Source organism: Haliotis cracherodii, unplaced genomic scaffold (assembly GCF_022045235.1).
Source record: "Haliotis cracherodii isolate W230 unplaced genomic scaffold, xgHalCrac1.p SCAF_1, whole genome shotgun sequence".
NCBI lineage: Eukaryota > Metazoa > Mollusca > Gastropoda > Lepetellida > Haliotidae > Haliotis > Haliotis cracherodii.
Window position 1 is genome coordinate 2,351,276 of NW_027266264.1, and position 72,089 is coordinate 2,423,364.

Here is a 72,089-nt window from a genome sequence, read left to right on the forward strand (position 1 = left end):
AAGATCAACCTCATGGTGAATGAAAATGGACGTTACCGGTTGGACCTGAAACTATTTCAAAACGTGGCCAATGCTTCATACAGACTATGGGATATACCGGTGTGGTCTTCATTGTCTCACCTACATGTAAACCGTGTCATCAGAATAAAGGTAACGTTATTTTTCAGGGCAGTATCAGTTGCAGGAAAGTATGATAGTTGTTATACACACGAAGTACACGACAGAGGTCGGTGTGACACTGGCCTGGAATAACGTCAGTAGCAAAACAAATACGTCACTATGAATCGCGTAAGGACATTCGACCTCGGCCATTGATTTCCCCACCATCGCAGGGAAACAAAAGTGTGAGCTACTCGACCGTAAATAAACAGAATAATGAGTATTTAATATCTGATTCCACTGGGCGTAAAAGGCTAAATAATAATAGAGATTGTATCAAGATATATCACTGAAACTCATGGATTACACAAGGTGTTCCCCAAAAGAGTAAACATGCAAATAATAAGGCAGAGTATAAGGTTACTGTCTAAACGTAGCACTTGACTTGAGTCGATAGGGACGTACCAATACGATAACTGCATATGGCATGGCACATAAACATAAAAATATACTGTCATAAACTGAATGAAAAACATAATGTGCTATTAACGGAATTAGCATCACATGAACACGGGTGACGCATGGATATTTCTGGAAACTAAAAAGGACTTAGGGACCGACCATTTTAACTTAATTAATATTTTCAAGGCATTATTGCATGCAATGCTGTCTGAAAGTAGGTCCCAAACCTTTCAGTTGAGGCCACGACACGTTCAGAACATCGATCATGTGCAGCAAATAATATTTTGAGTTTTGTAAACTCGAGAACAAATGTTAGGATAGTGTTTTGGTCCAACATTTACAGGGAGCGATTATTTATTCAAAGGAAAACCATCACCCTACGAATATGAAACGGACGGTCCCTTAAGCAACTATAGTGTAATTCACAATAACAACAAATGTAAAAAAATAATGTGTAAATATTATAGTTAAGTTATGATTTGTAACAATAGTTATTTCAAAGCATCGGTGATGAAAATCGTGAAACAGAAAAATAATCTTCGTTCAGCAAATAAATATACTATTCAAAAGAAGTTAAAGAACACCCGGTGTTTTCAAATGACTATATTCTGCCATAGCCATGACACATTAGTTATGGGCATATGAACAAATTAGGTGTTCTTTAACTTCTTTTGAGTAGTATATGTGGAATGTAGGAACACTTAATATGAGTGGTTATTTGCTAGTCAAAGAATTCAGGGAGCACAAATAATTTGACGGCATGTTTCACAATCAGCTGTTTCTGTGTCACAGACGCCAGTAGAGCGAGGAGACGCCAGTAGTGAGGAGAGACGCCAGTAGAGCGAGGAGACGCCAGTAGTGAGGAGAGACGCCAGTTATGAGGGGAGACGCCAGTAAAGCAAGGAGACACCAGTAGAGCGAGGAGACGCCAGTAGTGAGGGGAGACGCCAGTAGTGAGGGGAGACACCAGTAGAGCGAGGAGACGCCAGTAGTGAGGGGAGACGCCAGTAGTGAGGGGAGACGCCAGTAGAGCGAGGAGACGCCAGTAGTGAGGGGAGACGCCAGTAGTGAGGGGAGACGCCAGTAGTGAGGGGAGACGCCAGTAGAGCGAGGAGACGCCAGTAGTGAGGGGAGACGCCAGTAGTGAGGAGAGACGCCAGTAATGAGGGCAGACGCCAGTAGTGATGGGAGACGCCAGTAGTGAGGGGAGACGCCAGTAGTGAGGGGAGACGCCAGTAGTGAGGGGAGACGCCAGTAGTGAGCGGAGACGCCAGTAGTGAGGGGAGACGCCAGTAGAGCGAGGAGACGCCAGGAGTGAGGGGAGACGCCAGTAGTGAGGGGAGACGCCAGTAGTGAGCGGAGACGCCAGTAGTGAGGGGAACTGAGCAGCGTGCCATCAACACATGGGAAAGCTGGAGTAACGCATGTCTCACTGTTCACTGAGTCAGACACATGCCAATTGAAGTGTACGAGCAACATCAGGATGTAACCACACAGGAAGCTGAACACAGCCATCCCCGCATGTGTGGGAGATATAACCACATAATGTATTCAAGGTGATGGAGTAGGTCAGTAATATTGTTCCCTACATTGCAGTGAGTGAAATACTAGTACATGACAAGAAAAACAGCATATAACATCAGAAAAAAATCGTTTTTGTACAATTATAAAAATAACATCATGCACAGCATGTTTGTAATTATGAAATATCACGAGCATGTTGCCCAAACCCCCTATCACCCCTATCTTGTCGAGGGGATGGGCAGACAGCAATGTTGGTGTTGAATGAACCCACAGTTTAAGTAAGGTTGAATGTTCATGGTCATGATGCAACTCCTCTGTCCACTTTTCCTTCCACAGCTTGTATAACTCTAGGGCACTTTGTACAGAATACATTAAATGATCGTTTGTTAACTTCAATATTCAAAAACCCATCTTCTGTTAGCAAAGCTAGCTATCACCAAACTTTCTCCGACATCTGGCTTCTCCCTGAACATTCCATTGAAACATGTTGGAGAACATTTTATGTAATTGCCACTGTACACTTGTTAATGTAACATGCCACCGGCAATATATCAGCCATAGAGCAGCTATAAGGCTGAGGAAGTAATTCATTATGTTAGATGTTCTGTGCGAATTATTGAAAAATGTTCTTGGGATTACGTGATCATCAATACAATAATGGACATAATACACATTAAATCTACTCAAAAAGTGGTGCGAGGTAATCACAATTATAAGAAGTCAATCAAGGGTGCTTGCATGGTAAATCAGAAAGTGTCCAGTCTGGGGTTTTCGGATTTTCCAAGTATCAAGGTAGTCTCAGCTTCATCTGGAATTGGTTCAGTGTCTCAGAGAGAGCCAAGACAATCCTCCCGTCGTTTCTTCAGTAGAGTGGCCTTCTGGTACAGTAGTTGTTGCTCCTGTTGCATCAGCCACAGCTGTAACATGTCGATCAAAACTAGTTCTAAAATGTGGCAACATCAACTTTATTCAGATACCAGAACTAAAACAAGCGAAGCTGTATATATGGAAACATGACACGATTTCACGAATAGGACTGAGGTCTTAAGTAGATGATAGATAACCGGATGAAGTAAACATTTATGGGTGAATCATAGATATACAATAATATTTTATTGGAGGTACTCACCTGCTGCGGATTGAGGTGGTTCCTTGGACGGGTTTTCAGTTGCTGAATCTGTTTCAGTTGCTCGTGGATAGTAATAAGATGACCTACGTCCATATGAAGGGCTGGTTGTGCAACTCTGGTGCTCAGCATCGAGGTGTCATGGCGTACCACATTATGTACAGGGGCGACAGCTCCAAGGATGGTTGATTCTGTTTGTATGTCGCATGCCTTCGGACCTGACCAACCAAACCCAATCACGAAACTAACCTGTTTGTTTCGGAGAGATGGGCGTGTTTCTCTTGTGAACAGGGGTATGGTGAAAGCAGGCAGTTTGTTGCCGCTTGGCGTTTTCAGTTGTATTTTGACATCCCACCCGTTTCCTGACAGCATACCTTCAAACCTTTGTAACAAAAGCTGATTTTCTCTACTACTTAAAACACTCTGTAGTTTGTAATTCCGAAATGTTTTGTGGAAATTCCTCATTTGATCACAATGTACAACACTTTTAATGTCATCATTTTTGGTGAGAAAGAAGAATGGCCTCTCAATCCGATGCGGATGTCTTTGTTGTTGCTTGGGATACTTTCTGTCATATGCATCCTTCCATTTGGTCAATGCGCCAACAAGAGTAACTGGTTTGACAAGTTGAGGATGTTTCCTGTTTGGTGTTGGCCAATGTAGCAGCAGCAGGTAAAGGTAGGGCTCAAGGTCGATGTATTTGTCTTCATGGTTCATGTTGTAAAGACGATCGCTAGCCTCCAACAAAAGAGAAAATGAAGGCAGATCTGAGATGTGAGGTACCTGAAGCAGGACCAGTGCTGAACCAATTGCAATGCGGCAATCAAATGGCAGAGGCTTTGACAGATTCATTTCTGTCAAACCATATATGGTCAACAACTTGTCTCTTGAATGTTCTTCTTTCAGCAGCTGAAGTATGTGTTGCAGAGAGTAAACACCAAAATTTCGAACTTGTCGCCGGCGTTTATCTGATGTTAATTGATCTGCTCCACACAAAGTGGGAGCATCCTCATCACCAAAGTACCCGCTGATTGTTTGCCTCAATCTGTCAATATTTCTCCTCTGAAAGAAGAGGGCATTCCGAGATTGGGCGCCATTGAAATCTGACCTGTGCTTGTTAGCCTCGTCATCCAGTTTTCTCAGTGTTGTGAAGACATTTTTCTGAAGGGATGTCAGCCACTGACGTTGTTTATCTGTCAATACATCGACCTCTTCAGGTATTGTCAATGATCCTTGTAGAAACATCCGAAGATTGGCTTTATCCTTGAAATCAGGAATGAGAGACAGTGTGTCAAGGAGGGAGCTGCATATCTCAACCTGTCCAAAATAACCAGCTGTGTTAGGATCGCTGGTGTCTTCCATGCTGCTCAGCTCTTGGACCTTGATAAATCTTTCTGTGCCTTCATAAGCATATTCTACAGCTTCTTGCATTAGTTTCTTAGTGTCTTCGGGATCCGTTGCTAATCCTTTCTCAAACAATTTAGAAAGCCTAACTTTGAAGATCTGGCCATGAGTGTCCCACAGATAAGAGTTGTTTGGTTGTCTATCTGTAGCTTCAGATGCATATTCTACAGCCTTCTCCCAGTTCTCACATGCAATGTACAGACGTGCCAACTGCTGAGCGATGAAGCTGTCCGAGGTTTTATCAAAAGTTGTCGCTAGGATCTCTGCAGCTGCGTCAACATCCTTTGAGTCATAAAGCTCCTGAATCAACCGTGAAAACGTTGATGGCTTACCAGAAGCAGTTGGTTCCCTCACTTTCATAATCTCCCTCAAGATTTTGAAAAGGTCTTTAGATGCCACATCATGCCGGTGTTTGCAAGATTCTGAGTTCAGAAATTCTAGCATAACATCACTGAGTATCTGCTCATCCACATTCATGAGAATAGTTAGAATCCACTTACAAAGTAATGGATTTATGATACGCAATGATGTTGTCTGGGCTTTTGTGTGTGCTAATAGCATCTTTAATGGAGTGGTTAAACATTTCTCCCATCTCTGACCTGTGATGTGCTTTCTATCTGACATCAGGGGGTCAAAGCAAGGAATGGGCACACCTCGGAAATGCAGGTCATATGCATTCAGGAGTGCTACATATTTCAGCAGAGATCTCTCTTGTCGAGACTTTATGCCCTGTATGATCTCCCGTACAGTGTTTTCAATGTACTGTTCACTGAAATTTTCCTTCATAATATTCAGTGACAAAAGATTCTTTGGATTGGGTCCTTTCTGTTTTTTGAAGCTCTCTGTTAGTTCATGGTATTTTGACTGAAACCAGTTCTTTTCTTCTGGGCTCAATTCTTGAGTCAACATAAACAAAACGTTTCCTCTATCTATAGGAGGACATGTCTGTCGGTGACATATGAGCAAGACGCATAAAACACCAGGATTTCCTTGGAAGTGATTACTTGCTTCAGCTTGTAGCAATTCCATCAGTGTTTGGAGTTTCTCTTCTTCAAGATTATCTATCATCACAAGTACTGGACTGGCTTTCTGTACACTGTACAGCCACAGGGATACAATTTGTTTGTGGGATTCCTTGGAGTATTTCTGAAGAATGCAACACCTATACCTTTCCTTCATATCCCACAGGATTCCTTTTGCTGTTGTGGTGCCACCGGAACCTGGTTGGTGATGCATTGTAACACGTCCAACATTTACATTATCGGGAACAGATCCATCCAGCGTTTGCTTCACATCATCCAGAATTCTATCATGAATCTTCCGTTTAAGAACATGAGCAGAGTAGAAATTTACCCATGATGGAGAATGGCCTTCATAGAATTGTTTTTCTGCCTCCTTTTGGATTTTGGTCTTTTCGTTTTCCCCCACAGTTTCTAACTCACTACATTCAGTTGCACTTAATATCTCAAGATCACACATTGCATTCTGCATGTTCTTAGGGAGTGCCGTAAATGTACCAGTGCTTGTGACCAACTGACATTCAGTTCTTGTCATTGGGTCATCTGGACCTGTTATCTCTTTCATACATGCTCTGACATCTTCCCACTTGAACCCAGTCACACATCGAGTCTTCAGAGATGTTTTGTCCTCAACCTGTCTGTTAAACAGTTGATCCTTCCAGTGTGCAGCTACAGAATCCGTCTCTGCCAGCATCATCCACTGATTTTGGAATTTTTGGTTCATCTCTTCCGCTGCTTCGAGCATAACATCATATTCTTTGGACACCAAAAGGGAAACTATCATAGCTCTGTCCCTTGGTAAACGATGATAAAAGTATCTCACTGCTTCTTTAAATCCTTCACTTCTCTTTCTCTTCCATTCCAAAACTCCAAGATCTTGTTTTTCCATAGGCTCATAGCCATTGCAGAAAATCCACGGTTTAAGATGCGATGATTCCATGTCTTCATTTAGTTTTTCATCTCTGGATTTTGTTTGAGGATGTTCCCTTTCACTCTGGTCAAAATCATCTGTAAGCATAACCTTAAAAACCATTTTCTGTTCTTTTTCAAGGTATTCATAGATACCCCTGCTGTGTCCTGTGGGATCAAAATCAAAGATGCACACCCACTCGAAGTCAGCGATGAAGGAAAAGCGATTGTGTATGTCTTTTAGTGACAGGCTTTTGTCAAGTGGACTGATCACAAGAACAGGATATATATCGCCCATCTGCGTGTCGCCATCACAGAGGAACATCCGGAGTTGTTGAAGCAAATTCATGCCTTGTGCTGTTTTTGCTGCATACTTTTCCTCAGCTTCTTTCCTTTGTTCATCAAGTGTTGACTTTATTTTCATGAACTGTGCAATATCAATACCCTCTTCACTAGGAGCACCCAATTTCAACCTGAACAGTTTTTGTCTTGAACCTTTTTCGCGTGGCTTCATGTACTGGTCCTGTATGAAATACGCTTGATCCTTAACAAGACATGCTTTGGGTTCAATATCAATCTCAAGAACATAGCCACAGCATTCCTTGTTGTCAATGACATCTACATATTTCGCAGGATGGATGCATGCCGATGCAACATCATGCTGATCTGGAGGAAAGCACTTCCGTATTGATTCTGCAATAGTGTCTTCACAATCCTTCCGTTCCAGTGTTACACCCAATACTTCTCCATGTGGGTGACCGTCACCTGATCCATCATAGACTCCAAAGTGTACAGTCCCATTTGTTCGATCATTCATACAGGATGATGCAAATTTCATAGTTTCCCATCCAACTGTTTCAAGAGCAGAGTCTACATCTAAACCAACAAGTGCGATACAGTGGTGGGTTGGGTCGATCTTGTTGCCAGGACGTGTCTGAAGGTTTTCAAGAATCTTCCCTTTCTTGTACTTCTCTGTGCAGCCTGTTTTGGTGTCAAACTTTCTTGCATATTCTCTTTCTGGTAGACTATGCTCTTCCGTGGCATCTCCATGTGATTCTGTCTGTTGCTTGCCACACTGAATGTATTCATCCCTTTCCAGGATGATGATCCTTCTTTCTCCAAATGTTAATTCTGGGAATAACTCTTTCATATCCGTTTTATCCAAGTCGAGAAATACACGGCCGGTGATTTTCTGCACTTTCATTTGTGTGAGGACGTCATCAGTAATATTGTTTTTCTTGAGTAGTGGGGTCAGAAACTCACAAAGCTGGTCTATGTCTAGGTTTCGGATGTGATCCACTTGTCTTCCTTTGCTTGACTCCGTTGCTGGAAAGAGAATGAAAACTAAAAAGAAGCCACACTATATATGTTATCATGGTACTGTTTGAGTAGTTTACTAATTTGTGAAAAAGAAAAAACAGGAATAAGGAAAAATTGCAAATGCCAAAGCTGCACAAACAGTTCACTAACATCAACCCATTACAATTGGCACTTCATATCCATAACTATGAAAATTAAAGCTCTAGTTAAGGACAATTATTACGCACCCAGTAACCGTTGTTTCTATTCTAACATAGCAATTTGAACAAAACTCGGGTATTCCTAACAATGATGTAACATGTACACCATTTCAGAATAGATGATGACTTGAAGAGTTCCGGATTGAAGCGTTGCTGACAACCCTTTGGATGACCGTGGACAAAATTGTTCATTAGAGGCATCAGAGGACTGAAGACTGAGCCTTCCCAGCAGAAACTTCCAATGACGTTAAACATTCTCCTGGGAATATACAGAGAACTAGTGTGTTGTTTTGGAAGGCATTTTGGTGTGTGTGCCTTGTAGCATTCTTCTGCTTCCTAAGAAAGTCAACTCTTCCACCACAATCTCAGTCCAATAAGAAGCACTGCCTCTGATGTGTCAAAACAATCGGCAGCAATCGTAGTACGACAATCCAGTTCGGACAGTGGTAAGAACACATATGCACAATAGACGTAGGAAGACTTCGTGTTTATGCTACAATTGCCTATAAAATACATCATAAAATATTTGATCAAGTCTGGTTAGGTGTATAACAAGATATAGTATACAATTTGCCTCTTAGATTGTTTGAGATCGTATATAAGGTTTGAAATATGAAAATAATTTGAATTGACCTACCTGCCGCTTTGTGCCTTCTAGCTGTTCCTGGTGGTTTCAGCATGTCCGCCAGATGAGGTTGGGTGCGCCTCAGCTGGGACAGAAAGACAGCATAGACATCATCTCCTTGCAGTTCCTTGGTCTGGAGTATGTCTAGCAGTTTCCTTGCTTTGTCTTTGCGTGTTGCTTCATGCATGATTCGTTCCTTGTCATCTTCAGTGAATACATGCTTCTCGTATAGGTGATGGACCAAGTCTTCCGCCTCCAGGTCTTCATGGAGGTCGCTCTGCTTCTCTTTGATCTTGTTCCAGTCGGACGTACGCATTGTCCTGCATGGAAACATGTGTACCTATTTAGTACCAGCCAGAATATACACCTAAGCCTCTCCATTTCAACAGGTTTGGTTTGCATAATAAAAACATTATACAGACAGAATCCACTTTTATGTCACTTTTACTTCGATGTTTGCTTGTTTGTTTGTTTGTTGTTTAACGCCTCACTCAGCAATATTCCACCTATATGACGGCGATCTGTAAAATAATCGAGTCTGGACCAGTCACGCAATTGGGATCGATGACATGAATCAACCAATCTGCGAATCTGACCACCCGATCCCGTAAGTCGCCTCTTACGACAAGCATAGTCACCTTTTACGTCAAGAATGGGTTACTGAAGATCTATTCTACCCCGTATCTTCACAGGTTTTACTTCGAGATTAAGGGGCATCGATTAAGGGGCCTAGTGATTTTAAGGTGCTGAGTTATCTTGTTCAAAGCAGCGTCCCTTAGACAGGATCTGCTTTTCGTCGGTTCGAATCCCAGGTTATGTTCTCTGGGCTTTTGTTGTGCTTTACTTTGGTTTCTCCAGTTCCGTTTTTTTTTGGTCAAAATAATAATTACAATTAATAATTGTATTACAGTGTATATGATTCGGTCGCGATTTCAGTCTATATAATCAAGAATGTCCTCAAACTTGGAAACTATGCAGATCAACTGTACATAGTAATAATACTCTTCAAAACAAGAAACGCAATACGGATATTTTTGGCCGTAAAAGCAAAATTAGCGGACCAAGAAGTGCAAAATGATGTGGTTTAATGTGTTATAGTGTTAGTGACAAATTTCCCGGATCAAAATGACCACAACAAGGACATGCAAACCATTAGTCGGGAAACACGTACGATTCGGAAAAACGCGCCCAGTGCATTAACAAAGGGGAGCATGGAGCTGCAAGCACTGCACGTACAGCATGCCTATGAACGCTATGAAAGTGCAGGGTTTTTGATTGCTTGTCATGTGCGTCATCAGTGATAGTTCAACAACATGCCACGATTAACAACGTCAAAGGCTGCTTGCAGACAGGGGAATCCCGAGCAGCCGTAGCCTGGGTTTTCAATGTAGCGCCCAGCACCGTCACAAGGCTATGGGATCGGGTTTAACAGCTTGGGTCAACACGTAAACGGCCAAGGTCGGGCCGACCAAGAGTAACCGACCCCGCCCAAGAGTGCTACATCCGACTGCGCCACCTACGTGAAAGGACGACCACAGCAATCTCAACCGCATCCCAAATACCCGAACTGCGCAGAATCTCCGACCAGACCGTACGAAACCGTTTAAGAGCAGCAGGGATACGAGCAAGACGTCTAGTTCGATGCGTCATCATATTTAGTCAACAGTATCGTCAACAACGACTGCATTAGTATGGCCTCAAATGCGATGGAGAGATGTCTGGTTAAGCGACGAATCAAGATTTCTTCTCCGTCGAGGTGATGGAAGAGCACGGGTCTACAGACGTCGGGGAGAACGTTACGCCGGAAACTGCGTACAGGAAGTGGACAGGTTTGGTGGGGTAGCGTTATGGCCTCATCATGGCAGGACAGGTTTGGTCCATATCCAGGATATTCTTACGGCACAACCATACATCACCGAAATTCCCCTACCACACGTCCTCCAAATTGCAGCAAACGGCAATGGTGTAATCCAGCAGGACAACGCTCGACCGCACACAGCACGGATCACAAGAGCCTATCTACACAGCAACAACGTTGATGTACTCCCCTGGCCATCCAGATCCCCGCATTTGGACCCGATAGAGCACCTTTGGAATGAATTGGATAGACGGCTACGTCGACGTCGACGTCGACGTCAACCCAAACCCCATACGTTTCAGCAGTATGTTTTTGCTTTGAAGGCCGAGAGGGCTACCATTCCCCAGGATGTGATTCGCATACTCGTCTCTTCCATGGGCAGGAGATTACAGGCCGCTATCGATTCCTACAGGGGACATATGCGTTATTGATGGAAGCTGACCTTCACCTTGGACTTTTCCTATGTACCAATAAATGAGATGAGCTAATCACCAAGTGTTCTCTCCACAACATTTTGGCTCAATACCTTGTACGGTTCCTCGATTCCTCGGTTCCTCGTATAAATGTATTTTCTTACCTCACACAAATCAGGCTTTGCGTTTCATTTTTGAAGAGTATATGACAGTTCTGTGTGGCAGTTGTTTTCCAACACCAGCAAACTAGATTGTGTTAACATTGACAATAACAACAGGAATGCGTACATGTTTTAATGCTGAAAACAGGATAACTGATATTTACTTCCTCATATGACATGTTCAAATTTAACTTCCTTGTGACACTATTCTTCAGCGAATGTTATCCTATGTTTCATAGATTAAATAATCTACAAGGATATATATATATCATGTCTAAAGGTGATCGAGATGATAGTGGGTGGGTGTTTTTCGCAGATACAGCAGTATAACAGGGAACACCAGAAATGAGTTTCACGCATTTGACCCATGTAACGAGTCGAACCCCGGGTCTTTATTCACTGTCCCATGACAAAACTAAGCCAGACACGTTTCAACATGTATATACTAGTATATCCTTGCACATTGGGTTTCTATGACATCACTATTAGTGTCTTTACCATTTGTACTGGTATTTCAATGTTTTAAATTGCGTTTATACTCAACAGACGTATCCATAACAACATGCGGACCACAATAAGCAAGTGGGCCTTTGTTCACATACACATAGTGAATAGCACCTGGCCATATTGTCTGCTGTTGTATGGTGTGTGACGTGGCAAGTTCATAACGAACAACATGTTTACGTTCAACGGACCTGTTCAACCAGTAATAAATAGATAGACTATTGAGAGCCTATTCAAGTCAAACCCACCCCAAGTAATAGCTGTCGGAACATGATTTGCCTCGGCCCAGACCGATGATTCCTTATATACACACGTACATGCACCCAGTGAGCATTGAAGCATGTCAAGTGTTTGAGAAATGTTTGGACTGGGGACACCACGGGTATCATTGACAAGTCGACCTCTGGTTTGTTTGTTCGTTGTTTAACGCAGCACTCAGCAATATTCCAGCTATATGAAGGCGGTCTGTAAATAATCGAGTCTGGACCAGACAATCCAGTGATTGAAACCATGAGCATCGGGCCACGCAATTGGGATACGATTGGTTGGTTGGTTTGTTGTTTAACGCAGCACTCAGCAATATTCCAGCTATAAGACGGCGGTCTGTAAATAATCGAGTCTGGACCAGACAATCCAGTGATTGAAACCATGAGCATCGGGCCACGCAATTGGGATACGATTGGTTGGTTGGTTTGTTGTTTAACGCCGCACTCAGCAATATTCCAGCTATAAGACAGCGGTCTGTAAATAATCCAGTCTGGACCAGGCAATCCAGTGATTATTATCATGAGCATCAACCCACGCAATTTGGATCGATGACATGCATCAACCAAGTCAGCGAGTCTGACCACCCGATCCCGTTAGTCACCTCTTACGACAAGCATAGTCGCCTTTTACGGCAAGCATGGGTTGCTGAAGACCTATTCTACCCCGGATCTTCACGGGTCCGTCCTCTGATATTCGAGAGTGACACAGGCTACGTTTTCACTCTATATTTTGTCCATGAGAATAGTCATGACATCCACGAAACTAGAGCCTAGAGGCCCTGCTTATGGTTTTGCATACAGAATCACTCAATGTACATTTAAATACGGTATCTTGCATACAGTAATAGCCTATAGTGGCTGCACCGGAGCTGTCGAGAGCGGTGTCTGATCAATGACACAATTTGGGATCAATACCACCCATTACAGCTAGTTGCTAGATCGAAGAGTAAATGTGATATGTTTAAGTTTTCATAAATGTTTGCATACTTACGATTCCTAACTGTCTATCCTGTAGCAAGTACTATCTAGTTATTACGTAATAGGCTTCCTCAATTGTAATCCGGCACCCGCCATCTTGTTGAAACAGGCGAGGCGGGATAAAAATAGACTAAGTTGACTTCTCAGAAACAGGGGAATTCCCAGAATTACAGCGCATGTCGAGCTTGTTCGCGCTAACATTGGGTCTGAGCCACACTGTCGCAAAAGAAGCGCGTCTTTTAAAAAATCATGAATTTAAATGAACAGATCATTCCTCATGGATATAAAATAGTGAGCTAATAGATAGTAATGTGGTATAGCCTTTGTGTGACATATCTAAATTCTAAAACGCCATTTAAACGGCAGGGTACAGCATTGATGTCATTTTGAGCAGCCATATACCCCCCTTAACGCAGCCTAAAGTGAACATGTCACGAGATAAGATACTGTATGTGTTGTTTAACGCCGCACACAGAAATAGTCCATACACGTGAATGCGTGTGTGTTCCATACAGGGTTTCAGACCAAGGCCGTATCGGCCTATATGTACGGATAACAATATGCACGATACCGTGGAGGAGGATGTCGAAAACGCATCACATACGCATCACAGCATACATGTACAGTCTAACGATCATTTATAGACGTATTTCCCCAAAAATATATTGTTCCGTACGTTAAAAATTTCCCGCATATGGGATCGCTTATGGTTATTATTTGAAATATATATAGCAAAGTTGCAACTAAAATAACACGATATTGGAATATATTATTACTTATAAAATAATAGTTTACGGTATAATTCTTCCGATCATTGCATCATAAGGTAATATCATTGGGTAATGTTTAACCCAATAACCGGTAGATTGGTGGAATTTGTGGGTGCACCTGATAGTTAGTTCAGACTCAGTTTACGAGAAACTACACACAGTAAACGTAATCCCTGCATATAAAACAATGGATAGCAGAACTGGAAATACAACTTAAACAGTAAATCATCACGCCTAGTGTTTGTTAATATATTGCTTGTTTACCTTACTGCTGGATGGTTACGATTAAAAAATAATTCTTCTCATTATACTCGATTATTGACATCACTGTCCCGAAACGCTTTATGCACAACATAATAAACAACAATTGCACAATGAGCGGAATACCTGCTCTGACAACACAAACAGCTCAGGCATACACGAGGTGAGCGGAGCTCGAGCTCACCTCATGACGTTTCCCACGAAAGGCACATCCTGCTCGAGGTCGTCCCTACACCGGCATTCGGACTACCAAGCTTGACTAACACCCTAGTAACAGTGTAATGGTAGCACATATATAGTAATGAACAACAATGGAAAGACAATGACGTTGCTCTGGACATGGGACTTCTGGGGTGGGTGGGGGTGTTGAACCGACACAGCTCAGGGGATGAACACTTAAGGCAACATGTTGGTGAGGATTAGCGCATAAAACGTAATGACAATTAAGTTTTGGAGACATGGCTACAGGGTAATTAGCCTTTGGAGTCAAATGTACTTCAGAAAATGGTAGTCGTGAATCAGTCGCTATAACAATACTATAGACATACATGTAAAACAACACAAAAGTTTTAACAATTGTTTATGTCTGCACGAGACCAACAATGCTGTGGTGCATATCTAAATTCCATTCAGTACTCTAACTTACTCTATTTTTGCCATTATTCCTATATTAAAATGATAAGGAGTACGTACTCCTGATGCTGAAAATTATCTGCATATCATCCCACAAGTTTAGCCTCGGGGTGACACTTTTCAATGTCTGCACAATGGAACTCATAGAATAACAGATCTATGTCAAAGCTAATATCCTGTCGCCTGCAAAACCCGTAGACCTGGTGTGTTCCGGCCTGCGTCATAACTTGAACCTCCCGCCATCGCTCCAGCCAGCTGAGCGAACAAGAACAGATCAGTTTGTTTTCCTTCAAGTTGATTGTGGTCAGGCGTCCGAGGTGGCAGACGACAGTGTAGTTCAAAGTCTCGAGGGAGTTGTACCCAAGGTTAATAAATCCAATATTACTTGAATTCACAAACGTTTGGGTTTCAATTTCAGTCAAATTGTTATTGTCCAGAAAAAGAAACTCCAGTTTCGGGAGATTGACGAACGTTCCATTCCGTAGCTTGGACATCCGGTTGTGAGAGATACTTAACATTGTCAGGGACTGGAGATCGGAGAAGGCTCCTGGCGCCAGGACACTGATGTTGTTGGAGTCAAGTCGGAGCTCGTGAAGATGCTGCAGACCACGAAAAGCAAACTGGTGGATGTTCGTCAGAGACGGGTTGTGCTGGATCTCGATTGTTATTGCATTGACTTTGGAGAAGGCGTCGGCAGAAATGGCGCTGAGGTTGTTGTAGGACAGTCTGAGCTCATGATACATTTTAGGAGAAGGGGAGAAGGAAGGTATCTGAAAAAGTATTTCCAGACATGAGTTCCAGCTTGATATTCACTTCCAACATGAACATAGGCTAAATGTGTATCAATCACATCCATAATGGACTCCTCCTTTTGTTTGTTTGTTTTAGTTGTTTGTTTGTTGTTTAACGCCGCACTAAGCAATTTTCCAGCTATATGACGGCGGTCTGTAAATAATCGAGTCTGGACCAGTCATTGACATCATGAGCATCGATCCACGCAATTGGAATCGATGACATGAATCAACAAAGTTAGCGAGCCTGACCACCCGATCCCGTTAGTCGCCTCTTACGACAAGCATAGTCGCCTTTTACGGTAAGCATGGGTTGTGGAAAACCTTTTCTACCCCGGATCTTCAAGGGTAATGATCTGTCTTAAGTGGAATCCGATTAGAGAGTGACTTTAACGCAGTTTTAAAGCCGCTTTGAACAATATTACGTGTCAGCTAGACGTGGGAAGAAAATCCCTGAGTGGGAATTCTAATAGAAATATTTTTTTTCATTTTGTGACCTTCCATGTTTAGGAAACATCTCTTTGCATGCACATATGCAACAAGCTTACTTTGGTGAGGTTCTTCCCATCACACCTGATGACGTAGTCGTCGCACGTGCATGGTGATGGCGCAGGGCAGGGGTCAGATGCAGACACCAGAAACCATGGCAACAAAACAAAACCCCAAACACTGAGGAACATTGCAAGTTTGACTGTTTACAACTCCAGATTCAAAATGTTTGTTCCCAGACAGATTATCAGCAGTTCCGACCCTCGCATGTAAGTGTCACCTGACAATGCAATCTAGAAGTCACACGACCGATCATTTGATATTCTGGTGAGTGTGCGTGGGCGGTTTGCCTCAGATTTTATAATGGGATTTTAAAAATTTTAATAGTTCAGTTCCTGGGCCCCGTTGCACAAAGCGATCATAGCGCTACGACTGTCGTAAGCCTGTGATAAAGTATGGGAGTTTCGATCATCTTAGCGCTACGCTCGCTTTGTGGAACAGGGCCCTGGGTGCCGTTGTACAAGGCGATCTTAGCGCTAAGGTGATTGTAACTCACATACATTAACATAGACTCAAGACTGTCGTAGTGCTAAGGTTGTTTTTGTACAACGGCACCCTGGTCATAAACAAAAATCCTATATCCAGCAGTCAAAGCGATCACCAAATTCCAGTCTTCAATTCGTCTCCGGCTTCTATACAATAAATCCCGTGGTGATTATCAAATGGCCAAGATCTTCAAGTGCTTCCGGCTTGTTTACTAATGTACCGTACACATCATACATATGCTCTGTTTAGTGCACCTGAAGTTGTGTTCGATCTCACTGAAGTAAAATGTAAATCAGTTTCAGGCGAGTTCTGCGTTTGCAGACAATGTAATTGACCGCAGAATTGCAGAAATATTGCGGAATTTGGCCTTTTTCATCAAACAATAGACTAATGTTCAATATGTTCAAGCTTTTCTTTCTTTTCAAGTTTGCTCTCGAATGACGCCCAAACATCTATCATGCGGTTCAATCATACAAAACATTAATCCTACAATATAAGGAAATTTGAAATAAATAATTCTCCTTTTCAAACTTTCTAGTGGAATTAAGCCTACATCAACTATGTTTACATCTAACCATTTTAATGAATAAAAATGAGTTTGTATTATTTTTTTCGGGGATATGGTTATGTTTTTCCCCACTGAATCCACAGGATTTGAAGCCCCTTAAACTCCGGTGGTTTGGTTTGGTTGGTTGTTTAACGCCGCACTCAGCAATACTCCAGCTATATGAAGGCGGTCTGTAAATAATCGAGTCTGGACCAGACAATCCAGTGATTGACATCATGAGCATCGTGCCACGCAATTGGGATACAATACCATGCATGAACCAAGTCAGCGAGCCTGAGTACCCGATCCCGTTAGTCGCCTCTCACGACAAGCATAGTCGCCTGAGCATGGGTTGCTGAAGACCTATTCTATCCCGACCTTCACGGGTCGACATCATTGGTGACGGAAAGCACTTGACGTTTCACCTTCATTAATCCAGTGTTTTCTGAGATGTTGCATACAAAGAAATAATCCATTGTATGAAAATTGAGGAGCGAAGTGCAAACTATAAAATATCGTGAAAACAGAACGTCTGTATTGAGCCCCACAACCACCTATACAACTTTTAACTAAAATGGCCATTGCTTTTTCAATTGGTACGCCCCGATTTGTCTGATTAAAAAAACTTTTGAACACATATTTGGTGTGTATGAACGTGAGAAGTTACGACTGCAAGGGTCCAAAATCTTCTGGAGAGAGGAGTGTGCAGATGCAGCCGTGTGTCAGACAGCCCAAGATAAAAGCTCACGTGATTGTCAAGTCAGACTTGTAATCATTATTCATTACAAAACCTGTCCCATTCTCAGCATTCAAGCAAGTATCGCCCTGTTTGCTATCGGGTCCCTTATTCGACAAATCACGGTTGACCTTCAAGAGTTATCTTATCGCAGATTGTCCTCAGTCAGGCCTCAAGGTTATAGGTGTGTAAACAAATTCTTAAAAGAGTGTGAAGTCTTTGTAACTTATCTCTGCAGTAGTAGTTCGTTCAGCTTGCTTCGGATGAAACTTTAAGTTAGTGTTGAGTGAATGAAGTTTCCTCGGAGACCAAGCAGCCCACCCACCCCCACCCCCAACCCCGACTACCACCCTACGCAGCAAGAGTACTTCTATGTGAGGCCAGTCTGTACGTTAGCAAGTCTTGCCAAGATATTGGTTGATAACATCATGGCCAGGTGTCTGTGCTGCTTGAGTATATGGAGGTAATAAAGTGAAGCGAGGTGAAATGGAGTTAAACGTGTAAAATTAACGTGCCAGAAGAGGGTCTATCCACTCGTCCACAGAGGCGGGCTCCGTGCAGACACTATCCACTAGACCAGGGAGGCATTCTCCGAGCAGATACTGGTGAGGTGAGGTGAGGTGAAATGGGGTTTACGTCGCGTCCAAGATTATTGCACTTATATAGCGACGTGCATGCACGTGTATGTATGTGTGTGGATGCTTGTACTAGTCCGGACTGATGACGATTTATAGTGCTAGCTCACCGAGATACCATGCCGCAGTTTAACATGAATACCCTACTCAGACACAGTTTACTGACTCCGAGCCGACCAGTCCGTGCTTTAGAGCCTTAATGCCGAGCGCCAGACAAGTACCATTTTTTAACGTCTTTTGATATGACGCGGTCGGGGATGGAACCCCGGACCTTCAGCTCTCCGGGCGGACGCTCTACCATTAGACCACGGAGGCGGTCTCCGAGCAGATACTGTATCCACCAGAACACGGAGGCATTCTCCGAGCATACACTCTATCCATCAGACCACGGAAGCCGTCTCCAAGCAGACGCTCTATCCACGTGACCACGGAGGCTGTCTCTGAGCAGACGTTCTATCCACTAGACTACGGAGGAAGTCTCCAAGCAGACGCTCTATCCACGTGACCATGGAGGCAGTCTCGGAGTTACGGAGGAAGATGATCTACCATGGAGGCTGTCTCTGAGCAGACGTTCTAGCCACTAGACTACGGAGGAAGTCTCTGAGCAGACGCTCCATCCCCATCAGACCAAGGAGGCAGTCTCCAAGCAGACGCTTTATCCACGTGACCACGGAGGCTGTCTCTGAGCAGACGTTCTATCCACTAGACTACGGAGGAAATCTCCAAGCAGACGCTCTATCCACGTGACCATGGAGGCAGTCTCCAAGCAGAAGCTCTATCCGTCACACCACGGAGGCAGTCCCTGAGCAGATGCTCTATCCACTTGACTATGGAGGAAGTCTCCGAGCAGACACTATCCATCTGACCATGGAGGCAGTCTCCAAGCAGACGTTCTATCCACTAGACCACGAAGGCAGTCTCCAAGCAGATGCTCTATCCACTAGACCACGAAGGCAGTCTCCAAGCAGACGTTCTATCCACTAGACCACGAAGGCAGTCTCCAAGCAGATGCTCTATCCACCAGAACACGGAGGCATTCTCCAAGCAGACGTTCTATCCACGTGACCACGGAGGCAGTCTCCAAGCAGACGCTCTATCCACGTGACCACGGAGGCAGTCTCCAAGCAGACGCTCTATCCACTAGACCATAAGGCAGTCTCAAAGCATACACTCTATCCACGTGACCATGGAGGCAGTCTCCAAGCAGACGCTCTATCCACTAGACCATAAGGCAGTCTCCAAGCATACACTCTATCCACTAGACCATGGACGCTGTCTCTGAACAGACGTTCTATCCACTAGACTACGGAGGAAGTCTCCGAGCAGACGCTCTATCCACGTGACCATGAAGGCAGTCTCCGAGCATACACTCTATCCACCAGACCACGAAGGAAGTCTCCAAGCAGACGCTCTATCCACTAGATTACGGAGGAAGTCTCTGAGCAGACGCTCCATCCACGTGACAATGGAGGAAGTCTCCAAGCAGACGCTCCATCCACGTGACAACGGAGGAAGTCTCCAAGCAGGGCCTGATACTCTCATTTTTACAGGTAATCCGACTGATTATTGGTAACACCTTGTTTATTGGAATTGTGTTGCACACGGCAACAGACTTTTCTTTATTAAATATGTCTATTGTCTTTGACTATTTCAACAGATGCACACATTTTTATATATTGCCATTTAAACTTTGAGCAGTAGAGATACTACATTCAGACAGAATACTGACTCAAGGCTGACATACAACTATCATTTAAAATATTTGGTACCCTCCGTATCCACTGCACCATGGAGGTCAGGGGTAGAACTTCCGCTCACTGGGCAGACATTTTTAGAAACATTTGAAACAAAAATGACTGCCCATAAATAGACTTTTTCAATTTTCATGATAATCATGGTGGCCATACCAAGTAGGTGTCAAATCTGATTAAATATAAGTGTCATCATTGGTGGAGGAAGTACATTTGTACATGAATTATAAGCATGATTGGTCCTGTGGTTTGAAACGGATGACGCACGATTCCGGAAACAAAACGCATGCCAGGCGCCAGACATACAGGCCATGATGTAGTCTCACTTAAGATTCAGTCAGGTGGGCTAATAAAAAAAAACTCAAATGATTTTTCTTTGTGTTTTATTAAAAATATTAGCTGACAGCTTTCAGCTCCACTTCGAAGACCAAGGTGCTGTTTGGTGGAATAGGCCCCTGCCGCTGCTTCCCATATCTGAAACATAGATGTTACCATGGTAACACATGTCCCGAGTTGGTACATGTCAAACAGAACACATGGAAACTAACAGTAAACTGACTTTCCAAATGTCCACAGTGGACCGGTAAACATCATGTACATTGTCCTCCATGCAACAAGACACAAGTGATGAGGATAGTGGAACCAGTAGATCCAGAGGACATCTTGCCCGGGGAGTGGGGGCGGTCTTCACCTCATCATGCATGTATACACGTTTACATATCAAGAGTAATGGAAAAACTTATGTCACATTGAAAAAGATGCAGTAATAAATATAATTCTAATTTTCACAACAATATGCTGGCCTGACTGAATGCCCAGGTTTCCAAAACTTGAAATTCCTGTTATGAATTGACACAAACACTTTGTACCTACCTATGATGTCAGAACATATATACAAAGTATTATTCTGGAAATGTTGAATCAAGGTCAAAATGCATACAGCCCCACGACTAACTACACCTATGCCAAATTTCGATATATTTTAATCAAAAGATAGCCAATTAATAGATCGGGCAACCATGTTGAAAACAATCGGGTCACAATTGTGAACAATTCTTAGCGACGTTATAGCCGAGATGACTCATATAGCTACATGGGCCGGCGAGTTTCAGAGGAGACGACAAAAATGTAGTGACACTTGAAACATGGGGTGTGAAAGTCAAACGTCAAAACTGTGCTGTGTATTATTCCTGAAACTACACACTAGTGAAGCACTCACCCCATTGTTGGCGGTATTACCAGTTTCCTCTTGCCTCCGACCTTCATTCCTGAAACACAAAAAGCAACAAATCCTCAAATAATACCTATCTTCCTTAAGTTAAACAAATTTTCCTCCAATTATTTTGGATTTTCTCTCAATGAAATGGCTTTTGCCATAATTAAAAGAGTGCAATCGAAATGTTACTGAACAAGATTTTTCTGATGGATAACAGGCCATTTGCCATTATTTTGAGAATATTTCTTCCATCACTTGGATATAGACCACTGGCTTAATATACAAAGGTACAACATATCGATGGATCAGTTTATCGATGTATCAGTGTATCAATGTATCGATGTATCAGTGTATCGATTTATCGATGTATCAGTGTATCGATATATCAGTGTATTGATTTATCGATGTATCAGTGTATCAATGTATCAGTGTATCGATATATCAGTGTATCGATGTATCAGTGAATCGATATATCGATGTATCGATGTATCAGTGTATCGATATATCAGTGTATCGATATATCAGTGTATCGATGTATCAGTGAATCAATATATCAATGTATCGATGTATCAGTGTATCGATATATCAGTGTATCGATTTATCGATGTATCAGTGTATCAATGTATCAGTGTATTGATTTATCGATGTATCAGTGTATCGATATATCAGTGTATCGATGTATCAGTGAATCGATATATCAATGTATCGATGTATCAGTGTATCGGTTTATCGATGTATCGATGTATCAGTGTATCGGTTTATCGATGTATCAGTGTATTGATGTATCAGTGTATCGATATATCAGTGTATCGATGTATCAGTGTATCAATGTATAAGTGTATCGATGTATTAGTGTATCAATGTATCAGTGTATCGATGTATCAGTGTATCGATGTATCAGTGTATCGATGTATCGGTGTATCAGTGCATCGGTGTATCGATGTATAAGTGTATCTATGTATCGATGTGTCAGTGTATCAATGTATCAGTGAATCGATGTGTCAGTGTATCGATGTATCGGTGTATCGATGTGTCAGTGTATCAATGTATCAGTGAATCGATGTGTCAGTGTATCGATGTGTCAGTGTATCGATGTGTCAGTGTATCAGTGTATCGGTGTATCGATGTGTCAGTGTATCAGTGTATCAATGTATCAGTGTAACGATGTATCGATGTATCAGTGTATCGATGTGTCAGTGTACCGATGTATCAGTGTATCGATGTATCGATGTGTCAGTGTATCAGTGTATCGATGTATCGATGTGTCAGTGTATCTATGTATCGATGTATAAGTGTATCGATGTATCCGTGTATTGATGTATCCGTGTATTGATGTATAAGTGTATCGATGTATTGATGTATAAGTGTATCGATGTGTCCGTGTATAGATGTATCCTCTGTACCACTACACTACTCACCACTGACTCCAACATCCCAGCCGCGAATCACTTCACCCTTGCCCATCTTAAACTTGAACGGCTTCCCACCTTTACAGGAGTCGAACTGTTTGCCATCTTGTAGTGCCCCGACATAATACATCTGGGCCTGAACACAAAACATCACAATGAACGGAAAATATGGATTTCATTTGAAGAAATGTAACAGAGATTTATCCTTGATGCCGATCTCAGATGTTAACTTGGTGCTGTTTGTTTCTTTGTTTGTATGTTTGCTGTTTATGTCGCACTCAGCAATATTCCAGCTATATGACGGCGGTCCGTAAATAATCGAATCTGGACCAGACAATCCAGTGATTAATATCATGAGCATCAATCCACACAATTGGTTGGTTGGTTGATTTGTTGTTTAACGCCGCACTCAGCAATATTCCAGCTATATGACGGCCGTCTGTAAATAATCGAGTCTGGACCAGACAATCCAGTGATTGACATCATGAGCATCGGTCACACAATTGGGATACAATGACATGCATCAACTAAGTCGGCGAGTTTGACCACCTGATCCTGTTAGTCACCTCTTACGACAAGCACGGTCACCTCTCATGGCAAGCATGGATTTGTGAAGACCTTGTCTACTCCGGATCTTGCCAGGTCAATGTGGGGCTGACACACCAGGACACATGACGGGGAATCCAGGCTGTGTGCGTGGACACCCCCAAGGGATGCAACTCAACACAGGGAATTATGTCACCTTTATCCCATGTTTTCTTGAGAGAGTGAGAGAAATAATTCACCTCTAACATGTCTAAAATACACACATGAAACAATACACCTCCAACACACAAAAAGAACCACACAATTTCGGCAGGATTGATGCTAGTCTTTCAAAACCAATGTTCTTTCCTAACCCAAATGTTATGATGTTTAACAACCTAGCAGTCAATGACTATTGCACCGTGTTGCAGAGACAATATCCCACTGCTATCGGACAACAACCAGGTGGATAACAGCCTGAGGTCCTGAGGTCCTGATCATGCTATAATGTCTCACCTGTTTTCCTGACTTGGCTTCTGGTCCATGTCCGACTTTGATATCTTCAACAATTACTCCACCAGCAAAGACTCGCTTCTTCAGCGTCTCTTTAGGGGTCTGACCGGGTGTTGGTTTTGGAGTGTTTTTAGGGGTCTGACCGGGTGTGGGTTTTGGAGTGTTTTTAGGGGTCTGAGCGGGTGTGGGTTTTGGAGTGTTTTTAGGGGTCTGACCGTGTGTGGGTTTTGGAGTGTCTTTTTTTGGTGTGTCTTTTGTGAGGTTATTGGCTGATGACTTCTGAAAACACAATGTGCAAAAAGGGTGAGAGTGGCTACTATAAGGTGTTGATCTCAAGAAGTATCACTTGAAACAGGAGAGCAAACACTCCAACTGATAACTCTCCAAGTCTACCAACAAACAATGTTTTTTTAGTTTGGACACAAACTCCACATATTTAACTTGGAGAAAACACACTGGACAATAACATGTCTCTTAACTAATTCCAGCTTTGACAAGATAGATTTTTTCTTGTTTAATGTCACACTAAGACAGACTCAAGCTAACTTCTGGAACATATTCTACCTGGGAACGTGCAGTACTAAGGACATATTCTACCTATGAACATGGGATACAAGGACATATTCTAGCTGGGAACATGGGGTACAAGGACATATTCTACCTGGGAACATGGGGCACAAGGACATATTCTACCTGGGAACATGGGGTACAAGGACATGGGGTGCAAGGACATGGGGTGGAAGGACATATTCTACCAGGGAACATGGGGTACAAGGACATGGGGTGCAAGGACATGGGGTGCAAGGACATGGGGTGCAAGGACATGGGGTGGAAGGACATGGGGTACAAGGACATGGGGTACAAGGACATATTCTACCAGGGAACATGGGGTACAAGGACATGGGGTACAAGGACATATTCTACCAGGGAACATGGGGTACAAGGACATGGGGTACAACTCTCCAAGTCTACCAACAAACAATGTTTTTTAGTTTGGACACAAACTCCACATATTTAACTTGGAGAAAACACACTGGACAATAACATGTCTCTTAACTAATTCCAGCTTTGACAAGATAGATTTTTTCTTGTTTAATGTCACACTAAGACAGACTCAAGCTAACTTCTGGAACATATTCTACCTGGGAACGTGCAGTACTAAGGACATATTCTACCTATGAACATGGGATACAAGGACATATTCTAGCTGGGAACATGGGGTACAAGGACATATTCTACCTGGGAACATGGGGCACAAGGACATATTCTACCTGGGAACATGGGGTACAAGGACATGGGGTGCAAGGACATGGGGTGGAAGGACATATTCTACCAGGGAACATGGGGTACAAGGACATGGGGTGCAAGGACATGGGGTGCAAGGACATGGGGTGCAAGGACATGGGGTGGAAGGACATGGGGTACAAGGACATGGGGTACAAGGACATATTCTACCAGGGAACATGGGGTACAAGGACATGGGGTACAAGGACATATTCTACCAGGGAACATGGGGTACAAGGACATGGGGTACAAGGACATATTCTACCTGGGAACATGGGGTACAAGGACATGGGGTACAAGGATATATTCTACCTGGGAACATGGGATACAAGGATATATTCTACCTGGGAACATGGGGTACAAGGACATATTCTACCTGGGAACATGGGGTACAAGGACATGGGGCACAAGGACAAATTCTACCTGGGAACATGGGGTACAAGGACATGGGGTACAAGGACATGGGGCACAAGGACAAATTCTACCTGGGAACATGGGGTACAAGGACATGGGGCACAAGGACAAATTCTACCTGGGAACATGGGGTACAAGGACATGGGGTACAAGGACATGGGGCACAAGGACATATTCTACCTGGGAACATGGGGCACAAGGACATGGGGCACAAGGACAAATTCTACCTGGGAACATGGGGTACAAGGACATGGGGTACAAGGACATGGGGCACAAGGACATATTCTACCTGGGAACATGGGGTACAAGGACATGGGGTACAAGGACATGGGGCACAAGGACATATTCTACATGGGAACATGGGGTACAAGGACATGGGGTACAAGATATATTCTACCTGGGAACATGGGATACAAGGATATATTATACCTGGGAACATGGGGTACAAGGACATATTCTACCTGGGAACATGGGGTACAAGGACATGGGGTACAAGGACATGGGGCACAAGGACATATTCTACATGGGAACATGGGGTACAAGGACATGGGGTACAAGGATATATTCTACCTGGGAACATGGGATACAAGGATATATTAAACCTGGGAACATGGGGTACAAGGACATATTCTACCTGGGAACATGGGGTACAAGGACATGGGGTACAAGGACATGGGGCACAAGGACATATTCTACATGGGAACATGGGGTACAAGGACATGGGGTACAAGAACATGGGATACAAGGATATATTCTACCTGGGAACATGGGGTACAAGGACATGGGGTACAAGGACACATTTTACCTGGGAACATGGGGAGGGGAAAAGTGAGACTTGCTTACATCGGGAGTATTCTGTTGTGATTCTGCTCCCTCCTTGTTTTTGTTTTTCTTCTTCTTCTTCTTTTTCTTCTTCTTCTTCTCTTCGGTGTTTGGAGTACTTGCTACACCATTCTGTCCCGCGCTCTGGAACAACACCAATCAACAGTTGTGACACTATTACCACTGGAAACAAAACTAGCAATGAAGATTAACTCGAGAAAGGGTTATAGTGAAAATGGAACAAGTTTTACAAGTCAAGGAATTTATACATACGTTTGTTCCAAGAAAATATAATATCAAGACTATTATACCAAAAGGGATTGTGACACCAAATAGGACTGTGACATCATCTAAGGTCATTTATAAAGTTGAGGAAGTTGGAAGGCTTCCTGTATTTGAAACGCAGTAAGAAAAAGGTAAGGAAAGGCAAAGACTCTCACCTTATCTTTTGAGGCACTTTCTGCAGACTGTTGCTTTGTAGTTTGTTTCCCTTTAGCTTGTTTTTTGGCTTTGGGTGATTTTGCTGGCACTTGTTGGTCCTCTTCGTCATCCTCATCAGATTCATCATCTACAGGGGTAATAACACAATCAGTCAACTCACACAGGGGAAACAACACAGTCAACTCACACACAGGGGAAACAACACAGTCAACTCACACACAGGGGAAACAACAGTCAGTCAACTCACACACAGGGGAAACAACACAGTCAACTCACATAGGGGAAACAACACAATCAGTCAACTCACACAGGGGAAACAACACAGTCAACTCACACACAGGGGAAACAACACAATCAGTCAACTCACACAGGGGAAACAACACAGTCAACTCACACACAGGGGAAACAACACAATCAGTCAACTCACACAGGGGAAACAACACAGTCAACTCACACACAGGGGAAACAACACAGTCAACTCACACACAGGGGAAACAACAGTCAGTCAACTCACACACAGGGGAAACAACACAGTCAGTCAACTCAGACACAGGGGTAACAACAGTCAGTCAACTCACATAGGGGAAACAACACAGTCAACTCACACACAGGGGAAACAACACAGTCAACTCACACACAGGGGAAACAACACAGTCAACTCACATAGGGGAAACAACACAGTCAGTCAACTCACACTGAGTGTTAAACACAGTCAACTTATTAGTAATTAGTGTCACCAAACTAGCCAGGGTGTAACCATAGTAAGCATGGTAAGATTGGCGAAAGGTTCAGAACATTGCTCGTTTGTTGGTTATTTGTTGTTAAATGCTGCACTTGGCAATATTCCAGCTATATGACGTTGCTCTGTAAATAATAGATTCTTGACCAGACAACCCAGTGATTGACATCATGAGCATTGATCAACGCAATTGGGATACGATGAGATGCATTAACCAAATCAGGGAACATGACCTCCTGATCTCATTAGTCGACTTGTGCGACATGCATAGTCGCCTTTTACGGAGAGCATAGGCGCCTTTTACGGCAAGCATGGGTTGCTGAAGACCTATTCTACCCCGGATCGTCACGGGTCTCAGTACATTGCAATTCTTTATACCATATAGTGAGGTCATGTATTGATACAATATGGAACAAAGTAAATATAAAGGTGATATGAAAAACTGCTCTCAATCAAAACAACTAATTATGTTTTGGTTAAACTATCAAATCAATGCATCAGAATGTATTGTCACAGCCCCTCAGGGTTGAGATCAATTATATTTGACTTCCCTGTAAATCATTATTTGTGACTTGTTGCAATATATTCAATTGGGAATAATCTCATTTGGTTTTCAGCTACCAACCATCTTTCTCTTCCTCTTCATCGTCATCTTCATCTTCAGTACTGGGATCGTCCATGTGCTTTCCAATCGTCAACTAGCAAACACATAATAAACAAACATCAACTACCATACCAAGTAATCTGGTATTCTACCGACACACCAACTGTCATACCAAGTAATCTGGTATTCTGACACACCAACTGTCATACCAAGTAATCTGGTATTCTACCGACACACCAACTGTCATACCAAGTAATCTGGTATTCTAACAACACACCAACTGTCATACCAAGTAATCTGGTATTCTACCGACACACCAACTGTCATACCAAGTAATCTGGTATTCTAACAACACACCAACTGTCATACCAAGTAATCTGGTATTCTAACAACACACCAACTGTCATACCAAGTAATCTGGTATTCTGGCACACCAACTGTCATACCAAGTAATCTGGTATTCTACCGACACACCAACTGTCATACCAAGTAATCTGGTATTCTACCGACACACCAACTGTCATACCAAATGATCTGGTATTCTACCGACACACCAACTGTCATACCAAGTAATCTGGTATTCAACCGACACACCAACTGTCATACCAAGTAATCTGGTATTATACCATTACAATAATAGCACCGACAAGAAACATGGGCCTCTGGCCTTTATACTGAATTAAAACAAGAGGCCCATAGGGTCTGTATAGCTCACCTGGATATTTACACAATCACGACAAAATATACATTTAAATTGTACATGTATATAATACTGCAAATATTTTGTAATTTAGACTCCGTCAGCATTTAAAATGGGTGGATGGCAAATCTGACAGCATGAACGTGTATTTCTCTAGAAACAAATGTAGCATAAAGATCTGAACCATTTCCATTTTACAATCCAGGATCTTAGTTTCCAGAGGCAAGGCTTGACTCCAAGCCGAATCCTATTGGCATAAATGTATTATTCTCTTCATAACAAACAAATGTATAAAATGTATCAGTTTATTATAGGGTGGGGATAATATCGGTTTGCATGTTATGGTCAAGGTTCCAACTACAGTGGTCCCTTGCTACAACAATACCAATGGGGGTCCAAATAATTGGTGGGCGTTATAGACGATGAGCCGTTTAACTGAGGCCGAGGCGGGGGAGCGCGCTCTGCAAATCTCACGATCTTCGCCTTGTCTCGCACATTGCAATGATACAAGTTGTTTACTGTTCATTGTGTAAAAATATATATCCATTATGTTTTCGCCGTTTCTTATTTTTTACAAGCCTTACCTGTCACATTTAATGTGAATATAGTCTACTTACATGAAAATATTGATCAATAATGGTAGTAACAGACGCTATGAGTGAAGAACCAATCACAATTCATTACACAAGTACAGAGTGTTTCAGTGGCATTGATTGGTCATGTTGCTTAAAACACGGAATACGAGAGTTTTGACCAGCACTATGCACATTCATACACTTTCATACAAATATATAGATACACATTCAAGCCAGATTAATTAGTTTGATACGGTTCCTTGATCCGAATTAAAAGGAATGACCGCCGTATTGTGATAGCAACTACATGTGAGTTGACAGTGTCGCCTCAAATTGGATTACCCACTAATTAAGAATATGAACTTCGCTTGTGGTTTTATTGCATGCATGCGCTTCTAAGATCAAAGGATGTATAGTGTGAAAAGTTAACTAGCAGAACAATCGTATTTCCGGGACTTGCCGCGGATGTTTTCAAACAGGTTATTAGAACTTCATTCAGCGATAAACGGTTTATTATGCAATGAGAAGCGTTATGTGCAAATGAACAGGGAACAACAATACAATCACGGCTGTGTAAAACTCTCAGTATTAAAAGTGTACATAAATTTTGGGAGCCATGCGTTACCGCGCGTAGTAACCGAGGTAGCGCTTTATCGAAGAGCACAATAGCGAGGGATCACTGTATCTCCTTTGGGAATGCCGGACAGATGAACACAAGGGCCAGTCCTGGTAGCCATGGTAGCATATGTGCATTCCTCTCATTATACTCAGTAATTGTAAATATGGTTACACGGTGGGGATTTTAACTGTGTCCAAACTCTTTTTGGCCCAGCCCCTCAGCCCCTGAAATCTTCCAACCAAATATGGTTGATACCTATCTCCTGGTTCCAGAGAAGTAGTCGCTTAAAGCAATATAGATAAATTACCGCCTCTAAACCCCATTTGTTCAATATTGAGTCCCCACCACCTAGCGATGCTTCCAGTGAAATTTTGTTCCCGGTGAGCTAAAAATACAAGAAATCTGTAGACATTGCTACACATTTGAACAACCACTTACTTTGCGTATTAATTCTTGTTCATCGGAGTCCAACTCTTCACTGTCATCGGAGTCCATGTCTTCACTGTCATCCTTCATGTTCAATAATTTTGATTTCTTCTTTTGCACAATTCCCATGTTTTTAGCTTTTCTCTTCTTTGCATCTAGAAAATCAAGATCTCCCAGAGTTACACTTCCGACATGAGATCAGCTCTCATGAACGTTTTTCTCATTCCAAAATTGGTCATTTATATTTACCAGTACATGAACTATAATGAAAAATAATCTTATGGGACAAATTTGCTAAGAAACTTCAGCAACCTGCAGTATATATTGTTTCCTGTTTAACACTGCACTCAGCAATATTCCAGCCGTATGACAGCGGCCAGTAAATAATAGTCTGCAATTGACAATAAAGTTATTGACGTCATGAGCAAGGAGCAGTGTTGTCAGGAGTTGATGACAATCAACCATTGTGTCTCGCCACATAATTAAGTTGCATCTCTGCTGCAAAATTGACCTAGGACCCGGGAATCCCAAAGGAGCACAGCGGATCGAAATCAATCTGCAGCAAGCGTTTCAAGAACTGAACAAGCTAAAGTATAATTGTTGTTAATTGTTGCACTAATACTTGACCTTACAGTATGATATGAAATGACAAGGGCCCAAAGTCCTGCATTGATATATTGGAGAATCTGTACATCACCGTCAGGTCGTACAACAATGTGTTGTATGGACCAGAGCCCTGGACACACTCAGGACTACCCTAACTCTACGTAATGTCCCACCTTTCTTCACGGCCATCTCAATAGCAAAATCTTCATCCTCACTGTCGTCATCACTGTCCTCCTCTTCCATACCCAGGAGTTCTGGTGCCTCGTCTGTAACCATGGCAACGCATACAGGTGATCAAAGACAATGTAATGCCACAGAACTCCCAGGAAATACACACAGCAATATTTGCCCAGAAGAGAGAGCCATCTGCTTCCAGGACTCCCAACACCAGCAGCACTAACACAAGTTGACCCAAATGCATGAAGATAGCTTTGTTTTCAAATGATATTAAACATTCAATTACACTGACGCCACATCTAGCCTATCATGATAATCATACACAAGTCCACACAGACATTGTGCTCATTCTCGAACCTAGGATCAATATATGAATACAGCAACACAGTTAGGATAGATTGAATATTGCTTTATGCTGCCATTCTGCAGCTTGGTTGTTTGTTCATTCTTAATGTGGCACTCCGAAACTTTCCAGCAATATCCTGGAAGCCAGTGAACACGGCAAATAATTGAGTACGGATCAGATATTGTAAGTAACGATTGATGCCACACAGAATAGTGAATAAAGGATCAACTTACATCTTCTGACAAATTCCCTTTTTTTTTTCATACATCACAATATATTTAGCATAACAAGAAGTGCATGACATGAACATGAGAAATGGATGACCCGGTGTGCGCAGTCATCATCATCCTCGTACTCACCATCCGACTCGGAGGAATCTCCGCTGAGCCCCATCTCGTCGTCGTACTGACCCTCATCCAGCAAGTAGCCCGTCAGATGCACAATGCCTACAACCAAAGGCAAAATCATTCTTGTTCACTTGTGGTACTTGAATGTAGAGAATGTGTGTGCCATTTCATGAGAAGTGGGCTGATTGGTGGCCATATCAAGTTGGGTAGGGGAGCTAACTCTGGACAATTTTCTGAGTGATTCACATATCCATAAATATCTTTTTCACTAACGACCTTCTAAAAGCATTTTCAAAGCTTTTTAGTTGGGTTATTAGTGTGTCGATATTTTTTTCAATCCAGCATACCATATATTGGTCGTAAGACCCAAAAAGCAATGTGAACATAATAAATGTCCTTTGGAACAATTCAAAGCGTACAAATTAGAGATAATTCATGGATAACAACTTCTTTATTTACTGTAAAGGCGACGTTTCAGTATAGATCCTTATTTCGGTGTCAAGCAAGGCTGAATAATGAACATCATATAGAATATATATATACATGTTGTAGGGGGATTAACAGTAAGAACAACTGCATACAAGAGAGAGATTAACGTGAGTAGGTTAAGTAATGACAACAGTAGGATGATACTGTAACACCATGATGGACAGAGAACACATGAGGAGGAAGCCAAGGAGACAGGAAGCTAACTTAACAGGATAAGTATACATAGGTGGGGTGATGAGTTCATAGTAGGTGGGTGGGATGAAATAGCCTTGACCTCTGTTGATTGATGACTTGTGGCGGCGAATGTGGACTGCTTCTGTTAGTTTTCTTTTAGTGAAGTCATGGAGGTTGTTGGAGAGTATTTGGACGTTTTCCCAGTTGTTGTGATTAGAGCAGATGCTGATATGGTCTGAGATGGCTGATTTACTGTCTGATCTGATGGTTGAAATTTTGTGCTCTTGGATTCTGGTGTTCATGGGGCGGGATGTTTCACCTACATGGGATTGTCCAAAGTTACTGCCAACTGCCCTAATCACAACATCAAGTGGGACAACGTCCAAATCCTCCCCAACAATCTCCATGACTTCACTAAAAGAAAACTAACACAAGTCTGAAGTTACTTGACAAAGGTATAAGGATCTATACCGAAACATCACCTTTACAGTAAATAAAGAAGTTGTGATATATGAATTATCTCTACTTTTGTAATCCAGAGCTACAGATAAGCAGCATATTCGTGTAAAATACCAAACAAAATTATTCCAAACCCAACTACTTTCAAATAACTAGCATACAGAAACGCATACATCAAATGTTTGTTAGTTTGTTACGCCGCACTCAGCAACATTCCAGCTATATGATGGCGGTCTGTAAAATAATCGAGTCTGGAGCAGACAATCCAGTGATTGACATCAAAAGCATCGACCTACACAATTGAGATCCCATGCGAGTCTGACCACCCAATCCCGTTAGTCGCCTTTTACGACAAGCATAGTCGCCTTTTACGGCAAGTATGGGTTGCTTGAAGACCTAATTCTACCTTGGACTCTCCACGGGTCTCATCTAATGAAAAACTCAAATGTATAAAAACAGCTTGCGTAAATACCCAATGAAGCATATTCAGCATGCGTACTCAATAAAGTAAAACATTTTCGCAATGTGTATCCTTGGAAAAGCATATTCAGTATAGCGGTAATTGCATGCAGGGCTATTATCTAGCATCAGACCAACCTGTTCCGTTGAGGAAGAATGTGACCTCCTCTCCCTCTGTGAAGTTGAGGTCCAGGGGTTGTTGGTAGAGTCGACCAAACTCCAGCGTGCACATCACAAACTCTGCCTTCTCATGCTGAATCATCACAGATACATGCTTTTCCTTTGTTTTGGGGGTTTCTGTCCATCAAAAATATATACCTATATCACCATGGCAAGAGTTTAGGTGTTGAGAGTCTTACACATAATGTACTCCCCACTAATTTTTGTCAGTCACAACTTTCAACAAATAATCAAATGTATGAAAATTACCTTGTTGGTTTCAACATCATATTCAGTGCAATGACATCATCTCTGAAGTAACTTAGTCAGATCTACACGTCATTCACACAAAGTTCAGTCATAATTTTCTCTTTTCTTTTTGAATATTTCAAGACCAAGTCGTTTCAAATACATATTTAACCTTGAAGTAAAGCAAAATATTATTTCCTTGCACTAAAAGCAGACAAGGGGAAACCCTGATGGTAACAGACAAGCTGACTTTGTTAAAAAAAATATACTTATATGATTTATTTTGTTGTTTGTTGTTTTAACGCCGCACTCAGCAATATTCCAGCTATATGACGGCAGTCTGTAAATAATCGAGTCTGGACCAGACAATCCAGTGATTGACATCATGAGCATCGATCCATGCAATTGGGATACGATGACATGCATCAACCATGTCAGCGAGCCTGACCACCCGATCGCCTCTTGCCACAAGCATAATCGCCTTTTACGGCAAGCATGGGTTGCTGAAGACCCATTCTACCCCAGATCTTCACAGGTTATATAATATGAATACCGCTGATGTTTTGTTCAACAACAAAGATTTATAAGGTACATTATTTGACAGTGAACAGGGACTGGCAGTCACAAGAATTACTGGTCCAAGTTTAGTTTTACCTGTAAAAAACTGGTAATTACAGGTAAACGGGAACACTGTAACATGATTAAGCACCATGCCCAATTAAGACCCTTACCCACTAATAGTACAAGAGCAGGTAATCTTCAGAAGCATGATCAGCGCCCTGTACTATCAGTTTACTACTAAGTTTAAAAATGAACATGAGGGTCCCTGTTGCCTTGTGTATAACATAGCTTTTTATAGCAGTGTGGAAGGTGTTCAAATTGTGTACTATTATCAGGAATGTTTTGTCTCATTGACGTTTGAACTGAGTTTGTTCTCTACCACTCAACCCCTGAGAACAAATTTAACTTGTGTCTGGTTTGTGGTTTTACTGTGTTTATTATGACATTGGGAGTTGTGCCACAACATTGGGAGTACAGGGCCTGGCACAACATTGGGAGTACAGAACCAAGCACAACATTGGGAGTACAGGACCACCACAACATTGGGAGTACAGGACCCGGCACAACATTTGGAGTACAGGACCACCACAACATTGGGAGTATAGGACCCGGCACAACCTTTGGAGTACAGGACCCGGCACAACATTGGGAGTACAGGACCACCACAACATTGGGGGTACAAGACCCGGCACAACATTGGGAGTACAGGACCACCACAACATTGGGAGTACAGGACCACCACAACATTGGGAGTAAAGGACCACCACAACATTGGGAGTACAGGACCAAGCACAACATTGGGAGTACAGGACCACCACAACATTGGCAGTACAGGACCAAGCACAACATTGGGGGTACAGGACCAAGCACAACATTGGGAGTACAGGACCACCACAACATTGGGAGTACAGGACCGGCACAACATTGGGAGTACAGGACCGGCACAACATTGGGAGAACAGGACCATCACAACATTGGGAGTACAGAACCAAGCACAACATTGGGAGTACAGGCCCCGGCACAACATTGGGAGTGCAGAACCAAGCACAACATTGGGAGTACAGGACCGGCACAACATTGGGAGTACAGGACCATCACAACATTGGGAGTACAGAACCAAACACAACATTGGGAGTACAGGACCACCACAACATTGGGAGTACAGGACCAGCACAACATTGGGAGTACAGGACCACCACAACATTGGGAGTACAGGACCAGCACAACATTGGGAGTACAGGACCCGAACAACATTGGGAGTACAGGACCCGGAACAACATTGGGAGTACAGGACCACCACAACATTGGGAGTAGAGGACCCGGCACAACATTGGGAGTAGAGGACCCGGAACAACATTGGGAGTACAGGACCAGCACAACATTGGGAGTAGAGGACCACCACAACATTGGGAGTAGAGGACCCGGCACAACATTGGGAGTACAGGACCAGCACAACATTGGGAGTACAGGACCCGAACAACATTGGGAGTACAGGACCCGGAACAACATTGGGAGTACAGGACCACCACAACATTGGGAGTACAGGACCCGGCACAACATTGGGAGTAGAGGACCCGGAACAACATTGGGAGTAGAGGACCACCACAACATTGGCAGTACAGGACCAAGCACAACATTGGGGGTACAGGACCAAGCACAACATTGGGAGTACAGGACCACCACAACATTGGGAGTACAGGACCAGCACAACATTGGGAGTACAGGACCGGCACAACATCGGGAGTACAGGACCGGCACAACATTTGGAGTACAGGACCATCACAACATTGGGAGTACAGAACCAAGCACAACATTGGGAGTACAGGCCCCGGGCACAACATTGGGAGTGCAGAACCAGGCACAACATTGGGAGTACAGGACCGGCACAACATTGGGAGTACAGGACCATCACAACATTGGGAGTACAGGACCACCACAACATTGGGAGTACAGGACCATCACAACATTGGGAATACAGGACCCGGAACAACATTGGGAGTAGAGGACCACCACAACATTGGCAGTACAGGACCAAGCACAACATTGGGGGTACAGGACCAAGCACAACATTGGGAGTACAGGACCACCACAACATTGGGGGTACAGGACCAGCACAACATTGGGAGTACAGGACCGGCACAACATCGGGAGTACAGGACCACCACAACATTGGGAGAACAGGACCATCACAACATTGGGAATACAGGACCCGGAACAACATTGGGAGTAGAGGACCCGGAACAACATTGGGAGTACAGGACCAAGCACAACATTGGGGGTACAGGACCAAGCACAACATTGGGAGTACAGGACCCGGCACAACATTGGGAGTAGAGGACCGGCACAACATTGGGAGTACAGGACCCGGCACAACATTGGGAGTAGAGGACCGGCACAACATTGGGAGTACAGGACCAGCACAACATTGGGAGTACAGGACCGGCACAACATCGGGAGTACAGGACCGGCACAACATTGGGAGTACAGGACCATCACAACATTGGGAGTACAGAACCAAGCATAACATTGGGAGTACAGGCCCCGGCACAACATTGGGAGTGCAGAACCAGGCACAACATTGGGAGTACAGGACCATCACAACATTGGGAGGACAGAACCAAGCACAACATTGGGAGTACAGGACCACCACAACATTGGGAGTACAGGACCACCACAACATTGGGAGTACAGGACCACCACAACATTGGGAGTACAGGACCACCACAACATTGGGAGTACAGGACCACCACAACATTGGGAGTACAGGACCATCACAACATTGGGAGTACAGGACCAAGCACAACATTGGGAGTACAGGACCACCACAACATTGGGAGTACAGGACCCGGCACAACATTGGGAGTACAGGACCATCACAACATTGGGAGTACAGAACCAAGCACAACATTGGGAGTACAGGACCAAGCACAACATTGGGAGTACAGGACCACCACAACATTGGGGGTACAGGACCACCACAACATTGGGGGTACAGGACCGGCACAACATTGGGAGTACAGGACCAGCACAACATTGGGAGTACAGGACCCGGCACAACATTGGGAGTACAGGACCCGGCACAACATTGGGAGTACAGGACCACCACAACATTGGGAGTGCAGAACCAAGCACAACATTGGGAGTACAGGACCAAGCACAACATTGGGAGTGCAGAACCAAGCACAACATTGGGAGTACAGGACCAAGCACAACATTGGGAGTACAGGACCACCACAACATTGGGAGTAAAGGACCACCACAACATTCGGAGTGCAGAACCAAGCACAACATAGGGAGTACAGGACCAAGCACAACATTGGGAGTACAGGACCATCACAACATTGGGAGTACAGGACCACCACAACATTGGGAGTACAGGACCAAGCACAACATTGGGGGTACAGGACCAAGCACAACATTGGGAGTACAGGACCACCACAACATTGGGAGTACAGGACCCGGCACAACAGGACAGCAGAACATGCCACCATCTAAGTAGACATCCAGGGGCACATCCAGGACTTGGGTCATTTGTAACTTCAGTGCGAGGGGTGTATTCCACCCAAACAATAACAAAACACCAAATGGAAACTATTGTTAATTTTACCTTAACAACCAAACCTACATGTAAATCATGGTAGGCAAATTGCCAATGGGCTAACAAAATGTGAACAGATGGAAACAAGAGTCAAGAATGACAAATCCCCCCTGCATCCACAACAGCCAAAGGCACCAATTCAGCCCCTGGGTAAAATGTGTACAAAGTTGGGATGACAAATCATGCCTGCATCCACAACAGCCAAAGGCACCACTTCAGCCCCTGAGTAATATGTGCATCAAGTTTGGATGACAATATCCCCCCACACATTATATGCATTGTTAAAAAAACACCCTTGGGATCCGCAACTGGATACGGCAGATGTTTTGGTACAGCTTCACACTGGAAGTAACACTTAACAGGACACAGGCAGAACAGCATAAAGGAGCCTGGTGACTAGTAGTGGGACGATGCACGGATGCATCGATGGGTCGCGATTGTTTACTTCTCGATACAAGTATCGATCACAATCACACGCTAAGAAAAAAGTATCAATTCTAACCTTAAATATATTCTTTAATACATGTTACACCAAACACTAATTACTAGTGCAACTGTGTAGTGAAAACGTAAATATTTTCACCCACTGCGCCATACTTGACACTGCTAACAGTTAACTGTTTAGTGCGCCAGGTATTTTGCCATCCTATCTATGAAAAAATGGCTTACTGCCCACGGATAAGAGCATGTGCAAGTATCGTGATACGTATCAGATCGTGAGCAAGGCATCGTGATATGTATCGGATTGCATAGTCACATGTTAGCAAACACACCAAGGCCCCAGAGCCAAACATGCTAACAAAAGTTTCTATTATCATGATGAAGACATCACTTCACCTGCGGAAGGGGCCAAAAGAACAAGTGAAATGATGTGTATTGGCAAAAAAGAAGCTGTCAGAGCTACAGAGTTACTTTAATTAACTTGCGTACAGAAACGCATGCATTAAATGAAAAACTCAAATGTATAAAAACAGCTCGCTTAAATTCCCAATGAAGCTTTTTCAGCATGCGTACAAAGGAGCTAATTTCCGAAGCATAATAACGAGCTAATTTACTTTACAAGCCTATTTACTTAGAACAGTTATATACATCTAAAACATTATTTCATTTTTTTTTAAATCTTAAAATGTTTACTAATTTTGAAAAAAAACAATATATTGATAAATAGATGAGTGAAAAATGATTGGTTACCCAATGAAAAATGTAACAACCCAATTAAAATAGAAAAGTAAAAACCCAACTGCTCAAAAAGTTATCTGGAGCTCTGCAATATTCCTGCATGATGAATACAACTAAATAAACTCCTTGACATGTCGGAAAGACACGTAAACATGTAACTTATAACATGTGTATAAGAAAAGCACAAGTGCTACACATTGATAGAATACAAACCTGTACCCGACTCCAGAGCTGCCATTGAAATGTGGAAGGAGCGCTCCACGGTCTGTGTGTAGCGCTTACCGCCATCTAGTGTCACGCCTGAAACAACGAAAAATCTCAGTCATCCACGAACTGTCTCCAGACCATGCAAATGCCATCACACATGTTAAAAGTACTTAGGCTGCAAAGATTGAAAAGATAAACACAGCACAAAAACATTAGGTACTCATAAACTACCAACGTAAAGCAAAGTAACCATTAACGGTCTTTCTTTCGCGACAGGATGCATGGGTCAATTTTTTTCTTTTTTTTTGGACAACTACAAATTCCTGTAGTTATCAGTACATACTATATAGTGGCACAAAATGTTAGTTGGTGTATTAGATGGAACAAAATTATGTATTATCACTGAAGGGGTTGGCAGGGCTACTACAGGTATGTACGCCAGATACTTTTCGGTGCACAGAAATATACCGTAACCAACATACAGGACCGTACCCGGGACATGTTTGCTTCACCATGCTGATTACGAGTGCATCCTGTACAGTATGTATAGAACTGTGTATGGTCGTTTATATACACCCTGGAATGCATCTCATACAACAGTTCCGATTCAGAAAATGAAGAAAACCTCCCATACTATATGTACTAAGAGATATTTTACCAGACAAGCGTGTACTGCCATGCTGGATTTTACTGTGGTTTGGCATACAGGATACATTAGGTATATTTCTATATATCCAAAGGTACCTAGTTACATATCATCAGTACCTGTGCCGACAACGACCGCTTCAGCAATATTATTGATTCAATTTCCACATAATCAAAACAAGTACCATAGAAAATTTTACTTTCTTCATGTTACACATCAATCGGAGGATCAACAATACTCAAATGTTGTCTGATGTTTTCACTGACCTGGTCATGTGTATTAACCCAACAATGAGAAAACAAAGACATTTTATGATTAACACGGCTGCAATATCATGGATCAACAAGCCCTGTATTGTATAATAGTTAACATGGTTAAAGGCATTATTCAGGTAGAAATTATTTCTTCTCAACAGTCTTTCCCACATGTTATAATTTTAATGAGGAGTGCTGATGAACAAAATGCGTCATTTTCAAGATTTTCGATTAGTTTCAGTCATTTCAACAATGTTCCATGAAACAAACAAATACATTTATTTTTGAAATCACATTATTTTCTCTTCGTCACGTATTACAACAATGTTTCAACAATTTTTCGGCAACATCGCCAACAGCAGCCTTCACAGTTCCAAACATAACATCGGATGTTAGAGAACAAGAGCACGTGTTCTAGGCCTACTGCGCTGAGTACTGCAGGCCTTTATCACAAATATACGAGATCTACCAAACACTTTTGGATAAAACAACAGAACACGTTCATTCAGTTGCTGTTACAGAAGTTGGGAATGTTGCTACACGTCCAAATCAAAGACACACTAGAAGAAAAACAGATTAATTCACTGGCCAGAGCTAATGTGTATTGACTCCTAAAACCCGCGTGGTTTCTCGAATCATAAACATCGACTCTCCTCAACCACTATCAACATTGACAGGCGCATATCTCGCGTGGAAAAAGACAATTCCTGAGCTTTTGACATATGCAAAAAATAACCATTCGATATATTTCTCGATCTTACCCCAAAACATGTTCTGAACGTCACGTAACTTCACCATTAGATTTAAACTTGTTTCAGCCTCTCACCGCAAACTGGTCTCGATGTACTTCCGGTTAATGTCGTAAAAACGACACGCGGAAGTTTTTAAAGATTCACTCGGGCGCATTCGTGACCAACTCGTACTATTCCGGGACAAGCCGAATTGGAGGTTACGGAAAGGGGCGAGTGGTAACGAATGAGGATTGCAAGAAACAAAAAACCTGGGCTATGTCAAAATAGATATTCATTGTTTATGTCGGCTGTTCAAAGTACACTTCTCATAAATAGTTTCCAAATTACATGACAAAGTATCGCTGATGTTGAAATAGTTTCCAATCTAAATCGTAATGGTAAAACATGTTTGAATATGAGATCCAATTGTCAAAGAATTCTTTAGCCCTGAACCTTAAGATACCACATGTTTTCCTCTCTTAATTTTTGAAAAAAAATGTTTGTGCTTTATATTTTTTTACAAAATAAAGAAAAAAATGTTCTTTTGACGATTAGATTTAATTCCAACCATGGTTTACCATTACAACTTAGATTGAAAATTAACTCAACACCAGTAATACGTTGTACTTAGCCATGTAATTTGGACAACTTTTATGAGAAGTGTACTCCGGAATGCCGACGGGTAATTTTAGTAAAGAAGACTGAGCACAAAATTTCATAAAAAATGTTTGGTCAATATATTTCGTGTCAATTTGTTCGAATTCAAGTTTGTATCATCAGTCAGAAAGAGTCGACAGTGCGGTGATCACCTCCATGATGGGAACCTCACAGATCACGTGAAACAATCGTTTAGCACATTGTCCGCCAGCTAGTTTGAAATGTGTTTAATCCTCTTTTAACCTAAACAATGTGTCATTTGCTGGGGTACTTTGAATATGCGTCGTTTGATTATATGCACCTCCTTGTTACCACTGGCTGTGTTCGCCATTATATTTAGAAGATAAATACTATGTGCGTGTGTCTATTTCCGGGATTTTATCGAGTATTTGCATCTTGGGAATTCATCTCGAGACCCGAAAGCGTTAGCGTTTATTAGTCTTATTTGTATTCGTAAATATTTAGGCATAAAAAGATCAATATTGACAGTGCATTCTGCAGCATATTTTACGAACGCATCTATAGGTAATGTTTTGGGGTTTTTTAATTTTGTATAGCATATTATTCATGAATAATATATATATATATTTAATCCACCTTATCATTACAGAGTAATTTATCTCATTTTTTATTTTTTTTGCAATTAATTTTTAAAAAGGAATTGAGGTCAGTTATATTTATTTTTTTGCAAACGGGAAGAGGCATAACTGTAATTTGTTGTCATCACTGTAATTGTAAACAATCTTACGCCGGAAGATTTTCACGGCCAAATTAGTACTTCTTGATGTGCTTTTTGCAGTTGTTTCTGTCATTAATTGTTGCAGTTTGATTTCATCAGTTTGGCAAAATCGTCCAGTGGGAGCGTCACATTTTGCAAGAGCCAAGGGAACATCTAGCTGACGAGACGCTGAACCGGGCAACGTAGCATCATCGGACGCGGCGTTCAAGACGTTGTCAAGACCTTCAGAGTCTGTAAATATATTCATGTCTTTAATAGACTAAAATTTTCATTATCGTTGAAAAGAATTTTTATCATTTATACGGGTGTAAACGAACCATTATGATTAAAATTGTTTAGGAAAATGCTAGCACAGCAAGATGATGACTTTTGACAGGTGTCAATCATGGTTTTGTGAAAAAATCCAAATGGGCTTTTAAAAGTGAATTTTTTTTTATGGATTTTACTCACAATCATCCGATAAGAGTTGTTGCAAAACAGATTCATCCATTTCTGCAAATATGTCTGCTGCTGAAGGCAGCGAGAAATTAATTACCTGAGTCAGCTGAGCCATGGCGTCCATGTTAATTAGTATGCAAAAAATGCTGAGTAATTATGTATTCCCACACAGTGATTCGGTCGCTTGCTTCAGGGAATGCAAATCATATTTTCACCCTTTGACATTTGGTCATGTGACCCAAATTAGCCAATCACAACACAGAACGCACTTTCTATAAGTTTACGATCTTCAGTGTAGCTCGATGTGCAGAGTAGCGTCTCTTAACCGTGCAAGGACACGGTGATCGTAGGTTCTAAACCGATTCTCCCCGATTATGTGCCCCTTTTTTAGTTTTCCTCTCAGGCTGATTTAACAATGTAAAGTTAAAGTGTTAAAGTTGTTGGGTGTGGTGGGGTGGGGGTGGGGGTGGGGGTAGGGGTGGGGAGGTTGGCTAGACTCGGGCAAATTGACAGTGAAGGCAAATTTCAGTCAAGTCATTGAAAATACAGAAGTTTAAGTAAAGTTTATGATGTACATCAGTACTAGTGTTGGAGTAAATGACGGCCCCGAGTTACACAAAGACAAATTCTCACGTGACAACAAGTACTGCGTCCATTGGGATCGAACCTCCTCCGAAATGTGCTGGCTTCTGTCAGTGGAAAGAAACGTTGAAGCGGCCGTAAAATATATTCTGGTCGGGAAATATTCAGTTCATTATTCATCTGGCAAGATATCCTTTAACGTGTTCACACCCGTGCTTATTTGGGGAGCTATAGAACATTTTAAATATCCTTACTTCTCATATAAAGACCTATAACATAATACACACAAACCTATAATATAATATATACACGTATTCAATGATTGTAGATACCCCTATCGAGCAAACAAAAGGATTTTACTCTGTTGCCGTATACGGCAATCAAACTACTATGCGAGTTGCGTCCCCTTGACCATGATCAATGTCCGATTGCAGCTTGCACTGACTTGCAATATAACGTTTGGTAATGCCGACAGCCTGGCAATACGCGTCGCTCTCCCAATACCACAATGTAGTATAGTACAGTGTCGACATGTTCACACATCTGTACGAAGATACCTACCATGTAAACTCCCAATTCCAAATATGGTCAACAGAATTCGATTTTCCACGTGCATAGGTGTAGATATAGGTGATGGAGGGTGGGTGAGGGGCTCTGTAGGATGATTTGGACACCATGGGTATCAGAGAGTGTAGTCCAGTTTATAATCAGAGCATGTGTGGCGTGGGGTGAGGTGGGGTGAGGTGAGGTGAGGTGGTGAAATATCACCCTCATGCTTTGGTCAACCAGTGTGACAAATGTAACTTCCACAGTTGCCTGTTGGTCTGTTAAATTACCGCTACTGTATTTCTTATCAACCCGAAAGTTATCCGAACACGTAAACTTGGAAGTTATATCTTTTTAATTGTCTGATAGGAAATACCATCCAGGTTCTGTGAAATGTGTTATCTTACTTCTTGCTTCTTACATTAGCCACCCATCGTCAGTTCACTGCCAGTCAGCTTCCTCACTGATTCCTACTTCCCCGATTCAAAGTCTCGCTCTTCTCCTCTAATGTCCGAGTCTCGCTCTTCTTCTCTAATGTCCGAGGCTCGCTCTTCTTCTCCGACGCCAGAGTCTTGCTCTTCTTCTCCGATGCCCGAGTCTCACTCTTCTCTTCTGATACCCGAAACTCACTCTTCTTCTCCCATGCCTGAATCTCGCTCTTCTTCTCTGATGCCCGTGTCTCGCCCTTCTTCTCTGATGCCCGAGCCTCACTCTTCTTCTCTGATGCCCGAGCCTCACTCTTCTTCACCGATGCCTGAATCTCACTCTTCTTCTCCGATTCTCGCTCTTCTTCTCCGATGCCTGAATCTCACTCTTCTTCTCTTATGCCTGTGTCTCGCTCTTCTTCACCGAAGTCAGGGTCTCGTTCTTCTTCTCCGATGCCCGAGTCTCGCTCTTCTTCTCCGATGCCCGAATCTCACTCTTCGCCTCCGATGCGTGAGTCTCACTCTTCTTCTCCGATGCGTGAGTCTCACTCTTCTTCTCTGATGCCTGAATCTCTCCCTTCTTCTCCGATGCCCGAGTCTTGCTCTTCTTCTCCAATGCGTGAGTTTCACTCTTCTTCTCCGATGCCCGAGTCTCACTCTTCACCTTCGGATGCCCGAATCTCACTCTTCTTCTGTGATGCGTGAGTTTCACTCTTCTTCTCTAAAGTCCGAGTATCACACTTCGCCTCCGATGCGTGAGTCTCTCTCTTCTTCTCCGATGCCCGACTCTCACTCTTCTTCTCCGATGTTCGAGTCTCGCTCTTCTTCTTCCGATGCCTGAGTCTCACTCTTCTTTTCTGATGCTTGAGTCTCACTATTCTTCTCCGATGCCCGAGTCTCGCTCTTCTTCTCCGATGCGTGAGTCTCACTCTTCTTCTCTGATGCCAGACTCCCACTATTCTTCTCTGATGCCCGAGTCTCACTCTTCTTCTCCGATGCCTGAATATCACTCTTCACCTCCGATGCGTGAGTCTCACTCTTCTTCTCCGATGCGTGAGTCTCACTCTTCTTCTCCGATGCGTCAGTCTCGCTCTTCTTCTCTGATGCCTGAGTCTCACTCTTCTTCTCAGATGCGTGAGTCTCGCTCTTCTTCTCTGATGCCTGAGTCTCACTCTTCCTCTCCGATGCGTGAGTCTCGTTCTTCTTCTCCGATGCGTGAGTCTCACTCTTCTTCTCTGATGCCTGAGTCTCGCTCTTTTTACCCGATGCCCGAGTCTCGCTCTTCTTCTCCAATGCGTGAGTCTCACTCTTCTCCGATGCCTGAGTCTCGCTCTTCTTCTCTGATGCCTGAATCTCACTCTTCTTCTCCGATGCCCGAGTCTCACTCTTCTTCTCCAATGCCCGAGTCTCACTCTTCTTCTCCGATGCCCGAGTCTCGCTCTTCTTCTCCGGATGCCCGAGTCTCACTCTTCTTCTCCGATGCCTGAATCCCACTCTTTACCTCCGAAGCCCGAGTCTCGCTCTTCTTCTCCGATGGTCGATTCTCCATGACATAGAAACTCAATTAATGCACATTGCCGCCATGGCTTTCACGACCGAACTTCTTGCTCTTCAGGGCGCATCTGTCAGAAAGTTAGGCAGCATCACTGAGCCCGTACAACACGCTCTGCTACAACAACCATTCGCTTGTTTTTCTTCTTCTCAAGTCAACGCGTATGTAACGTACAGTCAAGAAGTGTATAAACACGCTTGTCCTTATCCCAACATAAACAGCTCCCGATATAGTCAGTCCGTGACGACTTCAAATAAGTCTGTTATATCTGCCATTTATATAATTCAGTTTATTAACAATGTTTGAAACCACTGTACTGTGATTAGAATGTAAGCTGATGTTTCAATTCAATTATTTATCCCTTGTTGTCGTTATAATTATCTGCCTGAAACGGGCGGAATCAGGTCTATTCTTATTGGGCCGGGCTGTTGTCAAGCCCTTAACCTGTGTTTGGTAACAATTCGTCGCACATACTCCTCTTGTAAAGGGTGTTTCCTAAATATTTCTTTACAGTCCGCATCGCCACCGTGAAAATCCAGCGTTTTTATCCCCGAGTTTGCGTGACCAAGTGTGTTTTTGCAGGCTTGTCTATCGCGCTGATCGCCTTAGTTAAATGTCGTATCATTCTATAAATACCCTTATTCCTGCTTGTCGTTGATATTGATCCCGATAAGTGTCACTAATTAATGTAAACAAAAACCTGCCGACGGAGACAGGGAGATAACTCGATATAAAAACGATCAAAAACAACATGGTCGCATGTTCAATCCGCAAGCAAATAGTGAGAAAAAACAAAATGGCGTCGTAATCGTCGGCTGTCAAGATCAAGATTCAAACGTAGGCTACGACAAGTCACGTGAGCGTTAAACAAACAAATCTGTGCCCACATAAGCCGTTAATTATGCAGAAATGATGCAGCACAGCGGAGTGAGAAAATGTTTTATTTCATTTGTGAGGCAATCAGCGTTCCTCATTGACGTCTATTAACTTAACTATGAAGAATAAACAGATAAAGATGAAATGCAGAGTTTGCCAGACATGCTCGCGTCCCCATGGGAGTTAAAAGGCTAGCAGAAGAGGGCAGAGAGGCAGAGCAGTTTTCATATTACATTTTTCTATTCTTACGCAAATACCACGGGAGGGGAGACTGAATCAATTTGAGACCAGTCTGTCCCCTGTGAGGGGCCAAGCGATGTCAGTCTGTTGTTGGACCCCGCGTGTGGGGTCCCAAGGGAACCTCTGTTTTAATCAATCTGCGTCCCCAGCATCTGCCCCGGGACCATATGGACGCAGGAAGCACATGTTCCCAATGACGTGTTATATCTAATAGCCCCAGAAATAACAGTCTTGCTAGTTTGTGTCGTTTGAATTACACTTGTGAATTATGTCATTAAATCGGGAAAATATTATTAAATCTGTGAAAATGTTGGCTGCATTGTATGTACATGATGAACAACGATGAGTATTGGATATATGTGATAGGGGAAATGATATGAAGGTTGATATTTCCAGATATGAGTGGCATTGTATTGTGTATACGGTAAAAAGTAAAGGTGTACTTGATTTTTACGAGTGAGTATTGTTTTACGCCGCTTTAGACAAAATTCTAGAAATATCGCTGCGGGGGAACACCAGAAATGGTCTTCACACATTGCAGCTATGTGGGGAATCGAACCCGGGTCTTCGGAGTGACACTTTAACCACTAGGCTACTCCACCGCCCACTAGATTTTGTCTTCTTGTTTGTTTGTTTCGAAATGTCCATGTCTACATGTGATATTTTTGTATTATTGTCGACCGTTAACGTGGCTGTTTCGATTCCTCCACGACACACATACCGATAATAACATCATATTACAAAACAGAGCATACAATGCCTCGTATCCTTATCCAATGTTAAGTAGTGTGTTTATCGAAGAGTTTCTACATGTACCGTGGTTGTCTGCATCGAAAGCGTTGTTGGCTTGTCCGTGTGTTCCAAGTCTGTGAGATATAGAGAGAATCACACCCAAGTCTCTTGATATCAAATATATCAAAAGGTGCCGATAAAAGTTATAAATCCCGGGGCTTCGAGTAGGTTATTCTTTGTATGCCTTACTGACACTTTTAGGGGAAACATGAAGAAAAGACGTATGTGTCAGCCCCACGGAGAAACTTCAATGAAGGCAGCCTTTTGTTTAAGTGATGTAATGTAATCAATGTGTGACGTCATGAACAATGGATGACGCCATATCGTATTTTCCCCAACAATGAAGCACTGTGATGTCATATGGCTTCAATTGGCCAATCAGCTTTGTGAATATGTAGAATAATTTTTAAAAACGAGCTCCCATGTAATACCATTTTTTATGAAACGAGTGAATAGTTCTGTTATCAGACGAGCGAAAGCCTATTCACGAGTTTCATAAACTTGGTGTTACACTGGAGTGAGTTTACAATTATATTTTTTACTTGCCGTTTATAGGTTTTTCTAATTTAACTGTCGTGTGCGCATAGGCAGACATCTGTGCGATCCACAGCTTACTCCAAATGAGATTACCAGAATAATAATTCCAACACGCCAAACATTGGTACCTAATAATTTAAGACCATACAACGGACCACCTCTAGAATTCAAGGGTCCATTCCACAAAGCTATCGTTTGTTAAGTTATCGAACTCCCATAGACTTACGACTGTCGTTGCGCTTCGGTACTTTCGCTTTGTGGAACGGGACCCTGCACCAAAATTACCGTTATGGCGTAATTTGAGGAATTTTGTTGCAAGATCCACCTGCAAAACAAAACCATGTGACGTCAGCCTAGCAACAGGGTTGCTGGGGCCATTGAGTGTGCATAAGGTCCTCTCAGCGATCTGTCATCTCTGCTAGCAATGTCATTGAAAAAGCCCAGGGATGTTGGGAGATTTCAATATGAAGTGAAACAATAGATAAGCTTTGTTTGTTTGTTTGATTGTTTGTTTGTTGTTTAACGCCGAACTCAGCAATAGTCCAGCTATATGACGGCGGTCTGTAAATAATCGAGCCTTTCAGCGAGCCTGACCACCCGATCCCGTTAGTCGCCTCTAACGACAAGCATAGTCGCCTTGTACGGCAAGCATTATTCATAGGTTGCTGAAGACCTATTCTAACCCGGATTTTCACGGGTCATAAGCACGCGCCTTGGTATTAGACAATGTGTAATACAGCTGTATGTTTTTTTAAATGTATGATGTTTTTGATAAAGCTAAAGTGCACATCTGCAAATATTTTAAAAAATGCATTACTCCCGATCACTTTACCCTTATGGGCAATATTACTTGTTTTATTCCCTGAATACAGAGGGCGAGGCAGGGAAATAAGAATTACCTTATTTTAGAGTCTTTTGGATCGAACCACTGACCTGCCACTCTTCGGACAGACGCAAGTGTTTATACCAGCGCTAGTGGGTGATTAATATCACGAGTATCCGCGCATTTTGGATACAATGACGTGCATCAACCAAGTCAGCGAGCCTGAGCACCCGACCCCGTTAGTCGCCTCTTACGATAACGCCGAACCAAGGACACAAGGGTACAGCGATAAAGTGGTATCGGCCATGCCTCACTCGGCCACCGACACCACTGACACAACAGTACAGATGGTGATAACGTGACTTAACTTAGTTTTTATTTGTTTGAAATTGCAACATTTTATTTGTTTCTGCCATATCATTTTTATGCTATTATAAATCCAATGTTGAAGGTGTTAGAAGCTGCTAGGTGCCACTTACACAAAACACAGTCATTTTCGTGTTGCCGTGACCTTTTCACGTGACAAAGTAGAAACGCATGCTTCTGTTCTATCAAACACACCTTTTAAAGATGAACATTCCCACACAAGCGCGACACACACAAACATTTTGTTTGGCAAACTTAGTCTTTTTTACCGACAACCTGAGAATTAATATCAGCAATCCTAAAAACGAACTTAAACGCAAACTCAAAAACTGACTAAACCATCATTAACATCTGTCATTTAAATGTTTTCACCAAAGTATCTCCTTTCTGATTATGAAAATGTAAAAATTAGTTTTTGTCACACACCGTAATTACAGTATTTTACAAACCGGGTCACGTTGATCGGTTTTCACTCCTCAAGATTAATCTTTAATTACCACAACGAATGGGCGTTTCAGAACGTATCCGATGATTACCAAGGGACATAACTCTGTCGATGATTGAATGTGAAACCGTTGAACCATATATCAAGCAATGTAAATCAATGGCGGCGTCTCACTGCGAGTATCACGTTACATAGACAATTGTCGGAGTCAAAACTAACCACCGTGGAAGCGATGACCCCCAAGGATTGAGCCAGACAGGGTGTGATTCTTAGCTGCTTCCAACACCATTCTGACGCCGGGATGGAGAGGATTGAAACAATTAAACAGCTCTCTTGAAAAGTAAAACCGATGATTTCATTAACCATTTGTCCTGCTAATTTTGTTTTGTTATGATTTGCCCTTTTTAATTTTTGTCGTTAACGCGTGTTTTCCTTGATGTAATACTTTTTGTATCGTACTCTTACCTTTATCGAAAATAAACCGTATAATATATATTTGGTCCATAGGACATTTTTCATTCGCAATATATAGGTCTTTCTATAAAATATGGCTAATCCACCGAGGCTGTTGGATGCATACATTCCTATCTCATTTATATCTGTCAGTGTCTCCCTTGACAGTTTTCATGGCTGATGGATGCATCGACGCCTTCTCCTGCCCCACTGGAGAATCATGGTCTTCTTCAACGACATTGTTAATTAGACCTAACTCCGTCACAAACAAACATTACATTATTGTCCTAGAACCAGATTAATACTTTTATAGTTAATTCCATAATTGAAACGTAACGACTAACCCAGTATTTCTACGTAAGGAAACACAGGGGAAACTCACAAACCACAAACAGCCCGTTCCACCAAGCGCTGCGACTATCGTAAATCTGTTAAAACTAGATAATGTGAGTTACAATAGTTGAAGCACTAAGATCGGATTGTGTGCAGGGCCTGGCGAGATGCACGCACGCACGCACGCACGCAGGCACGCACGCGCGACGCTTAAGCCCATGTCACCTCACTCCACAAAATGCCCGATATTACATAGTTCTCTACTGGAGTGTCATCCATGAGTCAGTGACAGGGGTAGCAAGTCAATAAAGACACACATCGTCTCAGTGACTCATTTCGTCCACACAAACAAGATATTTTTTTCAAAAAGTTAATGTTAAGTCAGAGTTGCACTTGCACATATACTGAAATTATAGGCGGAGTAAAAGGGTTCTACGCCAAGGTCAGCAATACTACAGCCTTGAAACGCTCACATCCCGGTTTGAAAGATTGACCTGGTGGTTGATAGTGCGAGCATGACCATCGGAGAATCTGCTTACTGACCACCAAATACAGATGCATGTACTAGACTCCCGTTCCGAAGGTCAGTTGGAAGGTTTACTGGCTAGACCGTCAGACCCGGCTGGGATTCCTCACGTGGACCAGCTTCACGATGAAGTTGCTAAATCATTGCTTCAAGAGGTGTGATCCCATACGTCCTTCGGAAAAGACATATTGTGTGTAGCCCTAAATAGATGTGTCCCATAGAGACGACATATCACGTATAGCCCTAAATAGAGGAGACACATCGCGTATAGCACTAAATAGAGGAGACATATCTCGAATGGCCCAAAATAGAATAGACATAGAGCGTATAGCCCCAAATAGAAGAGACACATCTCGTATAGCACTAAATAGAGGAGGCATAGAGCGTATAGCTCTAAATGGAGGAGATATAGAACGTATAGCACTTAAATAGAGGAGACGTATCTGGTATTGCATTAATGGAGGAGACATAGACCGCATAGCCTTAAATACCGGAGACAAAAGCGTATAGCACTTTATAGTGAAAGCATAGAGCGTATAGCCCTAAATAGAGGACACTAAGAGCGCATCGCCCTAGATACAAGAGACATATCTAGTAGGCCCCTAAAAAGAGGAGACATATCTTGTATAGCACTAAATAGAGGAGACATGGATCGTATGGCCTTAAATAGAGAAGACATACAGCGTATAGCCCTAAATAGAAGAGACATATCTCGAATAGCGCTAAAAAGGGGAGATACATCACGCATATCCCTATATAGAAGAGACATATCTATTAGGGCACTAAATAGAGGAGACATAGAGTGTATAGCCCTAGAGGACACATATCGCGTATGGGTCTAAACAGAGGACACTTAGAGCGCATACCCTTAAATAGAGGAGATATATCTAGTATAGCCCTAAACAGAGGAGACATAACTGGTATCGCACTAAATAGAGAAGACATAGAGCTTATAGCCCTAAATAGAGGAGAAACATACAGCTTGTAGACCCAAATAGAGGAGACTTAGAGCGCATAGCCCTAAATAGAGGAGACATATCACGCATAGCCCTAAATATAGGAGACATGCAGTGTATAGCCATAAACAGAGGAGACATACAGCGTATAGCCCTAAATAAAGGAGGCATGCAGCGTATAGCCCTAAATATAGGAGACATGCAACTTATAGCCCTAAATAGAGGAGACTTAGAGCGTATAGCCCTAAATAGAGGAGACATGCAGCTTATAGCCCTAAATAGAGGAGACATATCTCGTATAGCCCTAAATAGAGGCATATCACGTATAGCCCTAAATAGAGGAGACATATCACGTATAGCCCTTAATAGAGGCATAACACGTATAGCCCTTAATAGAGGCATATCACGTATAGCCCTTAATTGAGGAGACATATCACTCATTCTATGAACTGTGAACCACGAGACGTTTATACGTAACATGTTGCTCTCTGTCCAGTACATCTCACTCACTCTTTGAACTACGTGATGTATATAAGTAACCAGTACATCTCACTCACTCTGTGAACTACGTGATGTATATAAGTAACCAGTACATCTCACTCACTCTGTGAACTACGTGATGTATATAAGTAACCAGTACATCTCACTCACTCTTTGAACTACGTGATGTATATAAGTAACCAGTACATCTCACTCACTCTTTGAACTACGTGATGTATATAAGTAACCAGTACATCTCACTCACTCTTTGAACTACGTGATGTATATAAGTAACCAGTACATCTCACTCACTCTTTGAACTACGTGATGTATATAAGTAACCAGTACATCTCACTCACTCTTTGAACTACGTGATGTATATAAGTAACCAGTACATCTCACTCACTCTTTGAACTACGTGATGTATATAAGTAACCAGTACATCTCACTCACTCTTTGAACTACGTGATGTATATAAGTAACCAGTACATCTCACTCACTCTTTGAACTACGTGATGTATATAAGTAACCAGTACATCTCACTCACTCTTTGAACTACGTGATGTATATAAGTAACCAGTACATCTCACTCACTCTTTGAACTACGTGATGTATATAAGTAACCAGTACATCTCACTCACTCTTTGAACTACGTGATGTATATAAGTAACCAGTACATCTCACTCACTCTTTGAACTACGTGATGTATATAAGTAACCAGTACATCTCACTCACTCTTTGAACTACGTGATGTATATAAGTAACCAGTACATCTCACTCACTCTTTGAACTACGTGATGTATATAAGTAACCAGTACATCTCACTCACTCTTTGAACTACGTGATGTATATAAGTAACCAGTACATCTCACTCACTCTTTGAACTACGTGATGTATATAAGTAACCAGTACATCTCACTCACACTGAGAACTGTGAACCACGTCGTGTATATAAGTAACATGTTGCTGTCTGCCCAGTACATCTCACTCACACAGAAAACAGTGAACCACGTGATGTATATAAGTAACATGTTGCTGTCTGCTCAGTACATTTCACTCACACAGAAAACAGTGAACCACGTGATGTATATAAGTAACATGTTGCTGTCTGCCCAGTATATCTCACTCACTCTGTGAATAACGTGGTGTATATAAGTAACATCTTGCTGTCTGCCCAGTATATCTCACTCACACAGAGAACAGTGAACCACGTGGTGTATATAAGTAACATCTTGCTGTCTGCCCAGTATATCTCACTCACACAGAGAACAGTGAACCACGTGGTGTATATAAGTAACATGTTGCTGTCTGCCCAGTATATCTCACTCACTCTGTGAATAACGTGGCGTTTATAAGTAACATGTTGCTGTCTGCCCAGTATATCTCACTCACACAGAAAACAGTGAACCACGTGGTGTATATAAGTAACATGTTGCTGTCTGCCCAGTATATCTCACTCACACAGAGAACAGTGAACCACGTGGTGTATATAAGTAACATGTTGCTGTCTGCCCAGTAAATCTCACTCACACAGAGAACAGTGAACCACGTGGTGTATATAAGTAACGTGTTGCTGTCTGCCCAGTACATCTCACTCACTCTGTGTATAAAGTGGCGTTTATAAGTAACATGTTGCTGTCTGCCCAGTACATCTTACTCACTCTTTCAATTACGTGATGTATATAAGTAACCAGTACATCTCACTCACACTGAGAACAGTGACCCACGTCGAGTATATAAGTAACATGTTGCTGTCTGCCCAGTACATCTCACTCACACAGAGAACAGTGAACCACGTGGTGTATATAAGTAACATGTTGCTGTCTGCCCAGTACATCTCACTCACTCTGTGAATAACGTGGCGTTTATAAGTAACATGTTGCTGTCTGCCCAGTATATCTCACTCACACAGAGAACAGTGAACCACGTCGTGTATATAAGTAACATGTTGTTGTCTGCTCAGTACATTTCACTCACACAGAGAACAGTGAACCACGTGGTGTATATAAGTAACATGTTGCTGTCTGCCCAGTACATCTCACTCACTCTGTGAATAACGTGGCGTTTATAAGTAACATGTTGCTGTCTGCCCAGTATATCTCACTCACACAGAGAACAGTGAACCACGTCGTGTATATAAGTAACATGTTGTTGTCTGCTCAGTACATTTCACTCACACAGAGAACAGTGAACCACGTCGAGTATATAAGTAACATGTTGCTGTCTGCCCAGTACATCTCACTCACTCTGTGAATAACGTGGTGTATATAAGTAACATGTTGTTGTCTGCTCAGTACATCTCACTCACACAGAGAACAGTGACCCACGTCGAGTATATAAGTAACATGTTGCTGTCTGCCCAGTACATCTCACTCACACAGAGAACAGTGAACCACGTGGTGTATATAAGTAACATGTTGCTGTCTGCCCAGTACATCTCACTCACTCTGTGAATAACGTGGTGTATATAAGTAACATGTTGTTGTCTGCTCAGTACATCTCACTCACACAGAGAACAGTGAACCACGTGGTGTATATAAGTAACATGTTGTTGTCTGCTCAGTACATCTCACTCACACAGAGAACAGTGAACCACGTGGTGTATATAAGTAACATGTTGCTGTCTGCCCAGTACATCTCACTCACTCTGTGAATAACGTGGTGTATATAAGTAACATGTTGTTGTCTGCTCAGTACATTTCACTCACTCTGTGAATAACGTGGTGTATATAAGTAACATGTTGCTGTCTGCCCAGTACATCTCACTCACTCTGTGAATAACGTGGTGTTTATAAGTAACATGTTGCTTTCTGCCCAGTACATCTCACTCACACTGAGAACAGTGAACCACGTCGTGTATATAAGTAACATGTTGCTGTTTCCCCAGTATATCTCACTCACACAGAGAACAGTGAACCACGTGGTGTATATAAGTAACATGTTGCTGTCTGCCCAGTACATCTCACTCACACAGAGAACAGTGAACCACGTGGTGTATATAAGTAACATCTTGCTGTCTGCCCAGTACATCTCACTCACACAGAGAACAGTGAACCACGTGGTGTATATAAGTAACATGTTGCTGTCTGCCCAGTAATTCTCACTCACACAGAGAACAGTGAACTACGTGGAGTTTATAATTAACATGTTGCTGTCTGCCCAGTACATCTTACTCACTCTGTGAATCACGTGGCGTTTATAAGTAACATGTTGCTGTCTGCCCAGTACATCTCACTCACACAGAGAACAGTGAACCACGTGGTGTATATAAGTAACATGTTGCTGTCGGCCCAGTACATCTCACTCACTCTGTGAATAACGTGGCATTTATAAGTAACATGTTGCTGTCTGCCCAGTACATCTCACTCACTCTGAGAACTGTGAACCACGTGATGTATATAAGTAACATGTTGCTCTGTGCCCAGTACATCTCACTCACTCTGAGAACAGTGAACCACGTGGTGTATATAAGTAACATGTTGTTGTCTGCTCAGTACATCTCACTCACACTGAGAACAGTGAACCACGTGGTGTATATAAGTAACATGTTGCTGTCGGCCCAGTACATCTCACTCACTCTGTGAATAACGTGGCGTTTATAAGTAACATGTTGCTGTCTGCCCAGTACATCTCACTCACTCTTTCAATTACGTGATGTATATAAGTAACCAGTACATCTCACTCAAACTGAGAACAGTGACCCACGTCGAGTATATAAGTAACGTGTTGATGTCTGCCCAGTACATCTCACTCAAACAGAGAACAGTGAACCACGTTGTGCATATAAGTAACATGTTGCTGTCTGCCCAGTAAATCTCACTCACACAGAGAACAGTAAACTACGTGGAGTTTATAATTAACATGTTGCTGTCTGCCCAGTACATCTTACTCACTCTGTGAATCACGTGGCGTTTATAAGTAACATGTTGCTGTCTGCCCAGTATATCTCACTCACACAGAGAACAGTGAACCACGTGGTGTATATAAGTAACATGTTGCTGTCTGCCCAGTACATCTTACTCACTCTGTGAATAACGTGGCGTTTATAAGTAACATGTTGCTGTCTGCCCAGTACATCTCACTCACTCTGTGAATAACGTGGCGTTTATAAGTAACATGTTGCTGTCTGCCCAGTACATCTCACTCACACTGAGAACAGTGAACCACGTCGTGTATATAAGTAACATGTTGCTGTCTGCCCAGTACATCTCACTCACACAGAGAACAGTGAACCACGTGGTGTATATAAGTAACATGTTGCTGTCTGCCCAGTATATCTCACTCACACAGAGGAACAGTGAACCATGTGGCATTTATAAGTAACATGTTGCTGTCTGCCCAGTATATCTCGTTCACACAGAAAACAGCGAACCACGTGGTGTATATAAGTAACATCTTGCTGTCTGCCCAGTATATCTCACTCACACAGAGAACAGTGAACCACGTGGTGTATATAAGTAACATGTTGCTGTCTGCCCAGTACATCTCACTCACACAGAGATCAGTGAACCACGTGGTGTATATAAGTAACGTGTTGCTGTCTGCCCAGTACATCACATCCACACAGAGATCAGTGAACCACGTGGTGTATATAAGTAACGTGTTGCTGTCTGCCCAGTACATCACATCCACAGAAAATAACTGAAATACTTTGCAATTTGTCCTTACAGTTCGGAAATATTCGCTTTATTGTTGGCAAGATGATTTAGAGCACACTTCTTTCCCAGTGTAAAGCATACATTGCATGTATACAGGTTCATTAATCCAGATACCTGTCACTCTGTTCGATTTGGCTGGGAAACCAAACATAATGGATTATTGAGGTTTTACTGTACGCCCAAAATCGTTGCAAGCAGTAGATAACGATTTCTACAAGCATCCATTGTTCTGAGATGCGCTATCGACTGACGGCGGACTATTTCTGAGCCACTAGCTGTACATACCGACGCTATCTCTCCACCGCAATTAATATTAACCAACCCTCAAAGCTGCATGGTCAGAGGTGAGCAAGCAAGGGTATTTTCTTTTATAGACCATGGCTTATGGCATATTTCTTCCTATTTGTCTAATTAGTGTGTATATGGGATGGTGTGAACGGGTATCTTGTTCCCTAACACCAGTGTATTCAATGTGCCACTCGCATATAAACTGGTTCCCGGAAATCTTTGCGCTGCAGCAGCTTTCTCATTTGTACGGACACACGTCTGATCTAACGCATTTCAGTAATAAAGTACATGTATAATTAGAAACATCTTTCTCCACGTGTATCACATAGTTTTGATACTTAACCATGTCCCTTCAGTGGAGCAGTTCTTTGAATAGTATTTGCACACATTGGGGTCCTCAGCCCGAAAGTAAATTTGTCGTGACTGGGGTAACTCACTTGACGAATTTGTACAATAGCTTCGTTGTCATAGCATATTGCTGTTTATCTAAAAAAAACGTGATCAAATAAAAACTTAATCATTTTAGGGAAAAATATGTGTTATCATTATATTTCATATTTGTAAATATTTGTGTTATTTTGGTAAACATATCATCATGAGATTCGTGTAACACGAACAGACAAAACGAGTCCTATTCAACATAGTTAACTTCACATTTGACAGATTGTGATTACAATGTACTGTTGTGACCTGTCCATATCTGTATCAGATATCACATATAGCCATATCCATACGAATCAAACAGCAAATAGTTACTTTCCTAACCCGCATGTTCCTACAATGTATAGAGTACGGTAATGTGGGGCAATCCACAACAATCACGATGCACAATCACAATGGATATTACTTATTCTACGTGTATACTAGAGTGGGAATGCACTCGAACTATGATATCAAACAGACAACTTTACAATATACGTAGCCTTGTTAAGGGGTCTACCCCGAAACGTCGCATTTCAAAGAGAGGTTAAATGTATGCAGACTTTGTATATCAGAGGCATAAGTGGAACGCGGGTTTTAGAGACGTTGGTGTCTCCATATGCAAGTGATTGTGATGTGCGTCTGTTCACCCAGCAGTGAACGGGTACCCGATACGATGAAATCGTATAGTAAGTGCAAAAGTACTTGACAGACATTTTGGGTCCTCTATCCGCATGGAGCTGAGAATTAAGTTTGAATCGGCGCTGTTTACTGACGTATTAAGATAGCAGGTTTGGGTTAGATCAAGGAAAGGATAAGTAGTAGTTAATAGAATATTATCATTCTTTCTCGTCGTCTTTTTCTGCTTCTTCTCCTCCTCCTTCTCCTCCATCTTCTTCTTTTTCTATTTCGTCTTTTCCTTCTCCGTCTCCTTCTTCTCCTCCTTTTTCTTCTCCTTCTATTTCATCTTCTTTTCCCTTTTCTTCTTCTCCTTCTTCTTCTATTTCATCTTCTCCTCTTTCTCCTCCTCCTTCTTTCCTTCTTCTACGTCTCTTTCTTTCCTTCTCCTTCTTCTATTTCTCCTTCTTTCCTTCTCTTTTTTTCTTCTTTTCAAATTCTTCTCGTCCTCCTTCTTCTTTTTCTCCATTCCTATATTGAATATTCACATGGGCATGTCAACGAAATAGAGCTAGTATCCTGTAACAGTTGGCGTGTTAAGCAATGCCACAGTTCCAGTACATTCGTTTACCGAGGGGACTCTCAGAAACACTTTAACTCAATATCTTAACGCCAAGCCAGCAGATCCTGTAAATTATTCAGATCACCAAATAAAATGACAATCATAATTATACATCTCAGCTGTAAGTAAGGCCAGGGTTTCCCTTGCAAGGGACGATGTCAGGCAGCTCACCGAGAACCTAGTTCAGCTGTATGTGCTAGTCAGGGATTGGCGGTACTCTTATAGCTAATATCGTTTCGTGCATGTGGCCCATGTATACCAGATCAACAAACCACAAAGGGATATATTAAAAGCACAAATTGATGGTTCATGTGACGAACTGCCGACGTATTCATATCATTCGATGGTGCATCATTAACAGGAGTAGGAGTAAGTTGGAGAAAGTTATAGTTTCTATAAATCTTTTTTTTGTAAATTGAGGACAAAAACAGTATGTTTGTTTTGCTGAAGTGTCTACAAGCTGTTAATTACTGTTAGCTGTAGACTCCCTTGATTGGTCCGGGGTTTCAATCAGAGGAGAAATCTGCTAATAACTTTACCCCCCTTTTCATATTGGTTCTTCCTTCAGGAGAACTGTTTCAATCACAAATCTAATGTCAAATTACTTTTTCTGTAAACGAATAAAAGCCACGAAAATCCATGCATTGATATTTCTCAAGAGTCAACTTTTATAAACAGCAATGCCCTTCAAGTCTCCTGGCGTTTGCTTTGAGAGAATCACTTCTCCGTGCCTCAGAGTATAATCGTTGAAGCAATTCACAGTTTCCAAATCACACCGTCGTAACTGTGTTTAGTCAGATATCCTTGGCGGGGAAATCGGAAAAGCAAACCTAGAATTAATTAGTCGAGTTTCTTCTTTTTGCCGAAAGTACACATCCCATGCGTTTAAGCGACGAAATACCCGGGGTGACAAACAGTTTGAAAAATCTTTATCATCTTGAAGCTATTTGCCGCTATCTCTGACCTACACAGAGAACAGCTTTCCCCTCAGTTCAAATACCTCTTCAAAACCGACACAGCTTATTAAATACATTGTGTCACAATCTTCTCCCGCGCCGCCATCTTGGAAAATCAAATAAAAGGAAAGGGGAAAGATACGGATTTCGATCCTACCTTATTTGGTTCCTTCAATGAAAACGGAAGAAAAATAGCGATATTCTTGAAGCTAAGCAAACAGATATTTCCAGATATTTAACAATCAATATAATCTCTTATAAGAGTGGGTAATGTGGACCGCATTCTCGGACACTGACGCAGATTGAAGAGTCAGAGGATTTGTGTGTGCATAGGAGCTTCCGATGACCCAATACAATCACTGTTTACTAACAGGTCACAGGTGCCACGCGAATGTCTCAAAGTTTGAAAACTACGACCATGTTTTTTTTGTTGTCAGTTATTTCTGTGGTAGTTCATTTATATCTTTAGGTATGATCTTTAAAGTAATTCGTATCAATCTATGTGAACATAACATCGATCTCCATACCGCGAGCTATAGGTATTTGGTAGGCCAAGGGTCAGCAAACGGTTTATGTTGGTTGCTTATAGTCATGAATATATAGCTGGAATACTTTTAGTTTTATGGTGGTCTTATTGAAGAAATAAACGAGTGGGAGTGTTTTATTGGAAAATAAAATACTGTAGGGAGAATAAATCATGATGGGCGCAGTTTTTTATTGTACGATAAACAACGACCACGAGTCGTTTATTTCTTTTATGAGATATCAACATTATGTACAGACTCTTTACGGATGTTGATAAGATGTACATGCTTTAAACATGCTTTACCCAAGTTTTAATAATGATGACTCCCTGAACAGAATCCGACCTCGGACATGTCGGACATGTTCATTTTAGAAACAGGTGGATGAAGTTGAAGGTTTCTGTACCTTTTCTCCTAATACCGATTGTTATATCCCGCTTTTGGTTGCGATCGGTCGGCCACTGCGTTTATCAGCGTAACCAAGCTACATATAAGGGGAAAAACTCTAGACACTCCCCTCTCAAAAATAACGTCGTCCAATATATGACGTTTTAAAGGTGCGAGCGCATATTCGAATCTCCAGACGTGAAATAATATTAATCCACGCTTCGTTCTTCATTATTCTTTGCGGTGTATCGCGTATCTGTCTTACACAGATATATAGATATAACACTTCTGGTGTAATGAAATAGTATCTTCACGCCTTAAGATAATCGTAACATGGTAAACTTAAAACGGGTAAGATAGTGCATATTGTTGACTACACATGAGGATATGGTGGGGAATAAGACGCTGATTTGTCTTTGATAACAGCTACACATTTGTTAAAGCAGGATACTCTTTGTCTTGCTGTCGTCACGAACTATGTTAAATATGTTTCTTTTAATGAATAATGCTCATGTAACGACAGAGTTTAACTCACTCAATCCAGAACAAATAGACTATGTTTGACGTTGGGTTATATTCAGATGCCTGCCCCTTAGAGTACATACATGCACTACTTTTAGAGAAGTATCGTATGTTGGTTCCTGATGCCCTCTGTAGCTCGGGTCCGGGGTTCGATCCCTGGCAGCGTCATACCAAAGATGTTAACAGATGGTATTTGTTACCCTGTCTGGCGCTCGACCTGTCTGGCTGTGCATGCACGTCGCTACACAAGTGCAATAATCTTGGACGCGACGTTAAACCCAATTTCACCTCACGTCACCTCACCTCACCTCACCTTTGAAGAGAAACTCTTCAAGAAATACTGTACTACTAGTTTATCAATACACTGGAAAGATACTAATTAATACACTCTGCTTTTCTGTAACCAGAGTCATCGAATTCTAGAAAGGAATCAAGGTATTCTAAGCGAAATATGGAATATGAATTACTTGTATTTGAATTTCATAGTCTTAATCAAGCACCACATTTTTTAAACAAATCTAACAATACATTACACCAAAGATTTTGGATGGTGCATATCTAAATTTGCCATACACACAACCGCGGGCACATGCCAACAAACAACGTTTTCCATCAAGTAGATGTCAACATTAGTGTGAATTAGCCCCTGTCAACACCAGCTTCACGATGTACTTGAACATGACACCTGGATGGGGAGAGGGTCTGTAGCAAACACCATCACAACGTTTACCCTCCTGTAGTCTACACACAATCTCCAGTTTCCAAGTGTTTTATTCAGTGTGTAACAACAAGAAGCAAATACTGGCAATTGTGCTGTTAACACGGTCCTGACATGTCCGACAACCCTCGACAACCCACCGAGGAACACTTCTGGCTCTGGATTATGGTAATGGGGCTATATTGGGTGGTTGTATCTGTCAAGCAACACTCGGGAGCAAAGCGGTGTAAATATACACAGTAGCATATCGGAGCATTGGAGAGAAGAGTTAAATCTGGGATCTAGTTGCAATTAAAATATACTGATTCTTAAGAATGTGTATTGAGCAAACAATGTAGCTGATCGACATTGTGTGATACAACCACCCTTTTGTTTCATCAGAATGTATAGTAGTAGTAGACCTTGTTGTCGTCGTAGTCGTAGTCGTAGTCGTAGAAGTAGTAGTAGTAGTAGTCGTCGTAGTAGTAGTAGTAGTAATCGTAGTAATAGTAGCAGCAACAAGACTTTGTATTCGTTGTAGTAGTACACGTCGTTGTAGTAGTTGTAGCAACTGTAGTAGAAGACCTTGAAGTCGTTATAGTAGTAGTCGTAGTAATAGTAGTAGCAGTAACAGTAGTAGTAGGAGTAGTAGTAGTAGTAGTAGACCTTGCAGACGTTCTGGTAGGAGTAGTAGTGGACCTTGTATTCGTTGTAGCAATAGTAGTAGTAGGAGTAGTAGTAGCAATGAGTGGGTAATTCGGTTTTAACGCAGCTTTGAACAGTATTCCAGTTATGTCATGGCGTGGCAGCTCGATGTGGGAGGAAAACGCGAAGTGATGCAGGTAGTAGTAGTAGTAGTAGACCGTGTAGTCGTTGTAGCAATAGTAATTGTAGTAGTAGTAGTGGTAGTAGTCTTAGTAATAGTAGTAGTTGTAAACCATGTAGTCGTTGTAGTAGTAGTAATTGTATTGGTAGACATAGTAGTAGTTGTCGTCGTAGTAGTAGTAGTCACTATATCACTATGCGTGTGTCTTCTATTACTTACTCCTAAACACATACCTTTATCTACTTGTGATCTTTTAGTGCGGCAAGGGGCTTTTCACAGAGATATTGTTACTATTGTTACTGCTTTTACAATGACTTTCACTGAATTTTCTACAATTTCTTATTGTACAGATAATATTCGTATGCTTAACCGAAAACGTTCCTGGTGTAATGTGTGAAAACAGAGTCTTCGATTATAGACAGCTATAAGATTATGTCCTGGTTATTGATCTATTGACCACACTGTGTCAAATACTCTCCGACCAATTGATCCGAATCCATTACTTCGCCATCTACCTGGTGGCGAGCAGTCCCAACAAGCAGCCATGTGATACAGGGGCCGCTGGTTATTTTATCAGTTCTTAAGCGATAGGCCATCTCACTGTATTGTAAGGTGTATGTTTTTACATTGTGTAATGAAGTTCTGTAGGGGTTGGGATATTGAGAAAGCCTTTAAGTCCTTTTCATTTTGATAACTATATTGATGTCAACCATAGCGAGCATATTAGCCATGCTTTCTGTTAATCAAGTTTTTCTGATGGTGAGTTTCTCAACGTTATAAGGGAATGACAGAATGCCTTTGAGGACACCCCTGTGTGAGACAACATATTTACTGGCTCTTCAATTGTGTCCTTAAAAACACAAAATATGTAAATCAAAGCGACAAAACCATTTCAATAATCATAAGAAATCTCTGCTAAAAGCAGAGTCGATTGTACGATTCCGACTGTATCATTAGCATGTGTTTATCAATCACCAGGTGTTCGCGAAAAGTGAGAGTACTCTGCCCTACTGGTGGCTCCCGTTACAAACACGTGCAAGTACAAGTCACAACATGGAATTGCATCGGACATCATTTTCGTTGCTGGTGCGTCAAATTTGGAAATGTCCCACATGTCTACCATATTTTTTTTGAAAGCTTAACCGAGCTTCTCAAAAAACATGTTTTTAAAAGATTGCCCCTAGAATGTCCAATAACTAGAAATACGTAGTGAAGCCCACCTGAAAGCATTAACGTATTAGCGTTCACTAATATTGTATCTGGTTTGTTCAGAGAGCACAATGAAATGGAATAAATATCTATTGTCGACAGAGACAGAAGAGAAAACCACATATTCAATATAAAATTTAGAATTGCAGATTCTTCTTCTTTTGCTCTTTGTAATTTCCAGTCTTTGTTCCCGGTAAGAAAAAAAGCATTCTGAATATATTTCAAAGAGCAATATTATTAATCTCTATGCTGATTGACGTATTGACGAATATGTTCAGGTACTGATAAGATCAGGATGGCCTTTCCCTGTGCCACAATTTGCTCTATCAGATGTCAGAATCTCAGTGCCCACTTGACCAGCAATGTCGTGTTTTGTGGCCACTTGTCCTCCAGGATGTTCTCATTAAACCAACATGAGCGATGACAATGAGTTATTTATGCTTAATCTAAAGAATATAATGAAAATTTGATGTGAGCTTCATCTTTCCTTTACAGACCCATTAACATATAGCTAAATTGCTTTAATTGTGGAAGGTGTCCTTATTCTATGTTAATTACAGGATTGAGTGAATCAGCCTTGATTGAGGGACACTGCCCAGACAGCATGAAGCAGGTGTTCCTTCCAAACGCTTTTATCCCGTCCCACGGTAGCCCTGCCCCACCTTGCGATAGCTTTGTCTCTACCCCGGGTCTAGTAGCCTCTCCCTAAAACCTCCAATGCTCCCTATGTCCAGTTCTGTGGGAGTAAGAGCATGGCAGACATCATCTGTCAGGGCAACTGTAACAGAGCGCCCCCTACGGGTGCTCTGCATGGGGCGCCATCTTGCAAATCACCTCAAGTCAGTGTTGATTAGAGATACGACCATAGAATGAAAGACGTGCACATCGTTGTTTACATTACTTGACAATGGTAGACAGAGAAGCTCACTGGACGTCTTTGTAATAATCTGACAACCTAGTCGTGTCCCATTAGCTACCATTATCACATTCGCCAAAACATAGCCCATTTACCTCCTCGCCTCACCACCAACCAAGACCTTACTCTAGTCGGCCAATTTTCTTCTGAATTCATAATTATTTACTCACAGTTTCTCCAAGCGTATATTTTGGGAAATATTTGTCACAAAGCCTATTATTCTAGTTCATAATGAGCATGGCTGGATCGGCAAATTGCATTTCTCATGCCCCCCTACTTTGCTCTTATCTAATGAAAGAAACGGCTGGTGTCCTCAAGCCCAGCTATTGGCTCGAAGCCCGAGTAAACAGAATGCTGCTAACGAACGTTTGGCCAAACAACGGCTAAATGGATGCGCGCGATATTCACGGGAAATAATTGTTGATAAATCATGATTATTCATAGTCAAGTGTCGGATAAATACTCCGCCGATATGAATTTTTCCCCCACCAATCAGAACAAGTTTTCGATTCGTCTAGAGCCCGTGCATTGGGAGCGGGACGTTGGCATCAGAAAGTAGGGAATTGTCTCTCAGATTGGTTTTATACAGTTTTTGTAGAGCGAAGAGATAATAGTTCTAGTATTGACTCCATCGATCTCACTGAGAGGATCGCCCCGGCACTTCTGACACCAATGTTCGTTACAGTAATAATCAATACATTCTCTCTACAGTATTTTCTCTGGAAAATGTAAGATTGCTTCTTCTGGGAAATTGATATGCATATTTGTATAACAATGAGAGCGTTTATACCGATGCGTATGTACCTAAATAATGCATAATTGACCATTTCTGTCTCTTCAAACATTGGAGGTCAATAACCATTACAACTTTCAATGAAGTTTGTTTCCTACAAAAATGATTTGCAAATTGCCAGAAATTACTGATCTGGTACAAACCATGCAGAAATAGATAGCAGTCCAATCCCATTAAATATCATTTTGTGATGTATAAAAATGTTTTTCGAAAATGAGGATGTGTTTGAATAGATCAAACCCACATAAATGTTTTGTTTTCGGGAGCGATTATTTTCTTTGATCGTTTACTCAAGTGTTATTCACATGGCGTATTTTCTTAGTGTCAACACTACGTGAAAGGGACAACACTGATGTAATTTAACGCCTTTCTTATAACCTGACTGTGTATATGCGCTTGAAACGTGGTGATACGTTCAAAGTCCTTAATAACAAAATAGATATTTAGAGTTCTAAAATCCAGCTAATACTTGGCCCCGCTTCTTTCAGCATATGTATAGAAGCACGGATACAGTAGCATGTACTCGTCGGGCAAAGGTTAGCGATAACAGGAAAATATTAAAACGGTACAATAAAAGTAATAAATGTAGCACTGTTCAAGATACAGGCATACCGATATAGGTTGATCTTTGAAAGAGTTATAAGCAATACAAAAACAAACGATCGAAGACAATAATACGTAAAACAAAGTCACTTATATATGACGAACATACAAGTATACACAACTAACTGACGTCACAGTCGACTTTTTCGAGTGTGTTTTTCAAACGTCAATTAAAACTTCTTCTGCATTGAGGTAGATACTGCTGTTTTTATATTCAGTAACTAGATCAATGTTATATTTACCCGAAAAGAAATGTTTTGACACGTAAAAACAAAAGTCTATCAATTTAACGTGAGGAAGAGAAGAGAATGTATGGTCGCAACTTTTTTTACTATGATGAAAATAATAAAGTGTTTATCATAATGGAGAAGTTGACATCCATAAATTCTCTTCCTTATGTGTATCACTTCTAAATGCCTTTCAAAGAATTAATTTAACGTCCATGAATAGAGTTTCATATTATTTAGAAATATATCTTATAGCATACTATATCATGAATTGAACTTTACATGAACTGACAATCATCCCATAGTTAGCTTTTTGTCTTTAGATCCCCTACACAATGGTCATGACACAAAATAATATATTTAATAAACCAATTCTGGTTTGTAAATACAAGATAACTGTACGACACATGACTATTAGTGCTTCATTTCGCCATCATTCAAATGAAAGGGTTCTTACAAAATACTATAAGCATGAATTGAATGTGACAAAACAACGCAAAACATAATGTTTGCAATAATATATATGCTTTGTTATTGTTTTCACCTCAGTTTTTGTTTAATATTAAAACTTTAAGCGTTATTATTTTAGTATGCATTGAAACTATTGCTATAATGGCGTTAAAGATCTAGCATTATTCAGAAATGATTATTTGAAAATGCATAGGGATACTTTAATGGAGATGTAGACAATGAGAACTACTAATGCTATATGCAAATACACTGAAATTATTCTGATTTTGTAATTTCCAGAGAATAATATATGATGATGATAACAATATGACATTACTCCTCACACGAGAACAACAACATAGGAAGAAACACGACACGCTTGATTATCAGTACTGTTGCAATTGCTCCAACTCGTCTCTAAATACAAAAAATGAAGTTAAAATGTTTTAAATATTGCTTCATTTGAATTATTAGTGTCATCCCTAGTTATGTGTGTATATGTCGAAAACTTAATTGGAAACAAAAAACATTTCCTCTTTGTGCTACGGTATTAAACATGATGTTCATGTGATTCTAGTTACTTCTGTTCGATTTGATTTTTTCTGATTTGCTCTTTTTATGTTGCATCAATGCGGCGGTGGATTAAACACATTATGTTGATGCGCAAAAACTTGAAAGCTTCATTAGAATTTAAAAACTTAAACGGTTTGTTTTCAATGTTTGCACTTTTCATTTTCAAACATTCATATCTAAATACATAAAAAATAGTCAAATCCGTAACGTTTCCAAAACATGAAAAATACTTTTGTGAACAATAGTAGAGAGCATACTGCTTGACTCATTTCTCGGAAAATCAGGCCATATCGTGACCAGATGAGCGGAAATTTCGTCTCAGCAAAAAATAATTTCTTGAAATATTAAAGAACAATCGTTAACGATAATGGGTTTTTTCCTTAATCCGTCTTTTAATTTCCAGTTTGGAAGTTTCAATTGTTCTGTGAACTTTGCGATTATTGGGAGTGTGACGCGACAAGGCCCGTTCTGTGAAGACGTTGGTGACATACAATCAGAGAGGGGTGGAGAAACAAGGGAGGTTTGATTTAGTTCTCACAGTGAGGGAGTAATTCCCATGTAACAGCGATTGTGAAGAATTGAAAGTCGTCAAGTGTTTGCTAGGGGGTGAAATCATCCCCCGATCTCATTTGCAGCATCGCTTGGAAACGTTGACACGGGACACTGATAAACGAAAAGCAATAAAGCTGAGAAAATTGCTTCAATTTCATTGGTCATCAAAGTTTCCTCCTAGAAATGGACACTGCGGATTGGCTGGAATGCTGAGTTTCTCTTCATTTACTGGGATGATTCATGTTTTGGGATTATCAACAGTAACTTTGGAGAGGCGGCCGACCAAATCTTTGTGGAATCAGGAAATACAGTTTTTGGTGGTTGTTTGTGCTAGGCGCAATCAGAGAAATAGAGGGATGGAAGCGGACAAATCAGCGGGGAGCGCCACTATGACAATACGTGATTTCTCAAGAAATTCTAAATCGAAAAATTCTAAAATAGCTCTAAGGAGTTTCATGCGATGGCCAAAGTGTTATTGCTTGAACTATAATTATAATGTTTAAATTTTCAAATATTGACACTTTGTACTTGCAGCCAAGTCTTTGTGATTGTCAAAAAGTTCCGAAAGTTGAGTTTCCCTGCATCGTTTCAAGCTTCGACAAAGAACGAGGATATGCTAACATAAAATATGAATAAAATTGAGCTTGGCTTCGTGTAACAGATATGATAAAAATGGTTATAGCCATATTATCATCGAATAGACTCTTACATTCAAAGTACGCATAAGGTCTTTGAACAAATTTGAATTTTCATCCTTAAAGAAAATTGTATATGCAGTCACATCAGATATGAATAGTCTCCCATTCACGCTCGTGTTTCATAAAGTAGTATTTTCGTGACAAATAACAAATTAAACATTGTAACAATACAAAATTGTTCACGTGGTTACAATAAAAGCGACGAAGCCCTTTTCATTTTCATAAGAAATCTCTGCTAAAAGAAGAGTTGATTTTACAATTCCGACTTCATCATAAGCATGTATTTATGAATCACATTCGTATAGCGATGGTACCAGGTGTTCACGAAAATGTGAAAGTATCCCGCCGATACGATGGCTCCCATCACAAACACATGCATAGGTAAGTCATCTGTTCACCTGAAAAAGCACGGGAACATATGGTACAGGTTAAAATAGGGAATTGTATCTGACATAATTTTTGTCATTGACGGAAATGTCCTCCACGTGTCTACGATAAACTTTTGGTAAGATTTACTGAGACCTTGAATGTTGAAACTTGATCACGCAACTTTTGAGCGAGAGTCGTATGACGCTGTCTGAAATTTTGGTAGAAAGAGCATGCCGGGTTGTACCTGAAAAGTTGTGAAATGTAGACACCAAATGCATAAATACGACCACAGTAAGGTTATCAAAATTTACACAGAAAATATGCGACTTTAAGATAATTAAGTTCACATTTTGAGACTAAATACGTGAAGCAGATATGTCATGATGGAATTACGTAAATAACATTTTGTTTCTTTAACGCATGTTATTTCAGATGGATTTGATGAAATATTCATCAGTGTATTGCACTTAAAATTTCAAAAACACTTTCCACGGATTCCTTCTGAGTAATGATATTACTTCAGCTACTTTTTTAAAGTTTTAATTTATGGATGTTTATGTCAAGCGAACTTGTAAAACGTCTTCATGAATCAGATATTATTTCTATTTATCACATTATTCTTGTGGTCCTGGAAAGGGCTAATTGCTTTTATTTCAATTATCATTTAAACCTCCAAAAAAAAAGGATGATGTTCGTTGTAACATCTTTAGATGGTGCAAATCCTCGAATGACATAGTGCGTCATATAAACGGTTATCCGATCATGCATACATAAAACTATCTTTCACTAGAATGACGTTTAAAAATGCTAATAGATTTTGTTTATATGTTATCAAAAAGGATCATGAATTTATTAAGTTATCTACTAATCATGATCGTCAGATTTCGACTAGATAATGTTGTAATAATATGCTACCTGTATTTTTATTATTATATAATAGAAGAAACAAAAAAGAGTTAAACCTCAAAATAACAAATTATAGAGACAGATAGATATCACTTTTATATTATAACAGTGATACGTGAAATAACAAGATGAACCGTAGTAAACTGAATGAAAAGTAACTCATTCTCCGCAGTTGTAGTGTAAAACAATGTATTCATCATTATTCATCATTTTGTTTCGAGTACTTCGTCTAACGTTTTCATAATGAAACAAAACAACTCAAAAGTTGAATCAGTTGAACAATGAATTTTCTAGTGATTTATAATCTCATGTTCATGATATAATCCTAATAGTACAATCGACTCTGATTTTGGCAGACATTACTTTTAAAATGGTAAGTGTTTTGTCGCTTTAATTTACATGTGTAACAGGATCTCTTCCAGACGATTCTTGGGACTATATATTTGATTTGTCATTATTGTGAACAATCTGAATGCATGGAGCCAGCATGGTACATAGAAAATATCTTCTACATCATTCACAACCAATATTAATGTAAATGAAGTCAGGGTTGACAATGTCTTAAAGTTGACTTCAAATAGATATAAGACGTCAACGCCAGAATAACCAGTCTCGATTATCCGACGAGACAAAATAGTGGTGAATATTATATGAATGGATCCTGTGGTATAAATATGATGAGATTAATGTTTAAAATAATATGATAAATATTAATATCACATCATCATGTGGCATTTAGAAGATTTGGTATCAGGGACGATTTTCAATGCAAAACAGGTAATTGTGCTAGTCCTTGTATCAAGCAAGTGTGCCAGCTCTTCTTCTGACATGTTGCAGTAAAATAACAAGGAAGTTGAAGTCTCTTCCCCATTCTTCCCTGATACTGAAGCTTCCAAATTCAACATAGTGATTTGATGTTGATATTTATCATATTATTTAAAACATTAACATCACATGTTGTTCTTTCTCTGGATTCATTCATATAATGTCCACCACTATTTTGCCTATCACACATAATTGAATCCGTTTCGTCGGATAATCGAGACTGGTTATTCAGACGTTGACATTTTATATTTCTTTGCAATCAAACTTAAATATTGTCTTAAGCAAACAACACTTAAATTAATATGTTACCTTGCCGATTTCTAACAAGTAGAGGTACAGACTATGACAATAAAATACTACCAACTTTTTGTATTTTGTTACATATCTACAATACAGAAATATAGCATGGTACTGAGTGAAACCAACAATGAATACACATGTGCAATATATGATGTATTACCTTGATGGTTATCCGACTCAAACAGAGACTCGATCCACATCGGGCAGATTTCAACCCTAATATAACATGAAGCTTTCTGTCTGATCGTGAATGTCCTAATTATAAAACTGACAACACTAAGACTGCTTTTTAATTGTTGTCTTTGTGTAAAGGAGATTTTAATCTGTATTAAGCACGTTTACTTGACACGTCGGCTCTTAAATATTCAAAATTCTTTCTGGTTTTAGACTACAAAAAGCTTGTACCCTGTCCTTTTTATGCCAGCGTTA

The 72,089-nt window shown here is 41.4% G+C and overlaps 4 protein-coding genes across 4 annotated transcripts; all 4 read right to left on the reverse strand.

Moving 5' to 3' along the window:
* Positions 1-2,912: 2,912 nt before the first annotated feature.
* Positions 2,913-13,025, reverse strand: LOC139471350 (sterile alpha motif domain-containing protein 9-like). The gene is made up of 4 exons (XM_071253672.1): positions 12,882-13,025; positions 8,701-9,008; positions 3,215-7,869; positions 2,913-3,002 (listed from the first exon to the last, which is right to left on the reverse strand). The coding sequence occupies exons 2-4, from the start codon at positions 9,002-9,004 to the stop codon at positions 2,913-2,915; spliced, it is 5,049 nt and encodes a 1,682-aa protein (XP_071109773.1). The 5' UTR covers positions 9,005-9,008; positions 12,882-13,025.
* Positions 13,026-14,488: 1,463 nt separating this feature from the next.
* On the reverse strand, positions 14,489-16,124 carry LOC139458817 (leucine-rich repeat-containing protein 24-like). The gene is made up of 2 exons (XM_071240245.1): positions 15,872-16,124; positions 14,489-15,302 (listed from the first exon to the last, which is right to left on the reverse strand). Exons 1-2 carry the CDS (start codon positions 16,001-16,003, stop codon positions 14,619-14,621), a joined length of 816 nt encoding a protein of 271 aa, XP_071096346.1. The 5' UTR covers positions 16,004-16,124; the 3' UTR covers positions 14,489-14,618.
* Positions 16,125-20,396: 4,272 nt separating this feature from the next.
* LOC139471360 (46 kDa FK506-binding nuclear protein-like) lies at positions 20,397-41,070 on the reverse strand. Its single transcript, XM_071253685.1, has 13 exons — positions 40,986-41,070; positions 39,331-39,417; positions 33,510-33,668; positions 31,803-31,889; positions 31,094-31,186; positions 30,327-30,469; positions 28,016-28,088; positions 26,651-26,778; positions 26,232-26,354; positions 23,694-23,969; positions 22,662-22,788; positions 21,247-21,295; positions 20,397-20,501 (listed from the first exon to the last, which is right to left on the reverse strand). The coding sequence occupies exons 1-13, from the start codon at positions 41,020-41,022 to the stop codon at positions 20,423-20,425; spliced, it is 1,461 nt and encodes a 486-aa protein (XP_071109786.1). The 5' UTR covers positions 41,023-41,070; the 3' UTR covers positions 20,397-20,422.
* A 3,307-nt stretch (positions 41,071-44,377) lies between these two features.
* Positions 44,378-45,891, reverse strand: LOC139475713 (axoneme-associated protein mst101(1)-like). Its single transcript, XM_071258935.1, has 4 exons — positions 45,844-45,891; positions 45,136-45,785; positions 44,838-45,034; positions 44,378-44,718 (listed from the first exon to the last, which is right to left on the reverse strand). Exons 1-4 carry the CDS (start codon positions 45,889-45,891, stop codon positions 44,378-44,380), a joined length of 1,236 nt encoding a protein of 411 aa, XP_071115036.1.
* Between the last annotated feature and the right edge of the window lie 26,198 nt (positions 45,892-72,089).

Bases quoted from the DNA above. Each gene is read 5' to 3' on its own strand.
- LOC139471350 (XM_071253672.1), bottom strand. From the start codon at position 9,004: ATGCGTACGTCCGACTGGAACAAGATCAAAGAGAAGCAGAGCGACCTC. The intron at 7,870-8,700 runs GTAGGTCAATTC...TTCTCTTTCCAG, and splicing joins TAGAAGGCACAAAGCGGCAG to CAACGGAGTCAAGCAAAGGA. The intron at 3,003-3,214 runs GTGAGTACCTCC...GACATGTTACAG, and splicing joins ACCACCTCAATCCGCAGCAG to CTGTGGCTGATGCAACAGGA.
- LOC139458817 (XM_071240245.1), bottom strand. From the start codon at position 16,003: ATGTTCCTCAGTGTTTGGGGTTTTGTTTTGTTGCCATGGTTTCTGGTG. The intron at 15,303-15,871 runs GTAAGCTTGTTG...ATACTTTTTCAG, and splicing joins ATGGGAAGAACCTCACCAAA to ATACCTTCCTTCTCCCCTTC.
- LOC139471360 (XM_071253685.1), bottom strand. From the start codon at position 41,022: ATGGTGAAGTTACGTGACGTTCAGAACATGTTTTGGG. The intron at 31,187-31,802 runs GTGAGTACGAGG...CCATGGTTACAG, and splicing joins AGATTCCTCCGAGTCGGATG to ACGAGGCACCAGAACTCCTG. The intron at 23,970-26,231 runs GTAAGCAAGTCT...TTGTGTTTTCAG, and splicing joins CACAACAGAATACTCCCGAT to AAGTCATCAGCCAATAACCT.
- LOC139475713 (XM_071258935.1), bottom strand. From the start codon at position 45,891: ATGGAGAATCGACCATCGGAGAAGAAGAGCGAGACTCGGGCTTCGGAG. The intron at 45,035-45,135 runs GTGAGAGTCGGG...CACGCATCACAG, and splicing joins TCGAACATCGGAGAAGAAGA to AAGAAGAGTGAGATTCGGGC. The intron at 44,719-44,837 runs GTGAGATTCGGG...AGTGAGATTCAG, and splicing joins TCACGCATCGGAGGCGAAGA to GCATCGGAGAAGAAGAGCGA.